The sequence below is a fragment of the Arachis ipaensis genome, chromosome B06 (genome assembly GCF_000816755.2).
Source record: "Arachis ipaensis cultivar K30076 chromosome B06, Araip1.1, whole genome shotgun sequence".
NCBI classification, from domain to species: Eukaryota; Viridiplantae; Streptophyta; class Magnoliopsida; order Fabales; family Fabaceae; genus Arachis; species Arachis ipaensis.
The window spans coordinates 61,517,573-61,589,661 of NC_029790.2; positions in this window are offsets into that span (position 1 = coordinate 61,517,573).

The window sequence follows — 72,089 nt, forward strand, 5'->3', positions numbered from 1 at the left end:
TGATAATTATGTGCGTATACTTTAAAAGGTGCGATCATACCAGCACTAATGCACCGGATACCGTCAGAACTCGGCAGTTAAGCGTGCTTCGGCGACAGTAGTATTAGGATGGGTGACCTCCTGGGATTTCCTCGTGTTGCACCTCTTTTTTTTTTTTAACGTCGTGCTTACCCTCGTTCTTTGAACGATGCTATCTTGAATAGTTTAGCTAAAGCGAGTCTCAATGACCTGATTTTCGGAAAGCTTGCACAGGCCCCGCAGGGATTCGCAGCTCGACTTACCCTACGTCGCGAGACATGCTTATGATAATTATGTGCGCAAACTTTAATAGGTGCGATCATACCAACACTAATGCACCGGATCCCATCAGAACTCCGCAGTTAAGCGTGCTTGTGCGAGAGTAGTACTAGGATGGGTGACTTCCTGGGAAGTCTTCGTGTTGCACCTCTTTCTTGTAGTACTAGGATGGGTGACCTCCTGGGAAGTCCTCGTGTTGCACCTACTTATTTTTTTATTTTTTTTTTACGTCGTGCTTACCCTCGATCTTTAAACGACGCTATCTTGAATAGTTTAGCTAAAACGAGCCTCAATGACCTGATTTTCGGCAAGCTCGCATGGGTCCCGCAGGGATTCGCAGCTCGACTTACCCTACGTCGCGAGACATGCTTATGATAATTATGTGCGCATACATTAATAGGTGCGATCATACCAGCACTAATGCACCGGATCCTATCAGAACTCCGCAGTTAAGCGTGCTTGGGCGAGAGTAGTACTAGGATGGGTGACCTCCTGGGAAGTCCTCGTGTTGCATCTATTTATTTTTTTATTTTTTTTTACGTCGTGCTTACCCTCGATCTTTAAACGACGCTATCTTGAATAGTTTAGCTAAAGCGAGCCTCAATGACCTGATTTTCGGCAGGCTCGCATGGGCCCCGCAGGGATTCGCAGCTCGACTTACCCTACGACGCGAGACATGCTTATGATAATTATGTGCGCATACATTAATAGGTGCGATCATACCAGCACTAATGCACCTGATCCTATCAGAACTCCGCAGTTAAGCGTGCTTGGGCGAGAGTAGTACTAGGATGGGTGACATCCTGGGAAGTCTTCGTGTTGCACCTCTTTCTTCTTCTTCTTCTTTTTTTTTTTTTTTTTACGTCGTGCTTAGCACCTATTTATTTTTTTATTTTTTTTTTACGTCGTGCTTACCCTCGATCTTTAAACGACGCTATCTTGAATAGTTTAGCTAAAGCGAGCCTCAATGACCTGATTTTCGGCAAGCTCGCATGGGTCCCGCAGGGATTCGCAGCTCGACTTACCCTACGTCGCGAGACATGCTTATGATAATTATGTGCGCATACATTAATAGGTGCGATCATACCAGCACTAATGCACCGGATCCTATCGGAACTCCGCAGTTAAGCGTGCTTGGGCGAGAGTAGTACTAGGATGGGTGACTTCCTGGGAAGTCCTCGTGTTGCACCTATTTATTTTTATATTTTTTTTTACCTCGTGCTTACCCTCGTTCTTTAAACGACGCTATTTTGAATAGTTTAGCTAAAGCGAGTCTCAATTACCTGATTTTCGGCAAGCTCGCACGGGCCCCGCAGGGATTCGTAGCTCGACTTACCCTACGTCGCGAGACATGCTTATGATAATTATGTGCGCATACTTTAATAGGTGCGATCATACCAGCCCTAATGCACCGGATCCGTCAGAACTATGCAGTTAAGCGTGCTTCGGCGAGAGTAGTACTAGGATGGGTGACCTCCTGGGAAGTCCTCGTGTTGCACCTCTTTTTTTTTTCTTTTTTAACGTTTGCTTACCCTCGTTCTTTAAATGACGCAATCTTGAATAGTTTAGCTAAAGCGAGCCTCAATTACCTTATTTTCGGCAAGCTCGCACGGGCCCCGCAGGGATTCGCAGCTCGACTTACCCTACGTCTCGACACATGCTTATCATAATTATGTGCGCATACATTAATAGGTGCGATCATACCAGCACTAATGCACCGGATCCTATCAGAACTCCGCAGTTAAGCGTGCTTGGGCGAGAGTAGTACTAGGATGGGTGACCTCCTGGGAAGTCCTCGTGTTGCACCTATTTATTTTTTAATTTTTTTGACGTCGTGCTTACCCTCGATCTTTAAACGACGCTATCTTGAATAGTTTAGCTAAAGCGAGCCTCAATGACCTGATTTTCGGCAGGCTCGCATGGGCCCCGCAGGGATTCGCAGCTCGACTTACCCTACGTCGCGAGACATGCTTATGATAATTATGTGCGCATACATTAATAGGTGCGATCATACCAGCACTAATGCACCGGATCCTATCAGAACTCCGCAGTTAAGCGTGCTTGGGCGAGAGTAGTACTAGGATGGGTGACCTCCTCGGAAGTCCTCGTGTTGCACCTATTTATTTTTTTATTTTTTTTTACGTCGTGCTTACCCTCGCTCTTTAAACGACGCTATCTTGAATAGTTTAGCTAAAGCGAGTCTTAATTACCTAATTTTCGGCAAGCTCGCACGGGACCCACAGGGATTCGTAGCTCGACCTACTATACGTCGCGAGACATGCTAATGATAATTATGTGCGCATATTTTAATAGGTGCGATCATACCAGCACTAATGCACCAGATCCCGTCAGAACTCTGCAGTTAAGCGTGTTTCGGCGAGAGTAGTACTAGGATGGGTGACCTCCTGGGAAGTCCTCGTGTTGCACCTCTTTTTTTTTTCTTTTTTAACGTCGTGCTTACCCTCGTTCTTTAAACGACGCTATCTTGAATAGTTTAGCTAAAACGAGCCTCAATGACCTCATTTTCGGCAGGCTCGCATGGGCCCCGCAGGGATTCGCAGCTCGGCTTACCCTACGTCGCGAGATATGCTTATGATAATTATGTGCGCATACATTAATAGGTGCGATCATACCAGCACTAATTCACTGGATCCTATCAGAACTCCGCAGTTAAGCGTGCTTGGGCGAGAGTAGTACTAGGATGGGTGACCTCTTGGGAAGTCCTCGGGTTGCACCTAATTATTTTTTTATTTTTTTTACATCGTGCTTACCCTCGTTCTTTAAATGACGCTATCTTGAATAGTTTAGCTAAAGCGAGTCTCAATTACCTGATTTATGGCAAGCTCGCACGGGCCCCGCAGGGATTCGTAGATCGACTTACCCTATGTCGCGAGACATGCTTATAATAATTATCTGCGCATACTTTAATAGGTGCGTTCATACCAGCACTAATGCACCGGAACCCGTCAGAACTCTGCAGTTAAGCGTGCTTTGGCAAGAGTAGTACTAGGATGGGTGACCTCCTGGGAAGTCATCGTGTTGCACCTCTTTTTTTTTTTTTTTAACGTCGTGCTTACCCTCGTTCTTTAAACGACGCTATCTTGAATAGTTTAGCTAAAGCGAGCCTCAATGACCTGATTTTCGGCAAGCTTGCACGGGCCCCTTAGGGATTTGCAGCTCGACTTACCGTACGTCACGAGAGATGCTTATGATAATTATGTGCGCAGACTTTAATAGGTGCGATCATACCAGCACTAATGCACCGGATCCCATCAGAACTCCGCAGTTAAGCGTGCTTGGGCGAGAGTAGTACATATAACGGGTGACCTCCTGGGAAGTCCTCGTGTTGCACCTTTTTTTTTACGTCGTGCTTACCCTCGTTCTTTAAACGACGCTATCTTGAATAGTTTAGCTAAAGCGAGTCTCAATTACCTGATTTTCGGAAACCTCGCACAGGCCCCGCAGGGATTCGTAGCTCGACCTACTCTACATCGCGAGACATGCTTATGATAATTATGTGCGCATACTTTAATAGGTGCGATCATACCAGCACTAATGCGCCGGATCCCGTCAGAACTCTGCAGTTAAGCGTGCTTCGGCGAGATTAGTACTAGGATGGGTGACCTCCTGGGAAGTCCTTGTGTTGCACTTCTTTTTTTTTTTTTTAACGTCGTGCTTACCCTCGTTCTTTAAACGACGCTATCTTGAATAGTTTAGCTAAAGCGAGCCTCAATGACCTGATTTTTGGCAAGCTCGCACGGCCCCGTAGGGATTCCCAGCTCGACTTACCCTACGTCGCGAGAAATGCTTTTGATAATTATGTGCGCATACTTTATTAGGTGCGATCATACCAGCAATAATGCACCGGATCCCGTCAGAACTCCGCAGTTAAGCGTGCTTCGGCGAGAGTAGTACTAGGATGGGTGACCTCCTGGGAAGTCCTTGTGTTGCACCTATTTATTTTTTTATTTTTTTTTACGTCGTGCTTACCCTCGTTCTTTAAACGACGCTATCTTGTATAGTTTAGCTAAAGCGAGTCTCAATTACCTGATTTTCGGCAAGCTCGGACGGGCCCCGTAGGGATTCGTAGCTCGAATTATCCTACGTCGCGAGACATGCTTATGATAATTATGTGCGCATACTTTAATAGGTGCGATCATACCAGCACTAATGCACCGGATACCGTCAGAACTCGGCAGTTAAGCGTGCTTCAGCGACAGTAGTACTAGGATGGGTGACCTCCTGGTATTTCCTCGTGTTGCACCTCTTTTTTTTTTTTTTAACGTCGTGCTTACCCTCGTTCTTTAAACGACGCTATCTTGAATAGTTTAGCTAAAGCGAGTCTCAATGACCTGATTTTCGGAAAGCTTGCACAGGCCCCGCAGGGATTCGCAGCTCGACTTACCCTACGTCGCGAGACATGCTTATGATAATTATGTGCGCAAACTTTAATAGGTGCGATCATACCAGCACTAATGCACCGGATCCCATCAAAACTCCACAGTTAAGCGTGCTTGTGCGAGAGTAGTACTAGGATTGGTGACTTCCTGGGAAGTCTTCGTGTTGCACCTCTTTCTTCTTCTTCTTTTTTTTTTTACGTCGTGCTTACCCTCGTTCTTTAAATGACGCAATTTTGAATAGTTTAGCTAAAGCGAGCCTCAATTACCTGATTTTCGGCAAGCTCGCACGGGCCCCGCAGGGATTCGCAGCTCGACTTACCCTACGTCTCGAGACATGCTTATGATAATTATGTGCGCATACATTAATAGGTGCGATCATACCAGCACTAATGCACCGGATCCTATCAGAACTCTGCAGTTAAGCGTGCTTGGGCGAGAGTAGTACTCGGATGGGTGACCTCCTAGGAAGTCCTCGTGTTGCACCTATTTATTTTTTTATTTTTTTTTACGTCGTGCTTACCCTCGATCTTTAAACGACGCTATCTTGAATAGTTTAGCTAAAGTGAGCCTCAATGACCTGATTTTCGGCATGCTCGCATGGGTCCCGCAGGGATTCGCAGCTCGACTTACCCTACGTCGCGAGACATGCTTATGATAATTATGTGCGCATACATTAATAGGTGCGATCATACCAGCACTAATGCACCGGATCCTATCAGAACTCCGCAGTTAAGCGTGCTTGGGCGAGAGTAGTACTAGGATGGGTGACCTCCTGGGAAGTCCTCGTGTTGCACCTATTTATTTTTTTATTTTTTTACATCGTGCTTACCCTCGTTCTTTAAACGACGCTATTTTGAATAGTTTAGCTAAAGCGAGTCTCAATTACATGATTTTCGGCAAGCTCGCACGGGCCCCGCACGGATTCGTAGCTCGACTTACCCTACGTCGCGAGACATGCTTATGATAATTATGTGCGCATACTTTAATAGGTGCGATCATACCAGCACTAATGCACCGGATCCGTCAGAACTCTGCAGTTAAGCGTGCTTCGGCGAGAGTAGTACTAGGATGGGTGACCTCCTCGGAAGTCCTCGTGTTGCACCTCTTTTTTTTTTTCTTTTTTAACGTCGTGCTTACCCTCGTTCTTTAAATGACGCAATCTTGAATAGTTTAGCTAAAGCGAGCCTCAATTACCTGATTTTCGGCAAGCTCGCACGGGCCCCGCAGGGATTCGCAGCTCAACTTACCCTACGTCTCGAGACATGCTTATGATAATTATGTGCGCATACATTAATAGGTGCGATCATACCAGCACTAATGCACCGGATCCTATCAGAACTCTGCAGTTAAGCGTGCTTGGGCGAGAGTAGTACTAGGATGGGTGACCTTCTGGGAAGTCCTAGTGTTGCACCTATTTAGTTTTTTATTTTTTTTACGTCGTGCTTACCCTCGATCTTTAAACGACGCTATCTTGAATAGTTTAGCTAAAGCGAGCCTCAATGACCTGATTTTCGGTAGGCTCGCATGGGCCCCGCAGGGATTCGCAGCTCGACTTACCCTACGTCGCGAGACATGCTTATGATAATTATGTGCGCATACATTAATAGGTGCGATCATACCAGCACTAATGCACCGGATCCTATCAGAACTCCGCAGTTAAGCGTGCTTGGGCGAGAGTAGTACTAGGAAGGGTGACCTCCTGGGAAGTCCTCGTGTTGCACCTATTTATTTTTTTATTTTTTTTACGTCGTGCTTACCCTCGCTCTTTAAACGACGCTATCTTGAATAGTTTAACTAAAGCGAGTCTTAATTATCTGATTTTCGGCAAGCTCGCACGGGACCCGTAGGGATTCGTAGCTCGACCAACTATACGTCGCGAGACATGCTTATGATAATTATGTGCGCATACTTTAATAGGTGCGATCATACCAGCACTAATGCACCGGATCCCGTCAGAACTCTGCAGTTAAGCGTGCTTCGCCCAATCCAGAGTAGTACTAGGATGGGTGACCTCCTGGGAAGTCCTCGTGTTGCACCTCTTTTTTTTTTTCTTTTTTAACGTCGTGCTTACCCTCGTTCTTTAAACGACGCTATCTTGAATAGTTTAGCTAAAACGATCCTCAATGACCTGATTTTCGGCAAGTTCGCATGGGCCCCGCAGGGATTCGCAGCTCGACTTACCCTACGTCGCGAGACATGCTTATGATAATTATGTGCGCATACATTAATAGGTGCGATCATACCAGCACTAATTCACCGGATCCTATCAGAACTCCGCAGTTAAGCGTGCTTGGGTGAGAGTAGTACTAGGATGGGTGACCTCTTGGGAAGTCCTCGTGTTGCACCTATTTATTTTTTTATTTTTTTTTTACATCGTGCTTACCCTCGTTCTTTAAATGACGCTATCTTGAATAGTTTAGCTAATGCAAGCCTCAATGACCTGATTTTCGGCAGGCTCGCATGGGCCCCGCAAGGATTCGCAGCTCGACTTACCCTACGTCGCGGGACATGCTTATGATAATTATGTGCGCATACATTAATAGGTGCGATCATACCAGCACTAATGCACCGGATCCTATCAGAACTCCGCAGTTAAGGGAAGTCCTCGTGTTGCACATATTTTTTTTTATTTTTTTTACGTTGTGCTTACCCTCGCTCTTTAAACGACGCTATCTTGAATAGTTTAGCTAATGCGAGTCTCAATTACCTGATTTTCGGCAAGCTCGCACGGGACCCGCAGGGATTCGTAGCTCGACCTACTATACGTCGCGAGACATGGTTATGATAATTATGTGCGCATACTTTAATAGGTGCGATCATACCAGCACTAATGCACCGAATCCCGTCAGAACTCTGCAGTTAAGCGTGCTTCGGCGAGAGTAGTACTAGGATGGGTGACCTCCTTGGAAGTCCTCGTGTTGCACCTCTTTTTTTTTTCTTTTTTAACGTCATGCTTACCCTCGTTCTTTAAACGACGCTTTCTTGAATAGTTTAGCTAAAACGAGCCTCAATGACCTGATTTTTGGCAAGCTCGCATGGTCCCCGCAGGGATTCGCAGCTCGACTTACCCTACGTCGCGAGACATGCTTATGATAATTATGTGCGCATACATTAATAGGTGCGATCATACCAGCACTAATTCACCGGATCCTATCAGAACTCCGCAGTTAAGAGTGCTTGGGCGAGAGTAGTACTAGGATGGGTGACCTCTTGGGAAGTCCTCGTGTTGCACCTATTTATTTTTTTATTTTTTTTTACATCGTGCTTACCCTCGTTCTTTAAATGACGCTATCTTGAATAGTTTAGCTAAAGCGAGTCTCAATTACCTGATTTTTGGCAAGCTTGCATGGGCCCCGCAGGGATTCGTAGATCGACTTACCCTATGTCGCGAGACATGCTTATGATAATTATGTGCGCATTCTTTAATAGGTGCGATCATACCAGCACTAATGCACCGGATCCCGTCAGAACTCTGCAGTTAAGCGTGCTTCGGCAAGAGTAGTACTAGGATGGGTGACCTCCTGGGAAGTCCTCGTGTTGCACCTCTTTTTTTTTTTTAACGTCGTGCTTACCCTCGTTCTTTAAACGACGCTATCTTGAATAGTTTAGCTAAAGCGAGCCTCAATGACCTGATTTTCGGCAAGCTCGCACGGGCCCCTTAGGGATTCGCAGCTCGACTTACCCTACGTCACGAGAGATGCTTATGATAATTATGTGCGCATACTTTAATAGGTGCGTTCATACCAGCACTAATGCACCGTATCCCATCAGAACTCCGCAGTTAAGCGTGCTTGGGCGAGAGTAGTACTAGGATGGGTGACCTCCTGGGAAGTCCTCGTTTTGCACCTTTTTTTTTTACGTCGTGCTTACCCTCGTTCTTTAAACGACGCTATCTTGAATAGTTTAGCTAAAGCGAGCCTCAATGACCTGATTTTTGGCAAGCTAGCACAGGCCCCACAGGGATTCGCAGCTCGACTTACCCTACGTCGCGAGAGACGCTTATGATAATTATGTGCGCATCCATTAATAGGTGCGATCATAGCAGCACTAATTCACCGGATCCTATCAGAACTCCGCAGTTAAGCGTGCTTGGGCGAGAGTAGTCCTAGGATGGGTGACCTCCTGGGAAGTCCTCGTGTTGCACCTATTTATTTTTTTATTTTTTTTTACGTCGTGCTTACCCTCGTTCTTTAAACGACGCTATCTTAAACAGTTTAGCTAAAGCGAGTCTCAATTACCTGATTTTCGGAAACCTCGCACGGGCCCCGCAGGGATTCGTAGCTCGACCTACTCTACATCGCGAGACATGCTTATGATAATTATGTGCGTATACTTTAATAGGTGCGATCATACCAGCACTAATGCACCGGATCCCGTCAGAACTCTGCAGTTAAGCGTGCTTCGGCGAGAGTAGTTCTAGGATGGGTGACCTCCTGGGAAGTCCTTGTGTTGCACTTCTTTTTTTTTTTTAACGTCGTGCTTACCCTCGTTCTTTAAACGATGCTAACTTGAATAGTTTAGCTAAAGCGAGCCTCAATGACCTGATTTTTGGTAACTCGCACGGGCCCCGTAGGGATTCCCAGCTCGACTTTCCCAACGTCGCAAGAGATGCTTATGATAATTATGTGCGCATACTTTATTAGGTGCGATCATACCAACACTAATGCACCGAATCCTATCAGAACTCCGCAGTTAAGCGTGCTTGGGCGAGAGTAGTACAAGGATGGGTGACCTCCTGGGAAGTCCTTATGTTGCACCTATTTATTTTTTTTATTTTTTTTACGTCGTGCTTACCCTCGATCTTTAAACGACGCTATCTTGAATAGTTTAGCTAAAGCGAGCCTCAATGACCTGATTTTCGGCAGGCTCGCATGGGCCCCGCAGGGATTCGCAGCTCGACTTACCCTACGTCGCGTGACATGCTTTTGATCATTATGTGCGCATACATTAATAGGTGCGATCATACCAGCACTAATGCACCGGATCCTATCAGAACTCCGCAGTTAAGGGAAGTCCTCGTGTTGCACATATTTTTTTTTATTTTTTTTACGTCGTGCTTACCCTCGCTCTTTAAACGACGCTATCTTGAATAGTTTAGCTAAAGCGAGTCTCAATTACCTAATTTTCGGCAAGCTCGCACGGGACCCGCAGGGATTCGTAGCTCGACCTACTATACGTCGCGAGACATGCTTATGATAATTATGTGCGCATACTTTAATAGGTGCGATCAAACCAGCACTAATGCACCGGATCCCGTCAGAAATCTTCAGTTAAGCGTGCCTCGGCGACAGTAGTACTAGGATGGGTGACCTCCTGGGAAGTCCTCGTGTTGCACCTCTTTTTTTTCTTTTTTAACGTCGTGCTTACCCTCGTTCTTTAAACGACGCTATCTTGAATAGTTTAGCTAAAGCGAGCTCCTATCAGAATTCCGCAGTTAAGCGTGCTTGGGCGAGAGTAGTCCTAGGATGGGTGACCTCCTGGGTAGTCCTCGTGTTGCACCTATTTATTTATTTATTTATTTTTTACGTCGTGCTTACCCTCGTTCTTTAAACGACGCTATCTTGAATAGTTTAGCTAAAGCGAGCTCCTATCAGAATTCCGCAGTTAAGCGTGCTTGGGCGAGAGTAGTCCTAGGATGGGTGACCTCCTGGGTAGTCCTCGTGTTGCACCTATTTATTTATTTATTTATTTTTTACGTCGTGCTTACCCTCGTTCTTTAAACGACGCTATCTTGAATAGTTTAGCTAAAGCGAGTCTCAATTACCTGATTTTCGGCAACCTCGCACTGGCCCCGCAGGGATTCGTAGCTCGACCTATTCTACGTCGCGAGACATGCTTATGATAATTATGTGCGCATACTTTAATTGGTGCGATCATACCAGCACTAATGCACCGGATCCCGTCAGAACTCTGTAGTTAAGGGTGCTTCGGCAAGAGTAGTACTAGGATGGGTGACCTCCTGGGAAGTCCTCGTGTTGCACCTCTTTTTTTTTTAACGGCGTGCTTACCCTCGTTCTTTAAACGACGCTATCTTGAATAGTTTAGCTAAAGCGAGCCTCAATGACCTGATTTTCGGCAAGCTCGCATGGGCCCCGCAGGGATTCGCAGCTCGACTTACCCTACGTCGCGAGAGATGCTTGCTTACCCTCGTTCTTTAAACGACGCTATCTTGAATAGTTTAGCTAAAGCGAGTCTTTATGTGCGCATCCATTAATAGGTGCGATCATAGCAGCACTAATGCACCTTAAGCGTGCTTGGGCGAGAGTAGTCCTAGGATGGGTGACCTCCTGGGTAGTCCTCGTGTTGCACCTATTTATTTATTTTTTTTTTTACGTCGTGCTTACCCTCACTCTTTAAACGACGCTATCTTGAATAGTTTAGCTAAAGCGAGTCTCAATTACTTGATTTTCGGCAAGCTCGCACGGGACCCGCAGGGATTCGTAGCTCGACCTACTATACGTCGCGAGACATCCTTATGATAATTATGTGCGCATACTTTAATAGGTGCGATCATACCAGCACTAATGCACCGGATCCCGTCAGAACTCTGAAGTTAAGCGTGCTTCGGCGAGAGTAGTACTAGGATGGGTGACCTCCTGGGAAGTCCTCGTGTTGCACCTCTTTTTTTTTCTTTTTTAACGTCGTGCTTACCCTCGTTCTTTAAACGACGCTATCTTGAATAGTTTAGCTAAAGCGAGCCTAAATGACCTAATTTTCGGCAAGCTCGCATGGGCCCCGCAGGGATTCGCAGCTCGACTTACCCTACGTAGCGAGAGATGCTTATGATAATTATGTGCACATACATTAATAGGTGCGATCATAGCTTCGCACGGGCCCCGCAGGGATTCGTAGCTCGACCTACTATACGTCGCGAGACATGCTTATGATAATTATGTGCGCATACTTTAATAGGTGCGATCATACCAGCACTAATGCACCGGATCCCGTCAGAACTCTTCAGTTAAGCGTGCCTCGGCGACAGTAGTACTAGGATGGGTGACCTCCTGGGAAGTCCTCGTGTTGCACCTCTTTTTTTTTCTTTTTTAACGTCGTGCTTACCCTCGTTCTTTAAACGACGCTATCTTGAATAGTTTAGCTAAAGCGAGCCTCAATGACCTGATTTTCGGCAAGCTCGCATGGGCCCCGCAGGGATTCGCAGCTCGACTTACCCTACGTCGCGAGAGATGCTTATGATAATTATGTGCGCATACATTAATAGGTGCGATCATAGCAGCACTAATGCACCGGATCCTATCAGAATTCCGCAGTTAAGCGTGCTTGGGCGAGAGTAGTCCTAGGATGGGTGACCTCCTGGGTAGTCATCGTGTTGCACTTATTTATTTTTTTATTTTTTTTTACGTCGTGCTTACCCTCGTTCTTTAAACGACGCTATCTTGAATAGTTTAGCTAAAGCGAGCCTCAATGACCTGATTTTCGGCAAGCTCGCACGGGCCCCTTAGGGATTCGCAGCTCGACTTACCCTACGTCGTGAGACATGCTGTCGCGAGACATGCTTATGATAATTATCCCCTTAGGGATTCATTGGTGCGATCATACCAGCACTAATGCACCGGATCCCGTCAGAACTCTGCAGTTAAGCGTGCTTCGGCAAGAGTAGTACTAGGATGGGTGACGTCCTGGGAAGTCCTCGTGTTGCACCTCTTTTTTTTTTAACGTCGTGCTTACTCTCGTTCTTTAAACGACGCTATCTTGAATAGTTTAGCTAAAGCGAGCCTCAATGACCTGATTTTCGGCAAGCTCGCACGGGCCCCTTAGGGATTCGCAGCTCGACTTACCCTACGTCGCGAGACATGCTTATGATAATTATGTGCGCAAACTTTAATAGGTGCGATCATACCAGCACTAATGCACCGGATCCCATCAGAACTCCGCAGTTAAGCGTGCTTGGGCGAGAGTAGTCCTAGGATGGGTGACCTCCTGGGTAGTCCTCGTGTTGCACCTATTTATTTTTTTATTTTTTTTTACGTCGTGCTTACCCTCGTTCTTTAAACGACGCTATCTTGAATAGTTTAGCTAAAGCGAGTCTCAATTACCTGATTTTCGGCAACCTCGCACTGGCCCCGCAGGGATTCGTAGCTCGACCTACTCTACGTCGCGAGACATGCTTATGATAATTATGTGCGGATACTTTATTAGGTGTGATCATACCAGCACTAATGCACCGGATCCCGTCAGAACTCCGCAGTTAAGCGTGCTTCGGCAAGAGTAGTACTAGGACGGGTGACCTCCTGGGAAATCCTCGTGTTGCACCTCTTTTTTTTTCTTTTTTAACGTCGTGCTTACCCTCATTCTTTAAACGACGCTATCTTGAATAGTTTAGCTAAAGCGAGCCTAAATGACCGAATTTTCGGCAAGCTCGCATGGGCCCCGCAGGGATTCGCAGCTCGACTTACCCTACGTAGCGAGAGATGCTTATGATAATTATGTGCGCATACTTTAATAGGTGCGATCATACCAGCACTAATGCACCGGATCCTATCAGAACTCCGCAGTTAAGCGTGCTTGGGCGAGAGTAGTCCTAGGATGGGTGACCTCCTGGGAAGTCCTCGTGTTGCACCTACTTATTTTTTTATTTTTTTTTACGTCGTGCTTACCCTCGTTCTTTAAACGACGCTATCTTGAATAGTTTAGCTAAAGCGAGTCTCAATTACCTGATTTTCGGCAACCTCGCACGGGCCCCGCAGGGATTCGTAGCTCGACCTACTATACGTCCCGAGACATGCTTATGATAATTACGTGCGCATACTTTAATAGGTGCGATCATACCAGCACTAATGCACCGGATCCCGTCAGAACTCTGCAGTTAAGCGTGCTTCGGCGAGAGTAGTGCTAGGATGGGTGACATCCTGGGAAGTCCTTGTGTTGCACCTCTTTTTTTTTTTTTTTCACGTCGTGCTTACCCTCGTTCTTTAAACGACGCTATCTTGAATAGTTTATCTAAAGCGAGCCTCAATGACCTGATTTTCGGCAAGCTCGCACGGGCCCCGTAGGGATTCGCAGCTCGACTTACCCTACGTCGCGAGAGATGCTTATGATAATTATGTGCGCATACTTTATTAGGTGCGATCATACCAGCACTAATGCACCGGATCCCATCAGAACTCCGCAGTTAAGCGTGCTTGGGCGAGAGTAGTACTAGGATGGGTGACCTCCTGGGAAGTCCTCATGTTGCACATATTTATTTTTTTTATTTTTTTTACGTCATGCTTACCCTCGTTCTTTAAACGACGCTATCTTGAATAGTTTAGCTAAAGTGAGTCTCAATTACCTGATTTTCGGCAACCTCGCACGGGCCCCCCAGGGATTCGTAGCTCGACCTACTCTACGTCGCGAGACATGCTTATGATAATTATGTGGGCATACTTTAATAGGTGCGATCATACCAGCACTAATGCACCGGATCCTATCAGAACTCCGCAGTTAAGCGTGCTTCGGCGAGAGTACTACTAGGATGGGTGACCTCCTGGGAAGTACTCGTGTTGCACCTTTTTTTTTTTTAACGTCGTGCTTACCCTCGTTCTTTAAACGACGCTATCTTGAATAGTTTAGCTAAAGAGAGCCTCAATGACATGATTTTCGGCAAGCTCGCATGGGCCCCGCAGGGATTCGCAGCTCGACATACCCTACGTCGCGAGACATGCTTATGATAATTATGTGCGCATACATTAATAGGTGCGATCATACCAGCACTAATTCACCGGATCCTATCAGAACTCCGCAGTTAAGCGTGCTTGGGCCAGTGTAGTACTAGGATGGGGTACTAGGATGGGTGACCTCCTGGGAAGTCCTCGTGTTGCACCTATTTATTTTTTTATTTTTTTTTTACGTCGTGCTTACCCTCGTTCTTTAAACGACGCTATCTTGAATAGTTTAGCTAAAGTGAGTCTCAATTACCTTATTTTCGGCAACCTCGCACGGGCCCCCCAGGGATTCGTAGCTCGACCTACTCTACGTCGCGAGACATGCTTATGATAATTATGTGCGCATACTTTAATAGGTGCGATCATACCAGCACTAATGCACCGGATCCCGTCAGAACTCTGCAGTAAAGCGTGCTTCGGCGAGAGTAGTACTCGGATCGGTGACTTCCTGGGAAGTTTTTTTTTTACGTCGTGCTTACCCTCGTTCTTTAAACGACGCTATCTTGAATAGTTTAGCTAAAGCGAGCCTCAATGACCTGATTTTCGGCAAGCTAGCACGGGACCCGCAGGGATTCGCAGCTCGAATTACCCTACGTTGCGAGAGATGCTTATGATAATTATGTGCGCATGCTTTAATAGGTGTGATCATACCAGCACTAATGTACCAGATCCCATCAGAACTCTGCAGTTAAGCATGCTTGGGCGAGAGTAGTACTCGGATCGGTGACTTCCTGGGAAGTCCTCGTGCTGCACCTCTTTTTTTTTTACGTCGTGCTTACCCTCGTTCTTTAAATGACGCTATCTTGAATAGTTTAGCTAAAGCGAGCCTCAATGACCTGATTTTCGGCAAGCTCGCACGGGCCCTGTAGGGATTCGCAGCTCGACTTACCCTACGTCGCGAGACATGCTTATGATAATTGTGTGCGCATACTTTAACAGGAGTGATCATACTAGCACTAATGCACTGGATCCCATCAGAACTCCGCAGTTAAGCGTGCTTGGGCGAGAGTAGTACTAGGATGGGTGACCTCCTGGGAAGTCCTTGTGTTGCACCTTTTTTTTCCCTTTTTTTTTTATGTCGTGCTTACCTTCGTTCTTTAAACGACGCTATCTTGAATAGTTTAGCTAAAGCGAGCCTCAATGACCTGATTTTCGGCAAGCTCGCACAGGCCCCGTAGGGATTCGCAGCTCGACTTACCCTACGTTGCGAGAGATGCTTATGATAAATATCTGCGCATACTTTAATAAGTGCGATCATACCAGCACTAATGCACCGGATCCCATCAGAACTTCAAAGTTAAGAATGCTTGGGCGAGAGTAGTACTAGGATGGGTGACCTCCTGGGATGTCCTCGTATTGCACCTATTTATTTTTTTTATTTTTTTTACGTCGTGCTTACCGTCGATCTTTAAACGACGCTATCTTGAATAGTTTAGCTAAAGCGAGCCTCAATGACCTGATTTTCGGCAAGCTCGCAAGGGCCCCGCAGGGATTTGCAGCTCGACTTACCCTACGTCTCGAGACATGCTTATGATAATTATGTGCGCATACATTAATAGGTGCGATCATACCAGCACTAATGCACCAGATCCTATCAGAACTCCGCAGTTAAGCGTACTTGGAAGAGAGTAGTACTAGGATGGGTGACCTCCTGGGAAGTCCTCGTGTTGCACCTATTTATTTATTCTTTTTACTTCGTGCTTACCCTCGATCTTTAAACGACGCTATCTTGAATAGTTTAGCTAAAGCGAGCCTCAATGACCTGATTTTCGGCAGGCTCGCATGGGCCCCGCAGGGATTCGCAGCTCGACTTACCCTACGTCGCGAGACATTCTTATGATAATTATGTGCGCATACATTAATAGGTGCGATCATACCAGCACTAATGCACCGGATCCTATTAGAACTCCGAAGTTAAGCGTGCTTGTACGAGAGTAGTACTAGGATGGGTGACCTCCTCGGAAGTCCTCGTGTTGCACCTATTTATTTTTTTATTTTTTTTTACGTCGTGCTTATCCTCGATCTTTAAACGACGCTATCTTGAATAGTTTAGCTAAAGCGAGCCTCAATGACCTGATTTTCGGCAGGCTCGCTGGGCCCCGCAGGGATTCGCAGCTCGACTTACCCTACGTCGCGAGACATGCTTATGATAATTATGTGCGCATACATTAATGGGTGCGATCATACCAGCACTAATGCACCGGATCCTATTAGAAATCCGCAGTTAAGCGTGCTTGTACGAGAGTAGTACTAGGATGGGTGACCTCCTGGGAAGTCCTCGTGTTGCACCTATTTATTTTTTTATTTTTTTTACGTCGTGCTTATCCTCGTTCTTTAAACGACGCTATCTTGAATAGTTTACTAAAGCGAGTCTCAATTACATGATTTTCGGCAAGCTCGCACGGGCCCCAGGGATTCGTAGCTCGACTTACCCTACGTCGCGAGACATGCTTATGATAATTATGTGCGCATACTTTAATAGGTGCGATCATACCAACACTAATGCACCGGATCCCGTCAGAACTCTGCAGTTAAGCGTGCTTCGGCGAGAGTACTACTAGGATGGGTGACCTCCTGGGAAGTCCTCGTGTTGCACCTTTTTTTTTTTTTAACGTCGTGCTTACCCTCGTTCTTTAAACGACGCTATCTTGAATAGTTTAGCTAAAGCGAGACTCAATGACCTGATTTTCGGCAAGCTCGCACGGGCCCCGTAGGGATTCGCAGCTCGACTTACCCTACGTCACGAGAGATGCTTATGATAATTGTGTGCGCATACTTTAATAGGTGTGATCATACCAGTACTAATGCACCGGATCCCATCAGAACTCCGCAGTTAAGCGTGCTAGGGCGAGAGTAGTACTAGGATGGGTGACCTCCTGGGAAGTCCTTGTGTTGCACCTTTTTTTTTTCCCTTTTTTTTTACGTCGTGCTTACCCTCGTTCTTTAAACGACGCTATCTTGAATAGTTTAGCTAAAGCGAGCCTCAATTACCTGATTTTCGGCAAGATCGCACGTGCCCCGCAGGGATTCGCAGCTCGACTTACCCTACGTCGTGAGACATGCTTATGATAATTATGTGCGCATACTTTAATAGGTGCGATCATACCAGCACTAATGCACCGGATCCTATCAGAACTCCGCAGTTAAACGTGTTTGGGCGAGAGTAGTACTAGGATGGGTGAGCTCCTGCGAAGTCCTTGTGTTGCACCTTTTTTTTTTTTACGTCGTACTTACCCTCGTTCTTTAAACGACGCTGTCTTGAATAGTTTAGCTAAAGCGAGCCTCAATGACCTGATTTTCGGCAAGCTAGCACGGGCCCGCAGGGATTCGCAGCTCGACTTACCCTACGTCGCGAGAGATGCTTATGATAATTATGTGCGCATACTTTAATAGGTGTGATCATACCAGCACTAATGTACCAGATCCCATCAGAACTCCGCAGTTAAGCGTGCTTGGGCGAGAGTAGTACTCGGATGGGTGACCTCTTGGGAAATCCTCGTGCTGCACCTCTCTCTTTTATTTTTTTTATTTTTTTTACGTCGTGCTTACCCTCGTTCTTTAAACGACGCTATCTTGAATAGTTTAGCTAAAGCGAGCCTCAATGACCTGATTTTCAGCAAGCTCGCCCGGGCCCGCAGGGATTCGCAGCTCGACTTACCCTATGTCGCGAGACATGCTTATGATAATTGTGTGCGCATACTTTAATAGGTGCGATCATACCAGCACTAATGCACCGGATCCCATCAGAACTCCGCACTTAAGCTTGCTTGCGCGAGAGTAGTACTAGGATGGGTGACCTCCTGGGAAGTCCTCGTGTTGCACCTTTTTTTTTCTTTTTTTTTACGTCGTTCTTACCCTCGTTCTTTAAACGACGCTATCTTGAATAGTTTAGCTAAAGCGAGCCTCAATTACCTGATTTTCGGCAAGCTCGCACGGGCCCCGCAGGGATTCGCAGCTCGACTTACCCTACGTCGCGAGAGATGCTTATGATAATTATGTGCGCATACTTTAATAGGTGCGATCATACCAGCACTAACGCACTGGTTCTCATCAGAACTCCGCAGTTAAGCGTGCTTGGGTGAGAGTAGTTCTAGGATGGGTGACCTCCTGGGAAGTCCTCGTGTTGCACCTATTTATTTTTTTTATTTTTTTTTACGTCGTGCTTACCCTCGATCTTTAAACGACGCTATCTTGAATAGTTTAGCTTAAGCGAGCCTCAATGACCTGATTTTCGGCAAGCTCGCAAGGGCCCCGCAGGGATTCGCAGCTCGACTTACCCTACGTCGCGAGACATGCTTATGATAATTATGTGCGCATACATTAATAGGTGCGATCATACCAGCACTAATGCACCGGATCCTATTAGAACTCCGCAGTTAAGCGTGCTTGTGCGAGAGTAGTACTAGGATGGGTGACCTCCTGGGAAGTCCTCGTGTTGCACCTATTTATTTTTTTATTTTTTTTACGTCGTGCTTATCCTCGTTCTTTAAACGATGCTATCTTGAATAGTTTAGCTAAAGCGAGTCTCAATTACATGATTTTCGGCAAGGTCGCACGGGCCCGCAGGGATTCGTAGCTGGACTAACCCTACGTCGCGAGACATGCTTATGATAATTATGTGCGCATACTTTAATAGGTGCGATCATACAGACACTAATGCACCGGATCCCGTCAGAACTCTGCAGTTAAGCGTGCTTCGGCGAGAGTAGTACTAAGATGGGTGACCTCCTGGGAAGTCCTCGTGTTGCACCTATTTATTTTTTCCTTTTTTTTTACGTCGTGCTTACCCTTGTTCTTTAAACGACGCTATCTTGAATAGTTTAGCTAAAGCGAGCCTCAATTACCTGATTTTCGGCAAGCTCGCACGGGCCCCGCAGGGATTCGCAGCTCGACTTAACCTACGTCGCGAGACATGCTTATGATAATTATGTGCGCATACTTTAATAGGTGCGATCATACCAGCACTAATGCACCGGATTCTATCAGAACTCCGCAGTTAAACGTGATTGGGCGAGAGTAGTACTAGGATGGGTGACCTCCTGGGAAGTCCTTGTGTTGCACCTTTTTTTTTTCCTTTTTTTTTTACGTCGTGCTTACCCTCGTTCTTTAAACGACGCTAACTTGAATAGTTTAGCTAAAGCGAGCCTCAATTACCAGATTTTCGGCTAGCTCGCACGGGCCCCGCAGGGATTCGCAGCTCGACTTAACCTACGTCGCGAGACATGCTTATGATAATTATGTGCGCATACTTTAATAGGTGCGATCATACCAGCACTAATGCACTGGATCCCATCAGAACTCTGCAGTTAAGCGTGCTTGGGCGAGAGTAGTACTAGGATGGGTGACCTCCTGGGAGTCCTCGTGTTGCCCCTTTTTTTTTTACGTCGTGCTTACCCTCGTTCTTTAAACGACGCTATCTTGAATAGTTTAGCTAAAGCGAGCCTCAATGACCTGATTTTCGGCAAGCTCGCACGGGCCCCGTAGGGATTCGTAGCGCGACTTACCCTACGTCGCGAGAGATGCTTATGATAATTATGTGCGCATACTTTAATAGGTGCGATCATACCAGCACTAATGCACTGGATCCCATCAGAACTCTGCAGTTAAGCGTGCTTGGGCGAGAGTAGTACTAGGATGGGTGACCTCCTGGGAAGTCCTTGTGTTGCACATTTTTTTTTCCCTTTTTTTTTACGTCGTGCTTACCCTCGTTCTTTAAACGACGCTATCTTGAATAGTTTAGCTAAAGCGAGCCTCAATTACCTGATTTTCGGCAAGCTCGCACGGGCCCCGCAGGGATTCGCAGCTCGACTTACCCTACGTCGCGAGACATGCTTATGATAATTATGTGCGCATACTTTAATAGGTGCGATCATACCAGCACTAATGTACCAGATCCCATCAGAACTCCACAGTTAAGCGTGCTTGGGCGAGAGTAGTACTCGGATGGGTGACCTCTTGGGAAATCCTCGTGCTGCACCTCTCTCTTTTATTTTTTTTTTTTATTTTTTTTTACGTCGTGCTTACCCTCGTTCTTTAAACGACGCTATCTTGAATAGTTTAGCTAAAGCGAGCCTCAATGACCTGATTTTCGGCAAGCTCGCCCGGGCCCGCAGGGATTCGCAGCTCGACTTACGCTACATCGCGAGAGATACTTATGATAATTATGTGCGCATACTTTAATAGCTGCGATCATACCAGCACTAATGCACTGGATCCCATCAGAAATCCGCAGTTAAGCGTGCTTGGGCGAGAGTAGTACTAGGATGGGTGACCTCCTGGGAAGTCCTTGTGTTGCACCTTTTTTTTTCCCTTTTTTTTTACGTCGTGCTTACCCTCGTTCTTTAAACGACGCTAACTTGAATAGTTTAGCTAAAGCGAGCCTCATTTACCTGATTTTCGGCAAGCTCGCACGGGCCCCGCAGGGATTCGCAGCTCGACTTAACCTACGTCGCGAGACATGCTTATGATAATTATGTGCGCATACTTTAATAGGTGCGATCATACCAGCACTAATGCACCGGATACTATCAGAACTCCGTAGTTAAACGTGATTGGGCGAGAGTAGTACTAGGATGGGTTACCTCCTGGGAAGTCCTCGTGGTGCACCTCTTTTTTTTTTTTTTTTTAACGTCGTGCTTACCCTCGTTCTTTAAACGACGCTAACTTGAATAGTTTAGCTAAAGCGAGCCTCAATGACCTGATTTTCGGCAAGCTCGCACGGGCCCGATAGGGATTCGCAGCTCGACTTACCCTACGTCGCGAGAGATGCTTATGATAATTATGTGCGCATACTTTAATAGGTGCGATCATACCAGTACTAATGCATCGGATCCCATCAGAACTCCGCACTTAAGCTTGCTTGCGCGAGAGTAGTACGAGGATGGGTGACCTCCTGGGAAGTCCTCGTGTTGCACCTTTTTTTTTCTTTTTTTTTTACGTCGTTTTTACCCTCGTTCTCTAAACGACGCTATCTTGAATAGTTTAGCTAAAGCGAGCCTCAATTACCTGATTTTCGGCAAGCTCGCACGGGCCCCGCAGGGATTCGCAACTCGACTTACCCTACGTCGCGAGAGATGCTTATGATAATTATGTGCGCATACTTTAATAGGTGCGATCATACCAGCACTAATGCACCGGTTCCCATCAGAACTCCGCAGTTAAGCGTGCTTGGGTGAGAGTAGTTCTAGGATGGGTGAACTCCTGGGAAGTCCTCGTGTTGCACCCTTTTTTATTTTTTTTACGTCGTGCTTACCCTTGTTCATTAAACGACGCTATCTTGAATAGTTTAGCTAAAGCGAGCCTCAATGACCTGATTTTTGGCAAGCTTGCACGGGCTCCGCAGGGTTTCGCAGCTCGACTTACCCTACGTCGCGAGACATGCTTATGATAATTATGTGCGCATACTTTAATAGGTGCGATCATACCAGCACTAATGCACCGGATCCCATCAGAACTCCGCAGTTAAGCGTGCTTGGGCGAGAGTAGTACTAGGATGGGTGACCTCCTGGGAGTCCTCGTGTTGCACCTTTTTTTTTTACGTCGTGCTTACTCTCGTTCTTTAAACGACGCTATCTTGAATACTTTAGCTAAAGCGAGCCTCAATGACCTGATTTTCGGAAAGCTCGCACGGGCCCCGCAGAGATTCGCAACTCGACTTACCCTACGTCGCGAGACATGCTTATGATAATTATGTGCGCAAACTTTAATAGGTGCGATCATACCAGCACTAATGCACCGGATCCCATCAGAACTCCGCAGTTAAGCATGCTTGGGCGAGAGTAGTACTAGGATGGGTGACTTCCTGGGAAGTCCTCGTGTTGCACCTATTTCTTCTTCTTTTTTTTTTTTTTTTACGTCGTGCTTACCCTCGTTCTTTAAATGACGCAATCTTGAATAGTTTAGCTAAAGCGAGCCTCAATTACCTGATTTTCGGCAAGCTCGCACGGGCCCCGCAGGGATTCGCAGCTCGACTTACCCTACGTCTCGAGTCATGCTTATGATAATTATGTGCGCATACATCAATAGGTGCGATCATACTAGCAATAATGCACCGGATCCTATCAGAACTCCGCAGTTAAGCGTGCTTGGATGAGAGTAGTACTAAGATGGGTGACCTCCTGGGAAGTCCTTGTGTAGCACCTTTTTTTTTTACGTCGTGCTTACCCTCGTTCTTTAAACGACGCTATCTTGAATAGTTTAGCTAAAGCGAGCCTCAATGACCTGATTTTCGGAAAGCTCGCACGGTCCCCGCATGGATTCGCAGCTCGACTTACCCTACGTCGCGAGACATGCTTATGATAATTATGTGCGCAAACTTTAATAGGTGCGATCATACCAGCACTAATGCACCGGATCCCATCAGAACTCCACAGTTAAGCGTGCTTGGGAGAAAGTAGTACTAGGATGGGTGACTTCCTGGGAAGTCCTCGTGTTGCACCTCTTTCTTCTTCATTTTTTTTTACGTCGTTCTTACCCTCGTTCTTTAAACGACGCTATCTTGAATAGTTTAGCTGAAGCGAGCCTCAATGAACTGATTTTTAGCAAGCTCGCCCGGGCCCGCAGGGATTCGCAGCTCGACTTACCCTACGTCGCGAGACATGCTTATGATAATTGTGTGCGCATACTTTAATAGGTGCGATCATACCAGCACTAATGTAGCAGATCCCATCAGAACTCCGCAGTTAAGCGTGGTTGGGCGAGAGTAGTACTCGGATGGGTGACCTCTTGGGAATTCCTCGTGCTGCACCTCTCTCTCTCTCTTTTTTTTTTTTAACGTCGTGCTTACCCTCGTTCTTTAAACGACGCTATCTTGAATAGTTTAGCTGAAGCGAGCCTCAATGACCTGATTTTTGGCAAGCTCGCCCGGGCCCGCAGGGATTCGCAGCTTGACTTACCCTACGTCGCGAGACATGCTTATGATAATTGTGTGCGCATACTTTAATCGGTGCGATCATACCAGCACTAATGCACCGGATCCCATCAGATCTCCGCAGTTAAGCTTGCTTGCGCGAGAGTAGAACTAGGATGGGTGACCTCTTGGGAAGTCCTCGTGTTGCACCTTTTTTTTTTCTTTTTTTTTTACGTCGTTCTTACCCTCGTTCTTTAAACGATGCTATCTTGAATAGTTTAGCTAAAGCGAGCCTCAATTACCTGATTTTCGGCAAGCTCGCACGGGCCCGCAGGGATTCGCAGCTCGACTTACCCTATGTCGCGAGAGATGCTTATGATAATTATGTGCGCATACTTTAATAGGTGCGATCATACCAGCACAAATGCACCGGTTCCTATCAGAACTCTGCAGTTAAGCATGCTTGGGCGAGAGAAGTACTAGGATGGTTGACCTCCTGGGATGCCCTTGTGTTGCACCTTTTTTTTTTGACGTCGTGCTTACCCTCGTTCTTTAAACGACGCTATCTTGAATAGTTTAGCTAAAGCGAGCCTCAATGACCTGATTTTTGGCAAGCTCGCACGGGCCCCGCAGGGATTCGCAGCTCGACTTACCCTACGTCGCAAGATATGCTTATGATAATTATGTGCACATACTTTAATAGGTGCGATCATACCAGCACTAATGCACCGGATCCCATCAGAACTCCGCAGTTAAGCGTGCTTGGGCGAGAGTAGTACTAGGATGGGTGATCTCCTGGGAAGTCCTCGTGTTGCACCTTTTTTTTTTACGTCGTGCTTACCCTCGTTCTTTAAACGACACTATCTTGAATAGTTTAGCTAAAGCGAGCCTCAATGACCTGATTCTCGGAAAGCTCGGACGGGCCCCGCAGGGATTCGCAGCTCGACTTACCCTACGTCGCGAGACATGCTTATGATAACTATGTGCGCAAACTTTAATAGGTCCGATCATACCAGCACTAATGCATCGGATCCCATCAGAACTCCACAGTTAAGCGTGCTTGGGCGAGAGTAGTACTAGGATGGGTGACTTCCTGGGAAGTCCTCGTGTTGCACCTCTTTCTTTTTCTTCTTCTTTTTTTTTTACGTTGTGCTTACCATCGTTCTTTAAATGACGCAATCTTGAATAGTTTAGCTAAAGCGAGCCTCAATTACCTGATTTTCGGCAAGCTCGCACGGGCCCCGCAGGGATTCGCTGCTCGACTTACCCTACGTCGCGAGACATGCTTATGATAATTATGTGCGCATACATTAATAGGTGCGATCATACCAGCACTAATGCACCGGATCCTATCAGAACTCCACATTTAAGTGTGCTTGGACGAGAGTAGTACTAGGATGGGTGACCTACTGGGAAGTCCTCGTATTGCACCTATTTATTTTTTTATTTTTTTTACGTCGTGCTTACCCTCGTTCTTTAAACGATGCTATCTTGAATAGTTTAGCTAAAGCGAGCCTCAATGACCTGATTTTCGGCAAGCTCGCATGGGCCCCGCAGGGATTCACAGCTCGACTTACCCTACGTCGCGAGACATGCTTATGATAATTATGTGCGCATACATTAATAGTGCGATCATACCAGCACTAATGCACCGGATCCTATCAGAACTCCGCAGTTAAGCGTGCTTGGGCGAGATTAGTACTAGGATGGGTGACTTCCTGGGAAGTCCTCGTGTTGCACCTATTTATTTTTTTATTTTTTTTTACGTCGTGCTTACCCTCGTTCTTTAAACGACGCTATCTTGAATAGCTTAGCTAAAGCGAGTCTCAATTACCTGATTTTCGGCAAGCTCGCACGGGCCCCGCAGGGATTCGCAGTTCGACTTACCCTACGTCTCGAGACATGCTTATGATAATTATGTGCGCATACATTAATATGTGCGATCATACCAGCACTAATGCACCGGATCCTATCAGAACTCCGCAGTTAAGCGTGCTTGGGCGAGTGTAGTACTAGGATGGGTGACCTCCTAGGTAGTCCTCGTGTTGCACCTATTTATTTTTTTTATTTTTTTTTACGTCGTGCTTACCCTCGTTCTTTAAAGGACGCTATCTTGAATAGTTTAGATAAAGCGAGTCTCAATTACCTGATTTTCGGCAAGGTCGCACGGGCCCCGCAGGGATTCGTAGCTCGACTTACCCTACTTCGCGAGACATGCTTATGATTATTATGTGCACATACTTTAATAGGTGCGATCATACCAGCACTAATGCACCGGATCCCGTCAGAACTCTGCAGTTAAGCGTGCTTCGGCGAGAGTAATACTAGGATGGGTGACCTCCTGGGAAGTCCTCGTGTTGCACCTATTTATTTTTTTTATTTTTTTTTACGTCGTGCTTACCCTCGTTCTTCAAACGACGCTAACTTGAATAGTTTAGCTAAAGCGAGTCTCAATTACCTGATTTTCGGCAAGCTCGCACAGGCCCCGCAGGGATTCGCAGCTCGACTTACCCTACGTCTCGAGACATGCTTATGATAATTATGTGCGCATACATTAATATGTGCGATCATACCAGCACTAATGCACCGGATCCTATCAGAACTCCGCAGTTAAGCGTGCTTGGGCGAGAGTAGTACTAGGATGGGTTACCTCCTGGGAAGTCCTCGTGTTGCACCTATTTATTTTTTTATTTTTTTTACGTCGTGCTTACCCTCGTTCTTTAAACGACGCTATCTTGAATAGTTTAGCTAAAGCGAGTCTCAATTACCTGATTTTCGGCAAGCTCGCACGGGCCCCGCAGGGATTCGTAGCTCGACTTACCTTACTTCGCGAGACATGCTTATGATAATTATGTGCACATACTTTAATAGGTGCGATCATACCAGCACTAATGCACCGGATCCCGTCAGAACTCTGCAGTTAAGCGTGCTTCGGCGAGAGTAGTACTAGGATGGGTGACCTCCTGGGAAGTCCTTGTGTTGCACCTATTTATTTTTTTTATTTTTTTACGTCGTGCTTACCCTCGTTCTTTAAACGACGCTAACTTGAATAGTTTAGGTAAAGCGAGTCTCAATTACCTGATTTTCGGCAAGCTCGCACAGGCCCCGCAGGGATTCGCAGCTCGACTTACCCTACGTCTCGAGACATGCTTATGATAATTATGTGCGCATACATTAATATGTGCGATCATACCAGCACTAATGCCCCGGATCCTATCAGAACTCCGCAGTTAAGCGTGCTTGGGCGAGAGTAGTACTAGGATGGGTTACCTCCTGGGAAGTCCTCGTGTTGCACCTATTTATTTTTTTTATTTTTTTTACGTCGTGCTTACCCTCGTTCTTTAAACGACGCGCATACATTAATATGTGCGATCATACCAGCACTAATGCACCGGATCCTATCTTCTTTAAACGACGGTAACTTGAATAGTTTAGCTAAAGCGAGTCTCAATTACCTGACTTTCGGCAAGCTCGCACGGGCCCCGCAGGGATTCGCAGCTCGACTTACCCTACGTCGCGAGACATGCTTATGATAATTATGTGCGCATACATTAATCAGAACTCCGCAGTTAAGCGTGCTTGGGCGAGAGTAGTACTAGAATGGGTGACCTCCTGGGAAGTCCTCGTGTTGCACCTATTTATTTTTTTATTTTTTTTACGTCGTGCTAACCCTGCTCGACTTACCCTACGTCGCGAGACATGCTTATGATAATTATGTGCGCATACATTAATCAGAACTCCGCAGTTAAGCGTGCTTGGGCGAGAGTAGTACTAGAATGGGTGACCTCCTGGGAAGTCCTCGTGTTGCACCTATTTATTTTTTTATTTTTTTTACGTCGTGCTTACCCTCGTTCTTTAAACGACGCTAACTTGAATAGTTTAGCTACAGCGAGTCTCAATTACCTGATTTTCGGCAAGCTCGCACGGGCCCCGCAAGGATTCGTAGCTCGACTTACCCTACGTCTCGAAACATGCTTATGATAATTATGTGCGCATACATTAATATGTGCGATCATACCAGCACTAATGCACCGGATCCTATCAGAACTCCGCAGTTAAGCGTGCTTCGGCGAGAGTAGTACTAGGATGGGTGACCTCCTGGGAAGTCCTCGATGCTTATGATAATTATGTGCGCATACATTAATATGTGCGATCATACCAGCACTAATGGCGAGAGTAGTACTAGGATGGGTGACCTCCTGGGAAGTCCTCGATGCTTATGATAATTATGTGCGCATACATTAATATGTGCGATCATACCAGCACTAATGGCGAGAGTAGTACTAGGATGGGTGACCTCCTGGGAAGTCCTCGATGCTTATGATAATTATGTGCGCATACATTAATATGTGCGATCATACCAGCACTAATGGCGAGAGTAGTACTAGGATGGGTGACCTCCTGGGAAGTCCTCGATGCTTATGATAATTATGTGCGCATACATTAATATGTGCGATCATACCAGCACTAATGGCGAGAGTAGTACTAGGATGGGTGACCTCCTGGGAAGTCCTCGATGCTTATGATAATTATGTGCGCATACATTAATATGTGCGATCATACCAGCACTAATGGCGAGAGTAGTACTAGGATGGGTGACCTCCTGGGAAGTCCTCGATGCTTATGATAATTATGTGCGCATACATTAATATGTGCGATCATACCAGCACTAATGGCGAGAGTAGTACTAGGATGGGTGACCTCCTGGGAAGTCCTCGATGCTTATGATAATTATGTGCGCATACATTAATATGTGCGATCATACCAGCACTAATGGCGAGAGTAGTACTAGGATGGGTGACCTCCTGGGAAGTCCTCGATGCTTATGATAATTATGTGCGCATACATTAATATGTGCGATCATACCAGCACTAATGGCGAGAGTAGTACTAGGATGGGTGACCTCCTGGGAAGTCCTCGATGCTTATGATAATTATGTGCGCATACATTAATATGTGCGATCATACCAGCACTAATGGCGAGAGTAGTACTAGGATGGGTGACCTCCTGGGAAGTCCTCGATGCTTATGATAATTATGTGCGCATACATTAATATGTGCGATCATACCAGCACTAATGGCGAGAGTAGTACTAGGATGGGTGACCTCCTGGGAAGTCCTCGATGCTTATGATAATTATGTGCGCATACATTAATATGTGCGATCATACCAGCACTAATGGCGAGAGTAGTACTAGGATGGGTGACCTCCTGGGAAGTCCTCGATGCTTATGATAATTATGTGCGCATACATTAATATGTGCGATCATACCAGCACTAATGGCGAGAGTAGTACTAGGATGGGTGACCTCCTGGGAAGTCCTCGATGCTTATGATAATTATGTGCGCATACATTAATATGTGCGATCATACCAGCACTAATGGCGAGAGTAGTACTAGGATGGGTGACCTCCTGGGAAGTCCTCGATGCTTATGATAATTATGTGCGCATACATTAATATGTGCGATCATACCAGCACTAATGGCGAGAGTAGTACTAGGATGGGTGACCTCCTGGGAAGTCCTCGATGCTTATGATAATTATGTGCGCATACATTAATATGTGCGATCATACCAGCACTAATGGCGAGAGTAGTACTAGGATGGGTGACCTCCTGGGAAGTCCTCGATGCTTATGATAATTATGTGCGCATACATTAATATGTGCGATCATACCAGCACTAATGCATCGGAAGCTCGCACGGGCCCCGCAGGGATTCGCAGCTCGACTTACCCTACGTCTCGAGACATGCTTATGATAATTATGTGCGCATACATTAATATGTGCGATCATACCAGCACTAATGCATCGGATCCTATCAGAACTCCCCAGTTAAGCGTGCTTTGGCGAGAGTAGTACTTGGATGGGTGACCTCCTGGGAAGTCCTCGTGTTGCACCTATTTATTTTTTTATTTTTTTTACGTCGTGCTAACCCTCGTTCTTTAAACGACGGTAACTTGAATAGTTTAGCTAAAGCGAGTCTCAATTACCTGATTTTCGGCAAGCTCGCACGGGCCCCGCAGGGATTCGCAGCTCGACTTACCCTACGTCTCGAGACATGCTTATGATAATTATGTGCGCATACTTTAATAGGTGCGATCATACCAGCACTAATGCACCGGATCCTATCAGAACTCCGCAGTTAAGCGTGCTTGGGCGAGAGTAGTACTAGGATGGGTGACCTCCTGGGAAGTCCTCGTGTTGCACCTATTTATTTTTTTTATTTTTTTTACGTCGTGCTTACCCTCGTTCTTTAAACGACGCTAACTTGAATAGTTTAGCTACAGCGAGTCTCAATTACCTGATTTTCGGCAAGCTCGCACGGGCCCCGCAAGGATTCGTAGCTCGACTTACCCTACGTCTCGAAACATGCTTATGATAATTATGTGCGCATACATTAATATGTGCGATCATACCAGCACTAATGCACCGGATCCTATCAGAACTCCGCAGTTAAGCGTGCTTCGGCGAGAGTAGTACTAGGATGGGTGACCTCCTGGGAAGTCCTCGTGTTGCACCTATTTATTTTTTTTATTTTTTTTACGTCGTGCTTACCCTCGTTCTTTAAACGACGCTAACTTGAATAGTATAGCTAAAGTGAACCTCAATGACCTGATTTTCGGCAAGCTCGCATGGGCCCCGCAGGGATTCGCAGCTCGACTTACCCTACGTCGCGAGACATGCTTATGATAATTATGTGCGCATACATTAATAGGTGTGATCATACCAGCACTAATGCACCGGATCCTATCAGAACTCCGCAGTTAAGCGTGCTTGGGCGAGAGTAGTACTAGGATGGGTGACCTCCTGAGAAGTCCTCGTGTTGCACCTATTTATTTTTTTATTTTTTTTACGTCGTGCTTACCCTCGTTCTTTAAACGATGCTATCTTGAATAGTTTAGCTAAAGCGAGCCTCAATGACCTGATTTTCGGCAAGCTCGCATGGGCCCCACAGGGATTCGCAGCTCGACTTACCCAACGTCGCGAGACATGCTTATGATAATTATGTGCGCATACATTAATAGGTGCGATCATACCAGCAGTAATGCACCGGATCCTATCAGAACTCCGCAGTTAAGCGTGCTTAGGCGAGAGTAGTACTAGGATGGGTGACCTCCTGGGAAGTCCTCGTGTTGCACCTATTTTTTTTTATTTTTTTTACGTCGTGCTTACCCTCCTTCTTTAAACGACGCTATCTTGAATAGTTTAGCTAAAGCGAGTCTCAATTACCTGATTTTCGGCAAGCTCGCACGGGCCCCGCAGGGATTCGTAGCTCGACTTACCCTACTTCGCGAGACATGCTTATGATAATTATGTGCACATACTTTAATAGGTGCGATCATACCAGCACTAATGCACCGGATCCCGTCAGAACTCTGCAGTTAAGCGTGCTTCTGCGAGAGTAGTACTAGGATGGGTGACCTCCTGGGAAGTCCTCGTGTTGCACCTATTTATTTTTTTTATTTTTTTTACGTCGTGCTTACCCTCGTTCTTTAAACGACGCTATCTTGAATAGTTTAGCTAAAGCGAGTCTCAATTACCTCTTGGATGGGTGACCTCCTGGGAAGTCCTCGTGTTGCACCTATTTATTTTTTTTATTTTTTTTACGTCGTGCTTACCCTCGTTCTTTAAACGACGCTATCTTGAATAGTTTAGCTAAAGCGAGTCTCAATTACCTGATTTTCGGCAAGCTCGCACGGGCCCCGCAGGGATTCGCAGCTCGACTTACCCTACGTCGCGAGACATGCTTATGATAATTATGTGCGCATACATTAATATGTGCGATCATACCAGCACTAATGCACCGGATCCTATCAGAACTCCGCAGTTAAGCGTGCTTCGGCGAGAGTAGTACTAGGATGGGTGACCTCCTGGAAGTCCTCGTGTTGCACCTATTTATTTTTTTTATTTTTTTTACGTCGTGCTTACCCTCGTTCTTTAAACGACGCTATCTTGAATAGTTTAGCTAAAGCGAGTCTCAATTACCTGATTTTCAGCAACCTCGCACGGGCCCGCAGGGATTCACAGCTCGACTTACCCTACGTCTCGAGACATGCTTATGATAATTATGTGCGCATACATTAATATGTGCGATCATACCAGCACTAAAGCACCGGATCCTATTAGAACTCCGCAGTTAAGCGTCCTTGGGCGAGAGTAGTACCAGGATGGGTGACCTCCTGGGAAGTCCTCGTGTTGCACTTATTTATTTTTTTTATTTTTTTTTACGTTGTGCTTACCCTCGTTCTTTAAACGACGCTATCTTGAATAGTTTAGCTAAAGCGAGCCTCAATGACCTGATTTTCGGCAAGCTCGCCCGGGTCCGCAGGGATTCGCAGCTCGAGTTACCCTACGTCGCGAGACATGCTTATGATAATTATGTGCGCATACTTTAATAGGTGCGATCATACCAGCACTAATGCACCGGATCCTATCAGAACTCCACAGTTAAGCGTGCTTGGGCGAGAGTAGTACTAGGATGGGTGACCTCCTGGGAAGTCCTCGTGTTGCACCTATTTATTGTTTTTATTTTTTTTACGTCGTGCTTACCCTCGTTCTTTAAACGAGGCTATCTTGAATAGTTTAGCTAAAGCGAGTCTCAATGACCTGATTTTCGGCAAGCTCGCATGGGCCCCGCAGGGAGTCGCAGCTCGACTTACCCTACGTCGCGAGACATGCTTATGATAATTATGTCCGCATACATTAATAGGTGCAATCATACCAGCACTAATGCACCGGATCCTATCAGAACTCCGCAGTGGAGCCTGCTTGGGCGAGAGTAGTACTAGGATGGGTGACCTCCTGGGAAGTCCTCGTGTTGCACCTATTTATTTTTTATTTTTTTTACGTCATGCTTACCCTCATTTTTTAAAAGACGCAATCTTGAATAGTTTAGCTAAAGCGAGCCTCAATTACCTGATTTTCGGCAAGCTCGCACGGGCCCGCAGGGATTCGTTGCTCGACTTACACTACGTCGCGAGACATGCTTATGATAATTGTGTGCGCTTACTTTAATAGGTGCGATCATACTAGCACTAAAACACCGGATCCCATCAGAACTCCGCAGTTAAGCGTGCTTGGGCGAGAGTAGTACTAGGATGGGTGACCTACTGGGAAGTCCTCGTGTTGCACCTTTTTTTTTTCTTTTTTTTTTACGTCGTGGTTACACTCGTTCTTTAAACAACGCTATCTTGAATAGTTTAGCTAAAGCGAGCCTCAATTACCTGATTTTCGGCAAGCTCGCACGGGACCCGCAGGAATTTGCAGCTCGACTTACGTTACGTCGCGAGACATGCTTATGACAATTATGTGCGCATACTTTAATAGGTGTGATCATACCAGCACTAATGCACCGGATCCCATCAGAACTCTGCAGTTTAGCGTGCTTGGGCGAGAGTTGTACTAGGATGCGTGACCTTCTGGGAAGTCCTGGTGTTGCACCTTTTTTTTTTAACGTCGTGCTTACCCTCGTTCTTTAAACGACGCTATCTTGAATGGTTTAGCTAAAGCGAGCCTCAATGACCAGATTTTCGGCAAGCTCGCACGGGCTTGCAGGGATTCGCAGCTCGACTTACCCTACGTCGCGAGAGATGCTTATGATAATTATGTGCGCATACTTTAATAGGTGCGATCATACCACCACTAATGCACCGGATCCCATCAGAACTCCGCAGTTAGGCGTGCTTGGGCGAAAGTAGTACAAGGATGAGTGACCTCCTGGGAAGTCCTTGTGTTGCACCTTTTTTTTTATGTCGTGTTTACCCTCGTTCTTTAAACGACGCTATCTTGAATAGTTTAGCTAAAGCGAGCCTCAATGACCTGATTTTCAGCAAGCTCGCACGGTCCCCACAGGGATTCGCAGCTCGACTTACCCTACGTCGCGAGAGATGCTTATGATAATTATGTGCGCATACTTTAATAGGTGCGATCATACTAGCACTAATGTACCAGATCTCATCAGAACTCCGCAGTTAAGCGTGCTTGGGCGAGAATAGTACTAGGATGGGTGACCTCTTGGGAAGTCCTCGTGCTGCACCTCTCTTTTTTTTTTTTTTACGTTGTGCTCACTCTCGTTCTTTAAACGACGCTATCTTGAATAGTTTAGCTAAAGCGAGCCTCAATGACCTGATTTTCGGCAAGCTCGCCCGGGCCTGCAGGGATTCGCAGCTCGACTTACCCTACGTCGCGAGACATGCTTATGATAATTGTGTGCGCATACTTTAACAGGTGCGATCATACTGATGAGATATTTTGGAGGAAAAATAAATCTCTTCCAAAACACCCAAATATAACCGGCAAGTGCACCGGGTCGCATCAAGTAATAAAAACTCACGGGGGTGAGGTCGATCCCACAGGGATTGATGGATCAAGCAATTTTAGTGGGTGATTATTTTAGTCAAGCTAACATTGAGTGGTTGGGTGAAATTTTGAGAGCAGAATGTAAAATGCAGAGAATTTAAAGTTGCAGAAAATAAATATACAGAAACTTAAAGTGCAAGAAAAGTAAATTGCAGAAACTTAAATTGCAAGAAAGATAAAATTCATTAAATGTAAAGGGGAGTGGGTGCAGGAAAACTAAAGAGAGCAATAGATCAAGCAACTGGAAATGTAAATTGCAGGAAGAATAAAGGAAATTGGATGCTAGGAATTAAAACAGAATTTAAATTGTGAAGTGCAGTGAAGTAAGGAACGCTCATATTCTCAGCTTAATTGCAAAATAAAATTGTAGATCTCAGGGAATCAAAGAGACTAGAAAACGAGTCTAGATCTCAAGCCCTTCCTTGATTCAACAGCAGACAGATTGAAGAAGAAATGAAGATGGAAGCAGTAAATGAAAACTTTGATTCAAATCCCAATTTCTGAAATTATGCAAACAAGCAAAACAAAGAGAAATCTCAAAGGGAGAATGAAACAGAATTTCTTCAATTCTCCACTCAAGATTCAAGACAAGAACGTAAACTAAGAGAGAGCTCTCTAATCCTAATGCTCCCTCGTGGAGCCAGCCTCCTCACAAATATGAAAATGATGCCTTATATAGGCTTTACAAAATGGAAATGAAAATGAAATTAAAAACAAATTACAATTAAATGAAATTCCTATTTTATCTATTTCTTGTGCCTTTGAGTGATGATCATTTGGGCCCTTGCTCTTGATGGAATTGGGTTGATAAAGGCCTTGGTTGATTGCTCTTGGAGTTTGAGGTAGAACCAAAGTGAACCAATTGAACCGGGTTTGAGGTTAGCCAAAGTTGGACCTAAAGTTTGAGCCAAAGTTAGGGGTCTAACTTTGACTCCAACTTTTCACATTAGCAAACACAATCTGCTGGTATGGACGTTGGTGCCAACGTTAGGGGTCTAACTTTGACCCTAACGTTGGCAATGCCTTGTGCACATTTATGGCGCCAACTTTTTCCTCTTGTCATGTTGCCAATTTTATGCCCAATATAGACTATCATATATGGTTGGAAAGCTCTGAATGTCAGCTTTCTAACCCACTTGGAATCACTTCAATTGGACATCTACAACTCATGTTATGATCATTTGAAGAGGGCATGGTCGCTGGCTTTGATGTGCAGCGTTTGAGGTAACGTTAGCCCTCAAACGTTGGCGAAAACATTGGCCCCTCTCCCTTATGTTTTCATGTGCCAACGTTAGCCTCCAAGTTAGGGGGCTAACGTTGGCGCAAACGTTGGTGCCCAGGGGAGATCTTCTCAAGTTCCAACGTTAGCCTCCAAGTTAGGGGGCTAACGTTGGGGCTAACGTTGGCCCTTCTCCCTTATGTCTTCATGTGCCAACGTTAGCCTCCAAGTTAGGGGGCTAACGTTGGCGCAAACGTTGGATGGCCAGGGAGGAATTCATGTGCCAACGTTAGCCTCCAAGGTAGGGGGCTAACGTTGGCCCTTCTTTAGGCGAGAGTAGTACTAGGATGGGTGACCTCCTGGGAAGTCCTGGACATGAAAATCTACCCAATTGGCTTGCTTATGGCTCAAGAAAGTGCATAATTCAATTAAAAACAAAAGAAAAAGGCTAGTTAAAATAGGCTAAGATGACTTGTCATCAAATACCAGCACTAATGCACCGGATCCCATCAGAACTCCGCAGTTAAGCTTGCTTGCGCGAGAGTAGTTCTTGGATGGGTGACCTCCTGGGAAGTCCTCGTGTTGCACCTTTTTTTTTTTTACGTCGTTCTTACCCTCGTTCTTTAAACGACGCTATCTTGAATAGTTTAGCTAAAGCGAGCCTCAATTACCTGATTATCGTCAAGCTCGCACGGGACCCGCAGGGATTTGCAGCTCGACTTACCCTACGTCGCGAGACATGCTTATGACAATTATGTGCGCATACTTTAATAGGTGTGATCATACCAGCACTAATGCACCGGATCCCATCAGAACTCTGCAGTTCAGCGTGCTTGGGTGAGAGTTGTACTAGGATGGGTGACCTTCTGGGAAGTCCTGGTGTTGCACCTTTTTTTTTAACGTCGTGCTTACCCTCGTTCTTTAAACGACGCTATCTTGAATAGTTTAGCTAAAGCGAGCCTAAATGACCTGATTTTCGGCAAGCTCGCACGAGCCCCACAGGGATTCACTGCTCGACTTACACTACGTCGCGAGACATGCTTATAATAATTGTGTGCGCATACTTTATTAGGTGCGATCATACCAGCACTAATACACCGGATCCCATCAGAACTCCACAGTTAAGCGAGCTTGGGCGAGAGTAGTACTAGGATGGGTGACCTCCTGGGAAGTCCTCGTGTTGCACCTTTTTTTTTTCATTTTTTTTTACGTCGTGCTTACCCTCGTTCTTTAAACGACGCTATCTTGAATAGTTTAGCTAAAGCGAACCTCAATTACCTGATTTTCGGCAAGCTCGCACGGGACTTGCAGGGATTTGCAGCTCGACTTACCCTACGTCGCGAGACATGCTTATGACAATTATGTGCGCATACTTTAATAGGTGCGATCATACCAGCACTAATGCACTGGATCCCATCAGAACTCTGCAGTTAAGCGTGCTTGGGCGAGAGTTGTACTAGGATGGGTGACCTTCTGGGAAGTCCTAGTGTTGCACCTTTTTTTTTTAACATCGTGCTTACCCTCGTTCTTTAAACGACGCTATCTTGAATAGTTTAGCTAAAGCGAGCCGCAATGACCTTATTTTTGACAAGCTCGCACGGGCGCCGCAGGGATTCGCAGCTCGACTTACCCTACGTCGCGAGAGATGCTTATGATAATTATGTGCGAATACTTTAATAGGTGCGATCATACCAACACTAATGCACCGGATCCCATCAGAACTCCGCAGTTAAGCGTGCTTGGGCGAAAGTAGTACTAGGATGGGTGACCTCCTGGGAAGTCCTTGTGTTGCACCTTTTTTTTTTTTACGTCGTGCTTACCCTCGTTCTTTAAACGACGCTATCTTGAATAGTTTAGCTAAAGCAAGCCTCAATGACCTGATTTTCGGCAAGCTCGCACGGGCCCCGCTGGGATTCACAGCTCGACTTACCCTGCGTCGCGAGAGATGCTTATGATAATTATGTGCGCATACTTTAATAGGTGCGATCATACCAGCACTAATGTACTAGATCCCATCAAAACTCCACAGTTAAGCGTGCTTGGGAGAGAATAGTACTAGGAAGGGTGACCTCTTAGGAAGTCCTCGTGCTGCACCTTTTTTTTTTTTTACGTCGTGCTTACCCTCGTTTTTTAAACGACGCTATCTTGAATAGTTTAGCTAAAGCGAGCCTAAATGACTTGACTTTCGGCAAGCTCGCACGGGCCCGCAGGGATTCGTTGCTCGACTTACACTACGTCGCGAGACATGCTTATGATAACTGTGTGCGCTTACTTTAATAGGTGCGATCATACTAGCACTAATACACCGGATCCCATCAGAACTCCGCAGTTAAGCGTGCTTGGGCGAGAGTAGTACTAGGATGGGTGACCTACTGGGAAGTCCTCGTGTTGCACCTTTTTTTTCTTTTCTTTTTTTACGTCGTGCTTACAATCGTTCTTTAAACAACGCTATCTTGAATAGTTTAGCTAAAGCGAGCCTCAATTACCTGATTTTCGGCAAGCTCGCACGGGACCCGCAGGAATTTGCAGCTCGACTTACGCTACGTCGCGAGACATGCTTATGACAATTATGTGCGCATACTTTAATAGGTGTGATCATACCAGCACTAATGCACCGGATCCCATCAGAACTCTGCAGTTTAGCGTGCTTGGGCGAGAGTTGTACTAGGATGGGTGACCTTCTGGGAAGTCCTGGTGTTGCACCTTTTTTTTTAACGTCGTGCTTACCCTCGTTCTTTAAACGACGCTATCTTGAATAGTTTCGCTAAAGCGAGCCTCAATGACCAGATTTTCGGCAAGCTCGCACAGGCCCGCAGGGATTCGCAGTTCGACTTACCCTACGTCGCGAGAGATGCTTATGATAATTATGTGCGCATACGTTAATAGGTGCGATCATACCAGCACTAATGCACCGGATCCCATCAGAACTCCGCAGTTAGGCGTGCTTGGGCGAAAGTAGTACAAGGATGAGTGACCTCTTGGGAAGTCCTTGTGTTGCACCTTTTTTTTTTACGTCGTGTTTACCCTCGTTCTTTAAACGACGCTATCTTGAATAGTTTAGCTAAAGCGAGCCTCAATGACCTGATTTTCAGCAAGCTCGCACGGTCCCCGCAGGGATTCGCAGCTCGACTTACCCTACGTCGCGAGAGATGCTTATGATAATTATGTGCGCATACTTTAATAGGTGCGATCATACCAGCACTAATGTACCAGATCCCATCAGAACTCCGCAGTTAAGCGTGCTTGGGCGAGAATAGTACTAGGATGGGTGACCTCTTGGGAAGTCCTCGTGCTGCACCTCTCTTTTTTTTTTTTTACGTCGTGCTCACCCTCGTTCTTTAAACGAAGCTATCTTGAATAGTTTAGCTAAAGCGAGCCTCAATGACCTGATTTTCGGCAAGCTCGCCCGGGCCTGCAGGGATTCGCTGCTCGACTTACCCTACGTCGCGAGACATGCTTATGATAATTATGTGCGCATACTTTAACAGGTGCGATCATACCAGCACTAATGCACCGGATCCCATCAGAACTCCGCAGTTAAGCTTGCTTGCGCGAGAGTAGTTCTTGGATGGGTGACCTCCTGGGAAGTCCTCGTGTTGCACCTTTTTTTTTACGTCGTTCTTACCCTCGTTCTTTAAACGACGCTATCTTGAATAGTTTAGCTAAAGCGAGCCTCAATTACCTGATTTTCGTCAAGCTCGCACGGGACCTGCAGGGATTTACAGCTCGACTAGCCCTACGTCGCGAGACATGCTTGTGACAATTATGTGCGCATACTTTAATAGGTGTGATCATACCAGCACTAATGCACCGGATCCCATCAGAACTCTGCAGTTCAGCGTGCTTGGGCGAGAGTTGAACTAGGATGGGTGACCTTCTGGGAAGTCCTGGTGTTGCACCTTTTTTTTTAACGTCGTGCTTACCCTCGTTCTTTAAACGACGCTATCTTGAATAGTTTAGCTAAAGCGAGCCTAAATGACCTGATTTTCAGCAAGCTCGCACGGGCCCCACAGGGATTCACTGCTCGACTTACACTACGTCGCGAGACATGCTTATGATAATTGTCTGCGCATACTTTAATAGGTGCGATCATAGCAGCACTAATACACCGGATCCCATCAGAACTCCGCAGTTAATCGTGCTTGGGCGAGAGTAGTACTAGGATGGGTGACCTCCTGGGAAGTCCTTGTGATGCACCTTTTTTTTTTCGTTTTTTTTTACGTCGTGCTTACCCTCGTTCTTTAAACGACGCTATCTTGAATAGTTTCACTAAAGCGAGCCTCAATTACCTGATTTTCGGCAAGCTCGCACGGGACTTGCATGGATTTGCAGCTCGACTTACCCTACGTCGCGAGACATGCTTATGATAATTATGTGCGCATACTTTAATAGGTGCGATCATACCAGCACTAATGCACTGGATCCCATCAGAACTCTGCAGTTAAGCGTGCTTGGGCGAGAGTTGTACTAGGATGGGTGACCTTCTGGGAAGTCCTAGTGTTGCACCTTTTTTTTTTTAACATCGTGCTTACCCTCGTTCTTTAAACGACGCTATCTTGAATAGTTTAGCTAAAGCGAGCCGCAATGACCTTATTTTCGGCAAGCTCGCACGGGCGCCGCAGGGATTTGCAGCTCGACTTACCCTACGTCGCGAGAGAAGCTTATGATAATTATGTGCGCATACTTTAATAGGTGCGTTCATACCAGCACTAATGCACCGGATCCCATCAGAACCCCGCAGTTAAGCGTGCTTGGGCGAGAGTAGTACTAGGATGGGTGACCTTCTGGGAAGTCCTGGTGTTGCACCTTTTTTTTTAACGTCGTGCTTACCCTCGTTCTTTAAACGACGCTATCTTGAATAGTTTAGCTAAAGCGAGCCTCAATGACCTGATTTTCGGTAAGCTCGCACAGGCCCCGCAGGGATTCGCAACTCGACTTACCTTACGTCGCGAGAGATGCTTATGAAAATTATGTGCGCATACTTTAATAGGTGCAATCATACCAGCACTAATGTACCAGATCCCATCAGAACTCCGCAGTTAAACGTGCTTGGGCGAGAGTAGTACTAGGATAGGTGACCTCTTGGGAAGTCCTCGTGCTGCACCTTTTTTTTTTTACGTCGTGTTTACCCTCTTTCTTTAAACGACGCTATCTTGAATAGTTTAGCTAAAGCGAGCCTAAAAGACTTGATTTTTGGCAAGCTCGCACGGGCCCCGCAGGGATTCGCTGCTCGACTTACCCTACGTCGTGAGACATGCTTATGATAATTGCGTGCGCATACTTTAATAGGTGCGATCATACCATCACTAATACACCGGATCCCATCAAAACTCCGCAGTTAAGCGTGCTTGGGAGAGAGTAGTACTAGGATGGGTGACCTCCTGGGAAGTCCTCGTGTTGCACCTTTTTTTTTTCTTTTTTTTTTTACGTCGTGCTTACCCTCGTTCTTTAAACGACGCTATCATGAATAGTTTAGCTAAAGCGAGCCTCAATTACCTGATTTTCGGCAAGCTCGCACGGGACCCGCAGGGATTTGCAGCTCGACTTACCCTACGTCGCGAGACATGCTTATGACAATTATGTGCGCATACTTTAATAGGTGTGATCATACCAGCACTAATGCACCGGATCCCATCAGAACTCTGCAGTTAAGCGTGCTTGGGCGAGAGTTGTACTAGGATGGGTAACCTTCTGGGAAGTCCTGGTGTTGCACCTTTTTTTTTAATATCGTGCTTACCCTCGTTCTTTAAACGACGCTATCTTGAATAGTTTAGCTAAAGCGAGCCTCAATGACCTGATTTTCGGCAAGCTCGCACGAGCAACGCAGGGATTCACAACTCGACTTACCCTACGTCTCGAGACATGCTTATGATAATTGTGTGTGCATACTTTAACAGGTGCGATCATACCAACACAAATGCACCGGATCCCATCAGAGTTCCGTAGTTAAGCGTGCTTGGGCGAGAGTAGTACTAGGATGGGTGACATCTTGGGAAGTCCTCGTGCTGCACCTCCCTTTTTTTTTTTTACGTCGTGGTTACCCTCGTTCTTTAAACGATGCTATCTTGAATAGTTTAGCTAAAGCGAGCCTCAATGACCTGATTTTTGGCAAGCTCGCCCGGGCCCGCAGGGATTCGCAGCTCGACTTACCCTACGTCGCGAGACATCCTTATGATAATTGTGTGCGCATACTTTAACAGGTGCGATCATACCAGCACTAATGCACCGGATCCCGTCAGAACTCTGCAGTTAAGCTTGCTTGCGCGAGAGTAGTACTAGGATGGGTGACCTCCTGGGAAGTCCTCGTGTTGCACCTTTTTTTTTACGTCGTTCTTACCCTTGTTCTTTAAACGACGCTATCTTGAATAGTTTAGCTAAAGCGAGCCTAAATGACTTGATTTTTAGCAAGCTCGCACGGGCCCCGTAGGGATTCGATGCTCGACTTACACTACTTCGCGAGACATGCTTATGATAATTGTGTGCGCTTACTTTAATAGGTGCGATTATACCAGCACTAATATACCGGATCCCATCAGAACTCTGCAGTTAAGCGTGCTTGGGCGAGAGTAGTACTAGGATGGGTGACCTCCTGGGATGTCCTTGTGTTGCACCCTTTTTTTTCTTTTTTTTTACGTCGTGCTTACCCTCGTTCTTTAAAGCGAGCCTCAATTACCTAATTTTCGGCAAGCTCGCACGGGACCCGCAGGGATTCGCAGCTCGACTTACCCTACGTCGCGAGACATGCTTATGACAATTATGTGCGCATACTTTAATAGGTGTGATCATACCAGCACTAATGCACCGGATCCCATCAGAACTCTGCAGTTCAGCGTGCTTGGGCGAGAGTTATACTAGGATGGGTGACCTTCTGGGAAGTCCTGGTGTTGCACCTTTTTTTTAACGTCGTGCTTACCCTCATTCTTTAAACGACGCTATCTTGAATAGTTTAGCTAAAGTGAGCCTCAATGACCTGATTTTCGGCAAGCTCGCACGGGCCCCGCAGGGATTCGCAGCTCGACTTACCCTACGTCGCGAGAGATGCTTATGATAATTATGTGCGCATACTTTAATAGGTGCGATCATACCAGCACTAATGCACCGGATCCCATCAGAACTCCGCAGTTAAGCGTGCTTGGGCGAGAGTTGTACTAGGATGGGTGACCTCCTGGGAAGTCCTCGTGTTGCACCTATTTATTATTATTTTTTTTTCCGTCGTGCTTACCCTCGTTCTTTAATCGACGCAATCTTGAATAGTTTAGCTAAAGCGAGCCTCAATGACCTTATTTTCGGCAAGCTCGCACGGGCCCCGCAGGGATTCGCAGCTCGACTTACCCTACGTCGCGAGACATGCTTATGATAATTGCGTGCGCATACTTTAATAGGTGCGATCATACCATCACTAATACACCGGATCCCATCAAAACTCCGCAGTTAAGCGTGCTTGGGAGAGAGTAGTACTAGGATGGGTGACCTCCTGGGAAGTCCTCGTGTTGCACCTTTTTTTTTCTTTTTTTTTTACGTCGTGCTTACCCTCGTTCTTTAAACGACGCTATCTTGAATAGTTTAGCTAAAGCGAGCCTCAATTACCTGATATTCGGCAAGCTCGCACGGGACCCGCAGGGATTTGCAGCTCGACTTACCCTACGTCACGAGACATGCTTATGACAATTATGTGCGCATACTTTAATAGGTGTGATCATACCAGCACTAATGCACCGGATCCCATCAGAACTCTGCAGTTAAGCGTGCTTGGGCGAGAGTTGTACTAGGATGGGTGACCTTCTGGAAAGTCCTGGTGTTGCACCTTTTTTTTAACATCGTGCTTACCCTCGTTCTTTAAACGACGCTATCTTGAATAGTTTAGCTAAAGCGAGCCTCAATGACCTGATTTTCGGCAAGCTCGCACGGGCAAGGCAGGGATTCGCAACTCGACTTACCCTACTTCTCGAGTCATGCTTATGATAATTGTGTGTGCATACTTTAACAGGTGCGATCATACCAACCCAAATGCACCGGGTTGGACCTCCTGGGAAGTCCTCGTGTTGCACCTCTCTTCTTTTTTTTTTTTTTTTTTTTCTTCGTGAAAGTAAATGACAAGGAAAATTAAAGTGCATAAAGTAAATTGGACAGTAACTTAAAGAGCAAGAAAGTAAAATAGCTGAAACTTAAATTGCAAGAAATATAAATTGCATGAAAGTAAAGGGGACTGGGTGCAGGGAAATTAAATGAAAGCAGTAAATCAAAGCTTAGAACAATTGCAAGGAAATTAAAATTGCATGAAAAGTAAATTCAGATCACAGTGGCTCAAATGTAAAATGCAGAGGAACACACGTGCAGGAAAGTAAATGAGATTTGTAGCAGGCTTAATGTAAATTGAATTGAGGATCCGAACAGAAAATGAAATGCAGCTCAATTGCAAAATCTAAATGAGAGGTTGAAGATCTCAGGAAATCAATGAGACTAGAAAACAAGTCTAGATCTCAATTCCTTCCTTGATCCACTAGCAAACAAGATGCAGGAAAATTAAAGATGAAAGCGATGAAACGAACTTTGATTCAAATCACAATTCACTTGAAAGTTTGCAGAAGAAGAAAACAGAGAGAATTCTCAAGGTGAGATTGAAACAGAATTTCTTCAATTCTCAACCCAAGATTTAAAACAAAAATAAAAACTAAAGAGAGAGAGTTCTGTATTCCTAATGCTCCCTAGTGGAGCTCGCCTCCTATTCTCTCTATTCGGGCTTACTTTCTAAAATGAGAATGATGCCTTATATAGGCATTTTTACAAAATGAAAATGAAATTCAAAACAAATTACAATTAAAATGAAATTTCTATTCTAACTATCTCTTGTGCCTTTGAGTGGTGTCAATTGGGCCCTTGCTCTTGATGGAATTGGGTTGATAGAGGCCTTGGTTGATTGCTCTTGGAGTTGGAGAGAGAACCAATGTGAACCGGGTTGTGAATCTTAAAAGTTTGAGTAAAAGTTTGAGTAAAAGTTTGAGTAAAAGTTTGAGGCAAACTTTTACTCAAATTTTTTATACCAGCTACCCTTATTTGCTGCTACCAACGTTGGGGCAAAAGTTAGGGGTCAAACTTTTGCTCCAACGTTGGCCTCCCCTTGCACACTCATGGCGCTACTTTGTCCTCTTGTCAACATTGCCAATTTTATGCCCACTATAGACTATTATATATGGTTGGAAAGCTCTGAATGTCAGCTTTCTAACCCAATTGGAATCACCTCAATTGGACATCTACAACTCAAGCTATGCTCCTTTGAAGAGGACAGGGTCGCTGGTTTTGGTGCCCAACGTTTGAGTAAAGTTTGCCTCAAACGTGGTCGAAAATGCCAGTTTTGGAGGCTCAAACGTATTGTCCACCCCATACTATTATATATTGTTGGAAAGCCCTGGATGTCTACTTTCCAATGCCATTGGGAGCACATCATTTGGAGCTCTACAGCTCGATTTATACTCCGTCGAAGGTGCAGAGGTCAGTTGGCCTCACTGCAGGTTGCCACCATGTTCGTTTATGCTCATTGCGGGGCAGTTTTCTCCCTCAATTTTAGTGTCCAACATGCAGTGCCATATATGCTTGGAAAGCTCTCGATTCCTACTTTCCATTGCTTTTTGAATCACCTCATTTGGAGCTCTGTAGCTCAAGTTATTCTTGTTGGAAGTATACCCTTGTATGCCTTGTGGCGCCAACGTTTGCCAAAAAGCTTGAGGCAAACGTTGGCGCAAGCTTTTTCTCCCATGGGTGTGTTGTTCATGCGCCAACGTTAGCCAAAATGTTTGAGGCTAACGTTGGCGCAAACTTTTGCTCTCCAGGGTGTTGATTTGTGATGCCAAAAGTTTGCCAAAAAGTTTGAGGCAAACGTTGGCGCAAACTTTTGCTCTCCAGGGTGTTGATTTGTGATGCCAATCATACCAGCACTAATGCACCGGATCCCATCAGAACTCTGCAGTTAAGCATGCTTCGGTGAGAGTAGTACTAGGATGGGTGACCTCCTGGGAAGTCCTCGTGTTGCACCTCTTTTATTTTTTATTTTTTTATTTTTTTTACGTCATGCTTACTCTCATTCTTTAAACGACGCTATCTTAAATAGTTTAGCTAAAGCAAGCCTCAATTACCTGATTTTCGACAAGCTCGCACGGGCCCCGCAGGGATTCGCAGCTCGACTTACCCTACGTCGCGAGACATGCTTATGATAATTATGTGCGCATACTTTAATAGGTGCGATCATACCAGCACTAATGCACCGGATCCCATCAGAAATCTGCAGTAAAGCATGCTTCGGCGAGAGTAGTACTAGGATGGGTGACCTCCTGGGAAGTCCTCGTGTTGCACCTCTTTTATTTTTTATTTTTTTATTTATTTTTACGTCGTGCTTACCCTCGTTCTTTAAACGACGCTATCTTGAATAGTTTAGCTAAAGCGAGCCTCAATTACCTGATTTTTGGCAAGCTCGCACGGGCTCCACAGGGATTCGCAGCTCGACTTACCCTACGTCGCGAGACATGCTTATGATAATTATGTGCGCATACTTTAATAGGTGCTACGTCGCGAGACATGCTTATGATAATTATGTGCGCATACTTTAATAGGTGCGATCATACCAGCACTAATGCACCGGATCCCATCAGAACTCTGCAGTTAAGCGTGCTTGGGCGAGAGTAGTACTATTATGGGTGACCTCCTGGGAAGTCCTCGTGTTGCACCTCTTTTATTTTTTATTTTTTTATTTTTTTTTACGTCGTGCTTACCCTCGTTCTTTAAACGACGCTATCTTGAATAGTTTAGCTAAAGCGAGCCTCAATGACCTGATTTTCGGCAAGCTCGCACGGGCAACGCAGGGATTCGCAACTCGACTTACCCTACGTCTCGAGACATGCTTATGATAATTGTGTGCGCATACTTTAACAGGTGCGATCATACCAGCACAAATGCACCGGATCCCATCAGAGCTCCGCAGTTAAGCGTGCTTGGGCGAGAGTAGTACTAGGATGGGTGACCTCTTGGGAAGTCCTCGTGCTGCACCTTTCTTTTTTTTTTTTTTTTACGTCGTGCTTACCCGCGTTCTTTAAACGACGCTATCTTGAATAGTTTAGCTAAAGCGAGCCTCAATGACCTGATTTTCGGCAAGCTCGCCCGGGCCCGCAGAGATTCGCAGCTCGACTTACCCTACGTCGCGAGACATCCTTATGATAATTGTGTGCGCATACTTTAACAGGTGCGATCATACCAGCACTAATGCACTGGATCCCATCAGAACTCTGTAGTTAAGCTTGCTTGCGCGAGAGTAGTACTAGGATGGGTGACCTCCTGGGAAGTCCTCGTGTTGCACCTTTTTTTTTTACGTCTTTCTTACCCTCGTTTTTTAAACGACGCTATCTTGAATAGTTTAGCTAAAGCGAGCCTCAATGACCTAATTTTCGGCATGCTCACACAGTCCCCGCAGGGATTCGCAGCTCGACTTACCCTACGTCGCGAGAGATGCTTATGATAATTACGTGCGCATACTTTAATAGTTGCAATCATACCAGCACTAATGCACCGGATCCCATCAGAACTCCGCAGTTAAGCGTGCTTGGGCGAGAGTAGTACGAGGACGGGTGACCTCCTGGGAAGTCCTCGTGTTGCACCTCTCTTCTTTTTTTTTATTTTTTTTTACGTCGTGCTTACCCTCTTTCTTTAAACGACGCTATCTTGAATAGTTTAGCTAAAGCGTGCCTCAATTACCTAATTTTCGGCAAGCTCGCACAGGCCCCGCAGGGATTCGCAGCTCGACTTACCCTATGTCGCGAGAGATGCTCATGATAATTATGTGCGCATACTTTAATAGGTGCGATCATACCAGCACTAATGCACCGGATCCCATCAGAACTCCACAGCTAAGCGTGCTTGGACGAGAGTAGTACTAGGATGGGTGACCTCCTGGGAAGTCCTCGTGTTGCACCTTTTTTTTACGTCGTGCTTACCCTCGTTCTTTAAACGACGCTATCTTGAATAGTTTAGCTAAAGCGAGCCTCAATGACCTAATTTTCGGCATGCTCACACAGTCCCCGCAGGGATTCGCAGCTCGACTTACCCTACGTCGCGAGAGATGCTTATGATAATTACGTGCGCATACTTTAATAGTTGCAATCATACCAGCACTAATGCACCGGATCCCATCAGAACTCCGCAGTTAAGCGTGCTTGGGCGAGAGTAGTACGAGGACGGGTGACCTCCTGGGAAGTCCTCGTGTTGCACCTCTTTTATTTTTTATTTTTTTATTTTTTTTTACGTCGTGCTTACCCTCGTTCTTTAAACGACGCTATCTTGAATAGTTTAGCTAAAGCGAGCCTAAATGACCTGATTTTTGGCAAGCTCGCACGAGCCCCGCAGGGATTCGCAGCTCGACTTACACTACGTCGCGAGACATGCTTATGATAATTATATGCGCATACTTTAATAGGTGCGATCATACCAGCACTAATACACCGGATCCCATCAGAACTCCGCAGTTAAGCGTGCTTGGGCGAGAGTAGTACTAGGATGGGTGACCTCCTGGGAAGCCCTCGTGTTGCACCTTTTTTTTTCTTTTTTTTTTACGTCGTACTTACCCTCGTTCTTTAAACGACGCTATCTTGAATAGTTTAGCTAAAGCGAGCCTGAATTACCTGATTTTCGGCAAGCTCGCACGGGACCCGCAGGGATTTGCAGCTCGACTTACCCTACGTCATGAGACATGCTTATGACAATTATGTGCGCATACTTTAATAGGTGTGATCATACCAGCACTAATGCAACGGATCCCATCAGAACTCTGCAGTTAAGCGTGCTTGGGTGAGAGTTGTACTAGGATGGGTGACCTTCTGGGAAGTCCTGGTGTTGCACCTTTTTTTTTAACATCGTGCTTACCCTCGTTCTTTAAACGACGCTATCTTGAATTGTTTAGCTAAAGCGAGCCTCAATGACCTGATTTTCGGCAAGCTCGCACGGGCCACGCAGGGATTCGCACCTCGACTTACCCTATGTCGCGAGAGATGCTTATGATAATTATGTGCGCATACTTTAATAGGTGCGATCATACCAGCACTAATACACCGGATCCCATCAGAACTCTGCAGTTAAGCGTGCTTCGGCGAGAGTAGTACTAGGATGGGTGACCTCTTGGGAAGTCCTCGTGTTGCACCTCTTTTATTTTTTATTTTTTTATTTTTTTTTACGTCGTGCTTACCCTCTTTCTTTAAACGACGCTATCTTGAATAGTTTAGCTAAAGCGAGCCTCAATTACCTGATTTTTGGCAACCTCGCACGGGCTCTGCAGGGATTCGCAGCTCGACTTACCCTACGTCGCGAGACATGCTTATGATAATTATGTGCGCATACTTTAACAGGTGCGATCATACCAGCACTAATGATGCTCACACAGTCCCCGCAGGGATTCGCAGCTCGACTTACCCTACGTCGCGAGACATGCTTATGATAATTATGTGCGCATACTTTAACAGGTGCGATCATACCAGCACTAATGCACCGGATCCCATCAGAACTCTGCAGTTAAGCGTGCTTCAGCGAGATTAGTACTAGGATGGGTGACCTCCTGGGAAGTCCTCGTGTTGCACCTCTTTTATTTTTTATTTTTTTATTTTTTTTTTACGTCGTGCTTACCCTCGTTCTTTAAATGACGCTATCTTGAATAGTTTAGCTAAAGCGTGCCTCAATTACCTAATTTTCGGCAAGCTCGCACAGGCCCCGCAGGGATTCGCAGCTCGACTTACCCTATGTCGCGAGAGATGCTTATGATAATTATGTGCGCATACTTTAATAGGTGCGATCATACCAGCACTAATGCACCGGATCCCATCAGAACTCCACAGCTAAGCGTGCTTGGACGAGAGTAGTACTAGGATGGGTGACCTCCTGGGAAGTCCTCGTGTTGCACCTTTTTTTTTTACGTCGTGCTTACCCTCGTTCTTTAAACGACGCTATCTTGAATAGTTTAGCTAAAGCGAGCCTCAATGACCTGATTTTCGGCAACCTCGCACAGGCCCCGCAGGGATTCGCAGCTCGACTTACCCTATGTCGCGAGAGATGCTTATGATAATTATGTGCGCAAGCTTTAATAGGTGCGATCATACCAGCACTAATGCACTGGATCCTATTAGAACTCCGCAGTTAAGCGTGCTTGGGCGAGAGTTGTACTAGGATGGGTGACCTCCTGGGAAGTCCTTGTGTTGAACTTTTTTTTTTTACGTCGTACTTACCCTCGTTCTTTAAACGACGCTATCTTGAATAGTTTAGCTAAAGCAAGCCTCAATTTCCTGATTTTCGACAAGCTCGCACGGGCCCCGCAGGGATTCGCAGCTCAACTTACCCTACGTCGCGAGAGATGCTTATGATAATTATGTACGCATACTTTAATAGGTACGATCATACCAGCCCTAATGTGCCGGATCCCATCAGAACTCCGCAGTTAACGTGCTTGGGCGAGAGTAGTACTAGGATGGGTGACCTCTTGGGAAGTTCTCGTGTTGCACCTTTTTTTTTTACGTCGTGCTTACCCTCGTTCTTTAAACAATGCTATCTTGAATAGTTTAGCTAAAGCGAGCCTCAATGACCTGATTTTCGGCAAGCTCGTACAGGCCCCGCAGGGATTAGCAGCTCGACTTACCCTACGTCGCGAGAGATGCTTATGATAATTATGTGCGTAAACTTTAATAGGTGCGATCATACCAGCACTAATGCACCGGATCCTATCAGAACTCCGCAGTTAAGCGTGCTTGGGCGAGAGTAGTACTAGGATGGGTGACCTCTTGGGAAGTTCTCGTGTTGCACCTTTTTTTTTTTACGTCGTGCTTACCCTCGTTCTTTAAACGACACTATGTTGAATAGTTTAGCTAAAGCGAGCCTCAATTACCTGATTTTTGGCAAGCTCGCACGGGCCCCGCAGGGATTCGCAGCTCGACTTACCCTACGTCACGAGACATGCTTATGATAATTGTGTGCGCATACTTTAATAGGTGCGATCATACCAGCACAAATGCACCGGATCCCATCAGAACTCCGCAGTTATGCGTGCTTGGGCGAGAGTAGTACTAGGATGGGTGACCTCTTGGGAAGTCCTCGTGTTTCACCCTTTTTTTTTACGTCGTGCTTACCCTCGTTCTTTAAACGAAGCTATCTTGAATAGTTTAGCTAAAGCGAGCCTCAATGACCTGATTTTCGGCAAGCTCGCACAGGCCCCGCAGGGATTCGCAACTCGACTTACCCTACGTCGCGAGAGATGCTTATGATAATTATGTACGCATACTTTAATAGGTGCGATCATACCAGCCCTAATGTGCCGGATCCCATCAGAACTCCGCAGTTAACGTGCTTGGGCGAGAGTAGTACTAGGATGGGTGACCTCTTGGGAAGTTCTCGTGTTGCACCTTTTTTTTTTACGTCGTGCTTACCCCCGTTTTTTAAACGACGCTTTCTTGAATAGTTTAGCTAAAGCGAGCCTCAATGACCTTATTTTCGGCAAGCTCGCACAGGCCCCACAGGGATTAGCAGCTCGACTTACCCTACGTCGCGAGAGATGCTTATGATAATTATGTGCGTAAACTTTAATAGGTGCGATCATACCAGCACTAATGCACCGGATCCCATCAGAACTCCGCAGTTAAGCGTGCTTGGGCGAGAGTAGTACTAGGATGGGTGATCTCTTGGGAAGTCCTTGTGTTGCACCTTTTTTTTTACGTCGTGCTTACCCTCGTTCTTTAAACGATACTATCTTGAATAGTTTAGCTAAAGCGAGCCTCAATTACCTGATTTTCGGCAAGCTCGCACGGGCCCCGCAGGGATTCGCAGCTCGACTTACCCTACGTCACGAGACATGCTTATGATAATTGTGTGCGCATACTTTAACAGGTGCGATCATACCAGCACTAATGCACCGGATCCCATCAAAACTCCGCAGTTAAGCGTGCTTGGGCGAGAGTAGTACTAGGATGGGTGACCTCTTGGGAAGTCCTCGTGTTTCACCCTTTTTTTTTACGTCGTGCTTACCCTCGCAGCTCGACTTACCCTACGCCGCGAGAGATGCTTATGATAATTATGTGCGCAAACTTTAATAGGTGCGATCATACCAGCACTAATGCACCGGATCCCATCAAAACTCCGCAGTTAAGCGTGCTTAGGCGAGAGTAGTACTAGGATGGGTGACTTCCTGGGAAGTCCTTGTGTTGCACCTTTTTTTTTTACGTCGTGCTTACCCTCGTTCTTTAAACGACGCTATTTTGAATAGTTTAGCTAAAGCAAGCCTCAATGACCTGATTTTCGGCAAGCTCACACGGGCCCCGCAGGGCTTCGCAGATCGACTTAACCTACGTCGCGAGAGATGCTTATGATAATTATGTGCGCATACTTTAATAGGTGCGATCATACTAGCACTAATGTACCGGATCCCATAAGAACTCCGCAGTTAAGCGTGCTTGGGCGAGAGTAGTACTAGGATGGGTGACCTCTTGGGAAGTTCTCGTGCTGCACCTCTTCTTTTTGTTTTTTTTTAACGTCGTGCTTACCCTTGTTCTTTAAACGATGCTATCTTGAATAGTTTAGCTAAAGCGAGCCTCAATTACCTGATTTTCAGTAAGCTCGCACGTGCCCCGCAGGGATTCGCAGCTCGACTTACCCTACGTCGCGAGACATACTTATGATAATTGTGTGCACATACTTTAATAGGTGTGATCATACCAGCACTAATGCACCGGATCCCATCAGAACTCCGCAGTTAAGCGTGCTTGGGCGAGAGTAGTACTAGGATGGTGACCTCCTGGGAAGTTCTTGGGTTGCACCTTTTTTTTTATTTTTTTTACGTCTTGCTTACCCTCGTTCTTTAAACGATGCTATCTTGAATAGTTTAGCTAAAGCAAGCCCCAAAAGGAGTGATGGAGTTGGAAGGAGTGGACTCAATCCTAGCTCAAAACAAAATGATGCAGCGGCAAATTCAACAACAATTTGAGCAAATGGCCAAGAGGATTGATAGCCTCCAAGTTGCAGCAGTTAACACAAGCCAACCATCATCCACATGGGGGCAAAATGAAGAAACTCAAGAGGAGCAGCAGCAAGAACAAGTCCAGTACATGCACAACCAAAACTCTGGGCCAAATGAAGTCTATGGTGATACTTACAATCCTTCATGGAAAAACCACCCCAACCTCAGATGGGGAGACAACCACAATCAAACTCAACAGCCATGGCAGAGAAACTCAAACCAAAACAATTGGAAAAACACAAATCAAAACAACCAACAGAATAATAGCCAAGTCACATACAGAAAACCGCAAAACACATACTCCAATTCTAACCATCATCCATCCAATAACCAAGCCTCAAGTTAAAACACTTACCCTCAACCCTCAACACCCCACAATCAACCAATCTCACAAGAATCTCAAAGGATTAACAACTTGGAGCTATTAATGGAAAAGATGATGAAAAATCAGGAGATGACATTGAGGAACCAGGAAGCCTCTATGAAAAATATGGAAAGGCAAATTGGACAACTCTCCAAGCAGATTGCCATCGAAAGGCCATCAAGCTCACTACCAAGTGATACCATTCCCAATCCAAAAGAGGAGTGCAAGCCAATACAACTGAGGAGTGGAAAAATCTTGGTGAAAAATGAAGAAGCAACCAAGAAGCCAAAGGAAAGTGACAAGAAACAAGCTGAAGAAGAGAAAGTCAATCACAATGAGGAGACAGCAAGCAAGCAAACTCAGAATCAAGCTCAAGAAAAAGAAGATCAGCCACAAAAATTAAGAAAGGGAAAGGAAGTAATTGAAGAGCCAACTAAGGACCAAAGGCAGGGAATGAACTTCACACCACCTTTGCCATATCCTCAAAGGTTCAACAAAGAGACTAAGGACCAACACTTCCCAAAATTTCTTGAAATCTTCAAGAAGTTGGAGATCAATATTCCCTTAGCTAAAGCACTTGAGCAAATGCCCCTGTAAGCAAAGTTCTTAAAGGAACTTATCAACAAGAAAAGGAGTTGGCAAGTTAATGAAACTGTACTGCTTACTGAGGAATGCAGAGCACTAATCCAGAAGGGACTTCCTCCCAAACTCGAGGACCCTGGGAGTTTCTTTCTACCCTGCGCCATTGGCAGTATGACCATCAACAAGGCAATGTGTGACTTAAGAGCTAGTATCAATCTAATGCCTGCCTCTCTAGTGAAAAAGCTAAGCATAAAAGAGGTAAAACCAGTACAGATGTCTCTAGAATTGGTGGACAAATCAATGATATGCCCCAGGGGTATAATTGAGAACCTTCTAGTCAAGGTAGACATATTCATCTTCCCTACAGATTTTGTGATCCTAGATTCGAATTAGGATGAGGGCGACTCCATTATACTGGGAAGACCGTTCTTGGCCACTGCTAGGGCCATCATAGACATAGAGCAAGGAGAATTAACCCTCAGGATGCATGATGAAAGTATCACTCTGAATGTACTACCAGAAACACAGAGCAATAATGAAAAAAAGGATGGTACAGAAACAGACAAAGAGAATCTGCAGTGGAAGGAGGGAATTAACAAGACAAACAACAACTGCCCGCCCAAGCAAGAGATAGATGATACAGCAGGTCAAAAAGAGAAAGAGACTATGCAAAACAATGAAGAAGCTCAAGAGAACATTGTAGTATTGGCAACTCCGAAAAGGAATTTCAAGAGGAAGCCTGTTGTCAAAGAAGAAGGGTCAACAAAAGGAGGGAAGAAAAACAAAAACAGAATCAAAAAGGGTTGGAAGAACAAAAAAATACCAACAGAAGGGCTCTCCAAAGGTGACAAAGTGCAATTAGTCTATCAACAATTGGGAGCAGACCAACAGACTGATGATTACTATACTGTGAGTAAAATACTCTCACTAGAACATGCTGAAATAGAGCACCAAGGAACAAAGAAGAAGCTCACGATCAGAGGGGACAAGTTGAGGCACTACAGTCATCAACCACCATAAAAAGAGGGGGTCAATGTCAAGCTAATGACAATAAACGAGTGCTTCATGGGAGGCAACCCATGATTTATGATTCTTGCTTGCTTTTAAATTCAATAAAGTGTGATCACTTTAGCATGATTTTGGGGACACAATTGATCTTTCATAATTAAGGACCATAATATAAAATGTAAGCATATACCACTTGACCACCATGCTTTAAATAAGTTCTAAAGCATTTCATTTTGATTTAATTAGAAAAAAAGGGGTTTGAAGAAAAGACAAGAGGAAGGAACGGTTATGACAAGTCAAGAAAAGGATCACATGTGCCTAGAGAGGTGTGCCAATCTTGGAAAGCAAAATCTGCATGCATGCACCATTAGACACCGAAAGAGCATGCAACCAATAGGAAGAGAATCCTTGTCAAGCTTCAACAATACATGCAGGCCATCCATTTCATGAATTTCTATACTATTCAACTCAATCCTCACCCTTCATCATCATAACCGAATGCAATCCTCTCTTGTGATCTTGTTGGGAAACTTGGAAACCTTATCCATAAATAGCCTCCAACACATCATAAAGAACACTTTCATACAAGCCACTCTCACTCAAAGCACACAATTTCCTTTTCCTCTTCACAATAAAACCGGACATCACTCCAAACACAACCTCACTTATCTCTTCTTCACACACATAATCAATGGCTCCTTCAAGTTCAAGAAGAAGACCAGGAAAGGAACCAATGGTGACAGAACCTCCATCCTATGACACAAAGAGGTTCAAATCCCAATTTCATGAAGCCAGATACAATAGACTCATGAAAACAGATTGTCATCCCTGAAATGGGGTTCGAACTAAGGGAAGGAGAATACCCTATTATGCGACAAACCACCAAGGAAAGAAGATGGGATCTTCTGTGCCGTCCCCTCACTGATATTAATGCGGTGATGATAAGGGAGTTCTATGCCAATGCGGTTAAGAAGAACGAAAACAGCCCATCGTACAAAAGTTATGTCAGAGGTGTTGAAGTAGACTTTAGCCCACCATCAATCACAAGAGCTCTAAAGTTGAGAACCATAACTTACGATGAGCTTAGCTATGAAGACAGACTATGTGGTGATAATGATCCTGATGAAATATTGGAGGGATTATGTATTGAAGGAAGAGAATGGGAAAGAGACTCACAGGGAACCTCGAGTTGTCTGAAGAGACTTGATCTCAGACCCGAGGCAAAGGGGTGGTATGAGGTGGTAAGGGGATCAATACTCCCCACTGCGAATACCTCATCAGTTATAATCAAGAGAGCTCTCCTGACATACTGCATCCTACATGGTGGGAAAATCGACCTTGCCCAACTCGTAGCAGATAGCATCCAGGAGATGGCTGAAGACACAAATAAATCGGGTTAGCTTGGGCACCCAAGCACGATCCTGAGACTGTGTAACAAAGCTGGAGTGCTCTTCGAGGATGAAGATACAGAGAAGGTGAAAGGAACCAGAGGAATTACAAAGAGAAAAATGGAAGGTCTTAATGAAGAAGAGGAGGAAGATCAAGAAGAAGAAAGAACTCACAGAAGAAGAAGATCACATAGGAAGGACGAACAAGCTCAGGGTATCATAGATATGAGTCAATTGCAGGAAGTTCTTGATGAAATATCACAACAGAATGTGAAAGCACAAGAGCAGTATTCAAGGCAACAGAAACTCTATCTGCAGCAACAAGAGTAATATCTAGAGCACCGGGAACAATATTCGAAGGACAGGGAGCAAAATGAAGCTTGGCAACACAGAATGGAGGAAAGATTGGAGAGCTGGCAGCAACAATCAATGGCCCAACAACAAGAATTCCAAGCAAATATTCTTGAAGGGTAGAAGGAACAAACAGTAAATCTTAAGGAATCATATGACAAAATGTTCCTAACTCAAGCCAAGTATGGGGAATATACTCACAACCTATACCAGTGGAAGAATATTCATCACACCATGGGAGAGGTTAGACATGTGCAACAATCAGATTGTAATGAGGATGTACAAGCAAGGTTGGAGTATTTAACCCGCTGCATGCCAGTACTAAATCCACAAATCAAATCATTTGATCAATGCCAAGAACTTAGAGACCACCAGGCAGCAAAGTCACAGCTTAATGCCCGGGTAGCATTCCAAAGATTAGAGGCAGTTGGGCTCTCAGGTCTCACAGATTCTGTTTGGGAAAGAAAATGTCCTCGTGAAGAAGCTCAAGATTATACACAGACAAGGAAGAAGAGGAAGGGAGAATCCAGTAAATCCAAAAGAATGGAAATGCCTAACAAATAGAGGTGGTGAAGCTCCTTTTCTTACTTTTACTTAAATAAGGAAGATGCATGTCTGAAACATGATATGCCTCCAATTGCTTCATGTTTTACTATTTCTGTTGTTTACATTAGTAGTTAAGTAAGAATAAAATATTTGCATAACAATTGTCATCACTCGTTAACTTGAATACTTTGTTTTGTTTTCCCCTTTCTGTTTGAATAAAAGAAAGATGTTTGATTTAGAAAAGTAATTGTTCAATGTTGCAAAAGTTAGAGTGAAAGTTAATGGTGGTGTGTGTTTGATTCAATTGATAGCTCATAGAATAAATGTTGCAGAATGACTTGTTTCTTGAAGCTTAAGCTAGTTTGCTGCTATGATCCTTCAATTAATGAAATCCCCTTGAAAATAAACCAAAACAGAAAGAAAAGGAAAGAAGAAAAGCCAAAAGTTGGCAAAGAAACAAACAATAAGGCTAGATACCAATAGCTTGGACCCTAGGACATATGCCTGTGGTGTTTGTGTACTAGGATATGCTTGGACAAGTAGGTTCTAAGGAGTATTTTAAAACTTGGCAACTTAGATCAACTGATTTGGGATTGCCAACTGAAAGTCCACAATAAAGAGCAACCTAGCTACAAAACATTTAGTAATCCAAAGAGATGCTGGGCATCAATGATCTTAGGAAGAAAGAAGTGAGCCATGTGTCTGTGGTGAAAAAAAAAATGTTGAGTGAAAATAAGCCAAAGGCCACTGCAACATTTGACACCAAGCCCTTAATAAATAATAAGCTCTGAAATGCAAAAGAAAGAAGAAAAAGCTAACAAGGGAATTAAGCAAAAAGGTAAGGAATCATAGCAGCAACCTTGGTGAACCCTTAAGGAAACATTGTTTGTTTTGACAGCAAGTAATAAATGAGCTATTTTTGATCTGCATAAAACCCCATAAACAAAATTCAACTATTTGGACAAACCACCAAGGAAAGAAGATGGGATCTTCTGTGCCGTCCCCTCACTGATATTAATGCGGTGATGATAAGGGAGTTCTATGCCAATGCGGTTAACACGGGACTTGCATGGATTTGCAGCTCGACTTACCCTACGTCGCGAGAGATGCTTATGATAATTACGTGCGCATACTTTAATAGTTGCAATCATACCAGCACTAATGCACTGGATCCCATCAGAACTCTGCAGTTAAGCGTGCTTGGGCGAGAGTAGTACTAGGATGGGTGCATACTTTAATAGGTGCGATCATACCAGCACAAATGCACCGGATCCCATCAGAACTCTGCAGTTAAGCGTGCTTGGGCGAGAGTAGTACTAGGATGGGTGCATACTTTAATAGGTGCGATCATACCAGCACAAATGCACCGGATCCCATCAGAACTCTGCAGTTAAGCGTGCTTGGGCGAGAGTAGTACTAGGATGGGTGCATACTTTAATAGGTGCGATCATACCAGCACAAATGCACCGGATCCCATCAGAACTCTGCAGTTAAGCGTGCTTGGGCGAGAGTAGTACTAGGATGGGTGCATACTTTAATAGGTGCGATCATACCAGCACAAATGCACCGGATCCCATCAGAACTCTGCAGTTAAGCGTGCTTGGGCGAGAGTAGTACTAGGATGGGTGCATACTTTAATAGGTGCGATCATACCAGCACAAATGCACCGGATCCCATCAGAACTCTGCAGTTAAGCGTGCTTGGGCGAGAGTAGTACTAGGATGGGTGCATACTTTAATAGGTGCGATCATACCAGCACAAATGCACCGGATCCCATCAGAACTCTGCAGTTAAGCGTGCTTGGGCGAGAGTAGTACTAGGATGGGTGCATACTTTAATAGGTGCGATCATACCAGCACAAATGCACCGGATCCCATCAGAACTCTGCAGTTAAGCGTGCTTGGGCGAGAGTAGTACTAGGATGGGTGCATACTTTAATAGGTGCGATCATACCAGCACAAATGCACCGGATCCCATCAGAACTCTGCAGTTAAGCGTGCTTGGGCGAGAGTAGTACTAGGATGGGTGCATACTTTAATAGGTGCGATCATACCAGCACAAATGCACCGGATCCCATCAGAACTCTGCAGTTAAGCGTGCTTGGGCGAGAGTAGTACTAGGATGGGTGCATACTTTAATAGGTGCGATCATACCAGCACAAATGCACCGGATCCCATCAGAACTCTGCAGTTAAGCGTGCTTGGGCGAGAGTAGTACTAGGATGGGTGCATACTTTAATAGGTGCGATCATACCAGCACAAATGCACCGGATCCCATCAGAACTCTGCAGTTAAGCGTGCTTGGGCGAGAGTAGTACTAGGATGGGTGCATACTTTAATAGGTGCGATCATACCAGCACAAATGCACCGGATCCCATCAGAACTCTGCAGTTAAGCGTGCTTGGGCGAGAGTAGTACTAGGATGGGTGCATACTTTAATAGGTGCGATCATACCAGCACAAATGCACCGGATCCCATCAGAACTCTGCAGTTAAGCGTGCTTGGGCGAGAGTAGTACTAGGATGGGTGCATACTTTAATAGGTGCGATCATACCAGCACAAATGCACCGGATCCCATCAGAACTCTGCAGTTAAGCGTGCTTGGGCGAGAGTAGTACTAGGATGGGTGCATACTTTAATAGGTGCGATCATACCAGCACAAATGCACCGGATCCCATCAGAACTCTGCAGTTAAGCGTGCTTGGGCGAGAGTAGTACTAGGATGGGTGCATACTTTAATAGGTGCGATCATACCAGCACAAATGCACCGGATCCCATCAGAACTCTGCAGTTAAGCGTGCTTGGGCGAGAGTAGTACTAGGATGGGTGCATACTTTAATAGGTGCGATCATACCAGCACAAATGCACCGGATCCCATCAGAACTCTGCAGTTAAGCGTGCTTGGGCGAGAGTAGTACTAGGATGGGTGCATACTTTAATAGGTGCGATCATACCAGCACAAATGCACCGGATCCCATCAGAACTCTGCAGTTAAGCGTGCTTGGGCGAGAGTAGTACTAGGATGGGTGCATACTTTAATAGGTGCGATCATACCAGCACAAATGCACCGGATCCCATCAGAACTCTGCAGTTAAGCGTGCTTGGGCGAGAGTAGTACTAGGATGGGTGCATACTTTAATAGGTGCGATCATACCAGCACAAATGCACCGGATCCCATCAGAACTCTGCAGTTAAGCGTGCTTGGGCGAGAGTAGTACTAGGATGGGTGCATACTTTAATAGGTGCGATCATACCAGCACAAATGCACCGGATCCCATCAGAACTCTGCAGTTAAGCGTGCTTGGGCGAGAGTAGTACTAGGATGGGTGCATACTTTAATAGGTGCGATCATACCAGCACAAATGCACCGGATCCCATCAGAACTCTGCAGTTAAGCGTGCTTGGGCGAGAGTAGTACTAGGATGGGTGCATACTTTAATAGGTGCGATCATACCAGCACAAATGCACCGGATCCCATCAGAACTCTGCAGTTAAGCGTGCTTGGGCGAGAGTAGTACTAGGATGGGTGCATACTTTAATAGGTGCGATCATACCAGCACAAATGCACCGGATCCCATCAGAACTCTGCAGTTAAGCGTGCTTGGGCGAGAGTAGTACTAGGATGGGTGCATACTTTAATAGGTGCGATCATACCAGCACAAATGCACCGGATCCCATCAGAACTCTGCAGTTAAGCGTGCTTGGGCGAGAGTAGTACTAGGATGGGTGCATACTTTAATAGGTGCGATCATACCAGCACAAATGCACCGGATCCCATCAGAACTCTGCAGTTAAGCGTGCTTGGGCGAGAGTAGTACTAGGATGGGTGCATACTTTAATAGGTGCGATCATACCAGCACAAATGCACCGGATCCCATCAGAACTCTGCAGTTAAGCGTGCTTGGGCGAGAGTAGTACTAGGATGGGTGCATACTTTAATAGGTGCGATCATACCAGCACAAATGCACCGGATCCCATCAGAACTCTGCAGTTAAGCGTGCTTGGGCGAGAGTAGTACTAGGATGGGTGACCTCTTGGGAAGTTCTCGTGCTGCACCTCTTCTTTTTTTTTTTTTTTTTAATGTCGTGCTTACCCTCGTTCTTTAAACGACGCTATCTTGAATAGTTTTGCTAAAAAGCGAGCCTCAATTACCTGATTTTCAGCAAGCTCGCACGTGCCCCGCAGGGATTTGTAGCTCGACTTACCCTACGTCACAAGACATACTTATGATAATTGTGTGCGCATACTTTAATATGTGTGATCATACCAGCACTAATGCACCGGATCCCATCAGAACTCCGCAGTTAAGCGTGCTTGGGCGAGAGTAGTACTAGGATGGGTGACCTCCTGGGAAGTTCTTGGGTTGCACCTTTTTTTTTTATTTTTTTTTACGTCGTGCTTACCCTCGTTCTTTAAACGACGCTATCTTGAATAGTTTAGCTAAAGCAAGCCTCAAAAGGAGTGATGGAGTTGGAAGGAGTGGACTCAATCCTAGCGCAAAACAAAATGATGCAACAGCAAATTCAACAACAATTTGAGCAAATGGCCAAGAGGATTGATAGCCTCCAAGTTGCAGCAGTTAACACAAGCCAACCATCATCCACATGGGGGCAAAATGAAGAAACTCAAGAGGAGCAGCAGCAAGAACAAGTCCAGTACATGCACAACCAAAACTCTGGGCCAAATGAAGTCTATGGTGATACTTACAATCCTTCATGGAAGAACCACCCCAACCTCAGATGGGGAGACAACCACAATCAAACTCAACAGCCATGGCAGAGAAACTCAAACCAAAACAATTGGAAAAACACAAATCAAAACAACCAACAGAATAATAGCCAAGTCACATACAGAAAACTGTAAAACACATACTCCAATTCTAACCATCATCCATCCAATAACCAAGCCTCAAGTCAAAACACTTATCCTCAACCCTCAACACCCCACAATCAACCAATCTCACAAGAATCTCAAAGGATTAACAACTTGGAGCTATTAATGGAAAAGATGATGAAAAATCAGGAGATGACATTGAGGAACCAGGAAGCCTCTATGAAAAATATGGAAAGGCAAATTGGACAACTCTTCAAGCAGATTGCCATCGAAAGGCCATCAAGCTCACTACCAAGTGACACCATTCCCAATCCAAAAGAGGAGTGCAAGGCAATACAACTGAGGAGTGGAAAAATCTTGGTGAAAAATGAAGAAGCAACCAAGAAGCCAAAGGAAAGTGACAAGAAACAAGCTGAAGAAGAGAAAGTCAATGACAAGGAGGAGACAGCAAGCAAGCAAACTCAGAATCAAGCTCAAGAAAAAGAAGATCAGCCACAAAAATCAAGAAAGGGAAAGGAAGTAATTGAAGAGCCAACTAAGGACCAAAGGCAGGGAATGAACTTCACACCACCTTTGCCATATCCTCAAAGGTTCAACAAAGAGACTAAGGACCAACACTTCCTAAAATTTCTTGAAATCTTCAAGAAGTTGGAGATCAATATTCCCTTAGCTAAAGCACTTAGCAAATGCCCCTGTATGCAAAATTCTTGAAGGAACTTATCAACAAGAAAAGGAGTTGGCAAGTTAATGAAACTGTACTGCTTACTGAGGAATGCAGAGCACTAATCCAGAAGGGACTTCCTCCCAAACTCGAGGACCCTGGGAGTTTCTTTCTACCCTGCGCCATTGGCAGTATGACCATCAACAAGGCGATGTGTGACTTAGGAGCTAGTATCAATCTAATGGCTGCCTCTCTAGTGAAAAAGCTAAGCATAAAAGAGGTAAAACCAGTACAGATGTCTCTAGAATTGGTGGACAAATCAATGATATGCCCCAGGGGTATAATTGAGAACCTTCTAGTAAAGGTAGACAGATTCATCTTCCCTACAGATTTTGTGATCCTAGATTCGAATCAGGATGAGGGCAACTCCATTATACTGAGAAGACCGTTCTTGGCCACTGCTAGGGCCATCATAGACATAGAGCAAGGAGAATTAACCCTCAGGATGCATGATGAAAGTATCACTCTGAATGTACTGCCAGAAACACAAAACAATAATGAAAAAAAGGATGGTACAGAAACAGACAAAGAGAATCTGCAGTGGAAGGAGGGAATTAACAAGACAAACAACAACTGCCCGCCCAAGCAAGAGATAGATGATACAGCAGGTCAGAAAGAGAAAGAGATTGTGCAAAACAATGAAGAAGCTCAAGAGAACATTGTAGTATTGGCAACTCAGAAAAGGAATTTCAAGAGGAAGCCTGTTGTCAAAGAAGAAGGGTCAACAAAAGAAGGGAAGAAAAACAAAAACAGAATCAAAAAGGGTTGGAAGAACAAAAAAATTCCAACAGAAGGGCTCTCCAAAGGTGACAAAGTGCAATTAGTCTATCAAAAATTGGGTGCAGACCAACAGACTGATGATTACTATACTGTGAGCAAAATACTCTCACTAGAACATGCTGAAATAGAGCACCAAGGAACAAAGAAGAAGCTCACGATCAGAGGGGACAAGTTGAGGCACTACAGTCATCAACCACCATAAAAAGAGGGGGTCAATGTCAAGCTAATGACAATAAACGAGGGCTTCATGAGAGGCAACCCATGATTTATGATTCTTGCTTGCTTTTAAATTCAATAAAGTGTGATCACTTTAGCATGATTTTGAATTTGTCTAGACATCCTTGACAGATGCATACACTGCTTTGAAATACATGCCAGACTTCTAAGTTTGGTGTGAGATGGGATCTTCTGTGCCGTCCCCTCACTGATATTAGTGCGGTGATGATAAGGGAGTTCTATGCCAATGCGGTTAAGAAGAACGAAAACAGCCCATCGTACAAAAGTTATGTTAGAGGTGTTGAAGTGGACTTTAGCCCACCATCAATCACAAGAGCTCTAAAGTTGAGAACCATAACTTACGATGAGCTTAGCTATGAAGACAGACTACGTGGTGATAATGATCCTCATGAAATATTGGAAGGATTATGTATTGAAGGAAGAGACTGGGAAAGAGACTCACAGGGAACGCCGAGTTGTCTGAAGAGACTTGATCTCAGACCCGAGGCAAAGGGGTGGTATGAGGTGGTAAGGGGATCAATACTCCCCACTGCGAATACCTCATCAGTCATAATCAAGAGAGCTCTCCTAACATACTGCATCCTACATGGTGGGGAAATCGACCTTGCCCAACTCATAGCAGATAGCATCCAGGAGATGGCTGAAGACACAAATAAATCAGGTTGGCTTGGGCACCCAAGCACGATCCTGAGATTGTGTAACAAAGCTGGAGTGCTCTTCGAGGATGAAGATACAGAGAAGGTGAAAGGAACCAGAGGAATTACAAAGAGAAAAATGGAAGGTCTTAATGAAGAAGAGGAGGAAGATCAAGAAGAAGAAAGAACTCACAGAAGAAGAAGATCACATAGGAGGGACGAACAAGCTCAGGGTATCATAGATATGAGTCAATTGCAGGAAGTTCTTGATGAAATATCACAACAGAATGTGAAAGCACAAGAGCAGTATTCAAGGCAACAGGAACTCTATCTGCAGCAACAAGAGCAATATCTAGAGCACTGGGAACAATATTCGAAGGACAGGGAGCAAAATGAAGCTTGGCAACACAGAATGGAGGAAAGATTGGAGAGCTGGCAGCAACAATCAATGGCCCAACAACAAGAATTCCAAGCAAATATTCTTGAAGGGCAGAAGGAACAAACAGCAAATCTTAAGGAATCATATGACAAAATGTTCCTAACTCAAGCCAAATGGTGTGTGTTTGATTCAATTGATAGCTCATAGAATAAATGTTGCAGAATGACTTGTTTCTTGAAGCTTAAGCTAGTTTGCTGCTATGATCCTTCAATTAATGAAAGCCCCTTGAAAATAAACCAAAACAGAAAGAAAAGGAAAGAAGAAAAGCCAAAAGTTGGCAAAGAAACAAACAATAAGGCTAGACACCAATAGCTTGGACCCTAGGACATATGCCTGTGGTGTTTGTGTACTAGGATATGCTTGGACAAGTAGGTTCTAAGGAGTATTTTAAAACTTGGCAACTTAGATCAACTGATTTGGGATTGCCAACTGAAAGTCCACAATAAAGAGCAACCTAGCTACAAAACATTTAGTAATCCAAAGAGATGCTGGGCATCAATGATCTTAGGAAGAAAAAAGTGAGCCATGTCTCTGTGGTGAAAAAAAAAATGTTGAGTGAAAATAAGCCAAAGGCCACTGCAACATTTGACACCAAGCCCTTAATAAATAATAAGCTCTGAAATGCAAAAGAAAGAAGAAAAAGCTAACAAGAAAATTAAGCAAAAAGGTAAGGAATCATAGAAGCAACCTTGGTGAACCCTTAAGGAAACATTGTTTGTTTTGACAGCAAGTAATAAATGAGCTATTTTTGATCTGCATAAAACCCCATAAACAAAATTCAACTATTTGCCTAATAACGACATGCATACCTATCTATTTCATTCTATCTTCTCTTATGTTTAAGTGCTTGCTTGGGGACAAGCAAGTTTTAAGTTTGGTGTTGTGATGACAAGTCATCTTAGCCTAGTTTCACTAGCCTTTTTCTTTGTTTTTATTAGGTTTTATGCACTTTCTTGCATTCTAAGTAAGTAATTTGGAATGAAAATGCATGACTTCTTTGAATCAAACAACCACCATGTAATTGATGCTAAATCATGAGGTTTAAGCTAAATTTAATTGATTTTTAACAATTTATAAACCTTGTGAATTTGGTGATACTTTGATTGGTTGTCTTGATTACTTGTAGGTGAAGAAATAAGAAAATAAGAAAAGCGTGGCCTAAGGGACGTTCCAAAAGAAGCAAAATAAGCGTGCCCAAGGGAAGCAAAAGTGTGCCAACATTGAGGAAGAAGGAAGGCTTAGTTGGAAAAATAAACTAAGCTTCACAAGGAATGAAAGGAGAAGGCAAGGTACAAAGCTAAGTTCAAATAGTTAACTGAGCACTAAAGAAAATAAGGAAATGGTACAAAGCTCAGTTAACTAAGTTAACCTTATCGGGGACCTCTCCAAATTAATTCAAGATGAACTTCCAATGAGTGAAGCCACCAAGTTTCGAACTCATGAGCTAAAGGAAGCAAGGAACGCTCCTTGAGTCCTTGCAATGAAAATGAGAAGAAAATAGCCAAAATGCCTCCTCCATGGTTCGAACTTGGAACCACACGCTACTCCCTGCAAGGGAATTCAAGAAGAAATAGCTAGAATGCTTCCTCTTTAAGCTTGCTTGCGCGAGAGTAGTACTAGGATGGGTGACCTCCTGGGAAGTCCTTGTGTCGCACCTTTTTTTTTACGTCGTTCTTACCATCGTTCTTTAAATGACGCTATCTTGAATAGTTTAGCTAAAGCGAGCCTCAACTACCTGATTTTCGGCAAGCTCGCACGGGCCCCGCAGGGATTCGCAGCTCGACTTACCCTACGTCGCGAGAGATGCTTATGATAATTATGTGCGCAAACTTTAATAGGTGCGATCATACCAGCACTAATGCACCGGATCCCATCAGAACTCTGCAGTTAAGTGTGCTTGGGCGAGAGTAGTACTAGGATGGGTGACTTCCTGGGAAGTCCTCATGTTGCACCTCTTTCTTTTCCTTTTTTTTTTACGTTGTGCTTACCCTCGTTCTTTAAACGACGCTATCTTGAATAGTTTAGCTAAAGCGAGCCTCAATGACCTGATTTTTGGCAGGCTCGCACAGGCCCCGCAGGGATTCGCAGCTCGACTTACCCTACGTCGCGAGAGATGCTTATGATAATTATGTGCGCAAACTTTAATAGGTGCGATCATACCAGCACTAATGCACCGGATCCTATCAGAACTCCGCAGTTAAGCGTGCTTGTACGAGAGTAGTACTAGGATGGGTGACCTCCTAGGAAGTCCTTGGGTTGCACCTTTTTTTTTAAGTCGTGCTTACCCTCGTTCTTTAAACGACGCTATCTTGAATAGTTTAGCTAAAGCAAGCCTCAATGACCTGATTTTCGGCAAGCTCGCACAGGCCCCGCAGGGATTCGTAGCTCGACTTACCCTACGTCGCGAGAGATGCTTATGATAATTATGTGCGCAAACTTTAATAGTTGCAATCATACCAGCACTAATGCACCGGATCCCATCAGAACTCTGAAGTTAAGCGTGCTGGGGCGAGAGTAGTACTAGGATGGGTGACCTCCTGGGAAGTCCTCGTGTTGCACCTTTTTTTTTTACATCGTGCTTACCCTCTTTCTTTAAACGACGCTATCTTGAATAGTTTAGCTAAAGCGAGCCTCAATGACCTGATTTTTGGCAGGCTCGCACAGGCTCCGCAGGATTCGCAGCTCGACTAACCCTACGTCGCGAGAGATGCTTATGATAATTATGTGCGCAAACTTTAATGGGTGCAATCATAGCAGCACTAATGCAGCGGATCCCATCAGAACTCCGCAGTTAAGCGTGCTTGGGCGAGAGTAGTACTAGGATGGGTGACCTCCTAGGAAGTCCTTGTGTTGCACCATTTTTTTTTACGTCGTGCTTACCCTCGTTCTTTAAACGACGCTATCTTGAATAGTTTAGCTAAAGCGAGCCTCAATGACCTGATTTTTGGCAGGCTCGCACAGGCCCCGCAGGATTCGCAGCTCGACTAACCCTACGTCGCGAGAGATGCTTATGATAATTATGTGAGCAAACTTTAATGGGTGCAATCATACCAGCACTAATGCAGCGGATCCCAACAGAACTCCGCAGTTAAGCGTGCTTGGGCGAGAGTAGTACTAGGATGGGTGACCTCCTGGGAAGTCCTCGTGTTGCACCTTTTTTTTTACGTCGTGCTTACCCTCGTTCTTTAAACGACGCTATTCGCAGCTCGACTAACCCTACGTCGCGAGAGATGCTTATGATAATTATGCTCCGCAGTTAAGCGTGCTTGTACGAGAGTAGTACTAGGATGGGTGACCTCTTGGGAAGTCCTAGTGTATTTTCGGCAAGCTCGCACAGGCCCCGCCGGGATTCGCAGCTCGACTTACCCTACCTTGTACGAGAGTAGTACTAGGATGGGTGACCTCTTGGGAAGTCCTAGTGTATTTTCGGCAAGCTCGCACAGGCCCCGCCGGGATTCGCAGCTCGACTTACCCTACCTTGTACGAGAGTAGTACTAGGATGGGTGACCTCTTGGGAAGTCCTAGTGTATTTTCGGCAAGCTCGCACAGGCCCCGCCGGGATTCGCAGCTCGACTTACCCTACCTTGTACGAGAGTAGTACTAGGATGGGTGACCTCTTGGGAAGTCCTAGTGTATTTTCGGCAAGCTCGCACAGGCCCCGCCGGGATTCGCAGCTCGACTTACCCTACCTTGTACGAGAGTAGTACTAGGATGGGTGACCTCTTGGGAAGTCCTAGTGTATTTTCGGCAAGCTCGCACAGGCCCCGCCGGGATTCGCAGCTCGACTTACCCTACCTTGTACGAGAGTAGTACTAGGATGGGTGACCTCTTGGGAAGTCCTAGTGTATTTTCGGCAAGCTCGCACAGGCCCCGCCGGGATTCGCAGCTCGACTTACCCTACCTTGTACGAGAGTAGTACTAGGATGGGTGACCTCTTGGGAAGTCCTAGTGTATTTTCGGCAAGCTCGCACAGGCCCCGCCGGGATTCGCAGCTCGACTTACCCTACCTTGTACGAGAGTAGTACTAGGATGGGTGACCTCTTGGGAAGTCCTAGTGTATTTTCGGCAAGCTCGCACAGGCCCCGCCGGGATTCGCAGCTCGACTTACCCTACCTTGTACGAGAGTAGTACTAGGATGGGTGACCTCTTGGGAAGTCCTAGTGTATTTTCGGCAAGCTCGCACAGGCCCCGCCGGGATTCGCAGCTCGACTTACCCTACCTTGTACGAGAGTAGTACTAGGATGGGTGACCTCTTGGGAAGTCCTAGTGTATTTTCGGCAAGCTCGCACAGGCCCCGCCGGGATTCGCAGCTCGACTTACCCTACCTTGTACGAGAGTAGTACTAGGATGGGTGACCTCTTGGGAAGTCCTAGTGTATTTTCGGCAAGCTCGCACAGGCCCCGCCGGGATTCGCAGCTCGACTTACCCTACCTTGTACGAGAGTAGTACTAGGATGGGTGACCTCTTGGGAAGTCCTAGTGTATTTTCGGCAAGCTCGCACAGGCCCCGCCGGGATTCGCAGCTCGACTTACCCTACCTTGTACGAGAGTAGTACTAGGATGGGTGACCTCTTGGGAAGTCCTAGTGTATTTTCGGCAAGCTCGCACAGGCCCCGCCGGGATTCGCAGCTCGACTTACCCTACCTTGTACGAGAGTAGTACTAGGATGGGTGACCTCTTGGGAAGTCCTAGTGTATTTTCGGCAAGCTCGCACAGGCCCCGCCGGGATTCGCAGCTCGACTTACCCTACCTTGTACGAGAGTAGTACTAGGATGGGTGACCTCTTGGGAAGTCCTAGTGTATTTTCGGCAAGCTCGCACAGGCCCCGCCGGGATTCGCAGCTCGACTTACCCTACCTTGTACGAGAGTAGTACTAGGATGGGTGACCTCTTGGGAAGTCCTAGTGTATTTTCGGCAAGCTCGCACAGGCCCCGCCGGGATTCGCAGCTCGACTTACCCTACCTTGTACGAGAGTAGTACTAGGATGGGTGACCTCTTGGGAAGTCCTAGTGTATTTTCGGCAAGCTCGCACAGGCCCCGCCGGGATTCGCAGCTCGACTTACCCTACCTTGTACGAGAGTAGTACTAGGATGGGTGACCTCTTGGGAAGTCCTAGTGTATTTTCGGCAAGCTCGCACAGGCCCCGCCGGGATTCGCAGCTCGACTTACCCTACCTTGTACGAGAGTAGTACTAGGATGGGTGACCTCTTGGGAAGTCCTAGTGTATTTTCGGCAAGCTCGCACAGGCCCCGCCGGGATTCGCAGCTCGACTTACCCTACCTTGTACGAGAGTAGTACTAGGATGGGTGACCTCTTGGGAAGTCCTAGTGTATTTTCGGCAAGCTCGCACAGGCCCCGCCGGGATTCGCAGCTCGACTTACCCTACCTTGTACGAGAGTAGTACTAGGATGGGTGACCTCTTGGGAAGTCCTAGTGTATTTTCGGCAAGCTCGCACAGGCCCCGCCGGGATTCGCAGCTCGACTTACCCTACCTTGTACGAGAGTAGTACTAGGATGGGTGACCTCTTGGGAAGTCCTAGTGTATTTTCGGCAAGCTCGCACAGGCCCCGCAGGGATTCGCAGCTCGACTTACCCTACGTCGCGAGAGATGCTTATGATAATTATGTGCGCAAACTTTAATAGGTGCGATCATACCAGCACTAATACACCGGATCCTATCAGAACTCCGCAGTTAAGCGTGCTTGTGCGAGAGTAGTACTAGGATGGGTGACCTCCTGGGAAGTCCTTGTGTTGCACCTTTTTTTTTACGTCGTGCTTACCCTCGTTCTTTAAACGACGCTATCTTGAATAGTTTAGCTAAAGCAAGCCTCAATGACCTGATTTTCGGCAAGCTCGCACGGTTCCCACAGGGATTCGCAGCTCGACTTACCCTACGTCGCTAGAGATGCTTATGATAATTATGTGCGCAAACTTTAATAGGTGCGATCATACCAGCACTAATGCACCGGATCCTATCAGAACTCCGCAGTTAAGCGTCCTTGGGTGGGAGTAGTACTAGGATGGGTGACCTCCTGGAAAGTCCTCGTGTTGCACCTTTTTTTTTACGTCGTGCTTACCCTCGTTCTTTAAACGACGCTATCTTGAATAGTTTAGCTAATGCGAGCCTCAATGACCTGATTTTGGGCAAGCTCGCACAGGCCCCGCAGGGATTCGCAGCTCGACTTACCCTACATCGCAAAAGATGCTTATGATAATTATGTGCGCAAACTTTAATAGGTGCGATCATACCAGCACTAATGCATCGGATCCTATCAGAACTCCGCAGTTAAGCGTGCTTGGGCGAGAGTAGTACTAGGATGGGTGACCTCCTGGGAAGTCCTTGTGTTGCACCTTTTTTTTTTACGTCGTGCTTACCCTCGTTCTTTAAACAACGCTATCTTGAATAGTTTAGCTAAAGCGAGCCTCAATGACCTGATTTTCGGCAGGCTCGCACAGGCACCGCAGGGATTCGCAGCTCGACTTACCCTACGTCGCGAGAGATGCTTATGATAATTATGTGCGCAAACGTTAATAGGTGCGATCATACCAGCACAAATGCACCGGATCCCATCAGAACTCCGCAGTTAAGCGTGATTTGGCGAGAGTAGTACTAGGATGGGTGACCTCTTGGGAAGTTCTCGTGTTGCACCTCTTATTTTTTTTTTACGTCGTGCTTACCCTCGTTCTTTAAACGACGCTATCATGAATAGTTTAGCTAAAGCAAGCCTCAATTACCTTATTTTCGGCAACCTCGCACGAGCCCCGCAGGGATTCGCAGCTCGACTTACCCTACGTCGCGAGACATGCTTATGATAATTGTGTGCACATACTTTAAAAGGTGCGATCATACCAGCACTAATGCACCGGATCCCATCAGAACTCCGCAGTTAAGCGTGCTTGGGCGAGAGTAGTACTAGGATGGGTGACCTCTTGGGAAGTCCTAGTGTTGCACCTTTTTTTTTTACGTCGTGCTTACCCTCGTTCTTTAAACGACGCTATCTTGAATAGTTTAGCTAAAGCGAGCCTCAATGACCTGATTTTTGGCAAGCTCGCAAAGGCCCCGCAGGATTCGCAGCTCGACTTACCCTACGTCGCGAGAGATGCTTATGATAATTATGTGCGCAAACTTTAATAGGTGCGATCATACCCGCACTAATGCATCGGATCCTATCAGAACTCCGCAGTTAAGCGTGCTTGGGCGAGTACCTTATTTTCGGCAACCTCGCACGAGCCCCGCAGGGATTCGCAGCTCGACTTACCCTACGAGCCTCAATGACCTGATTTTCGGCAGGCTCGCACAGGCCCCGCAGGAATTCGCAGCTCGACTTACCCTACGTCGCGAGAGATGCTTATATTTTCGGCAGGCTCGCACAGGCCCCGCAGGAATTCGCAGCTCGACTTACCCTACGTCGCGAGAGATGCTTATATTTTCGGCAGGCTCGCACAGGCCCCGCAGGAATTCGCAGCTCGACTTACCCTACGTCGCGAGAGATGCTTATATTTTCGGCAGGCTCGCACAGGCCCCGCAGGAATTCGCAGCTCGACTTACCCTACGTCGCGAGAGATGCTTATATTTTCGGCAGGCTCGCACAGGCCCCGCAGGAATTCGCAGCTCGACTTACCCTACGTCGCGAGAGATGCTTATATTTTCGGCAGGCTCGCACAGGCCCCGCAGGAATTCGCAGCTCGACTTACCCTACGTCGCGAGAGATGCTTATATTTTCGGCAGGCTCGCACAGGCCCCGCAGGAATTCGCAGCTCGACTTACCCTACGTCGCGAGAGATGCTTATATTTTCGGCAGGCTCGCACAGGCCCCGCAGGAATTCGCAGCTCGACTTACCCTACGTCGCGAGAGATGCTTATATTTTCGGCAGGCTCGCACAGGCCCCGCAGGAATTCGCAGCTCGACTTACCCTACGTCGCGAGAGATGCTTATATTTTCGGCAGGCTCGCACAGGCCCCGCAGGAATTCGCAGCTCGACTTACCCTACGTCGCGAGAGATGCTTATATTTTCGGCAGGCTCGCACAGGCCCCGCAGGAATTCGCAGCTCGACTTACCCTACGTCGCGAGAGATGCTTATATTTTCGGCAGGCTCGCACAGGCCCCGCAGGAATTCGCAGCTCGACTTACCCTACGTCGCGAGAGATGCTTATATTTTCGGCAGGCTCGCACAGGCCCCGCAGGAATTCGCAGCTCGACTTACCCTACGTCGCGAGAGATGCTTATATTTTCGGCAGGCTCGCACAGGCCCCGCAGGAATTCGCAGCTCGACTTACCCTACGTCGCGAGAGATGCTTATATTTTCGGCAGGCTCGCACAGGCCCCGCAGGAATTCGCAGCTCGACTTACCCTACGTCGCGAGAGATGCTTATATTTTCGGCAGGCTCGCACAGG